We start from the raw sequence: 51,798 nt of genomic DNA, 5'->3' as shown, positions 1-51,798 counted from the left end.
AAAACATTTTTTTTTTTATCCTGAAGGAGGAATTTTACCTTGGCTTCAACAGCCAAGGTCCAAGACTAAATAAAACTTCTTCCAAGGTAAAGCCTAGAGCAGAGCACTATGCTTTCAGAAAAGAGTGCAACCCAACTTGTTCTTTTTCTTAACAAGAAATAATCTTCAGACTGTGATTACTTTATTGTTACTTCTGAGAAAATAGCTGGGGTTAATAATGATAGTGATTTTGTTATCATTGATGTATCATTTTTTAAAGAATTTACACAACAATGTAACATGTAACATTTGTTTTTTTCCTCCAGAATACAACAGAAAATATTTAAAGCACTCATTTATAATTTAAATATGAAGGCAAACATTTTATGTTTTTTCTTAATGTTTGTGAATCTAATAATGTTATATGTGTATAATAATTAAACATATTCAGGATAAGAAATTGAGGATATAGCTGCTTTTTTGTGTTCAAACTCACTTAATTGTTTATTTATTGGTACAAAACTGGTCCTTGGACAGCAAGGAGAACTTTGAAAGAACCCCAAGGACATGAGGATGCAGAGATTTCAAGAGATGTGAGTTATTTTGTGACACTGGCCTTGCTCAGCACCCAAACATGAGTCTAATGCTGCAGGGATTATTTCATAATTGAAAAGAATGCTAATTATAAAAAGATCTTTGGTTATTTTTTCAAACAGAAACTCTCATGCTTTTTAGCCCTTTCATTTTTCATTAAAATTAATCTAGAGAATTACCTTATATGGGTCTCCCACAGCCCATAGATTTACTCATATGAGATTCTAAATAATATTTCAATGGATATGATACAGCATCCAATATGGGGTCTAGTACATCTTAAATTTGGACACTTTTATGCTGCTATGTCTGAGATTATTTTTTAGTATTTTGTTTGAAAGTGTTTTTATTAGTAGTCACTTTACTGCATTACTAAATTTCCAAAAAGCTTTATGAAATTATCAGTAATTGTTGGAAAGTTTAAAAAATGTTTCATTTCACCTCTCCAATTTGTTCAACAGAAAATAACATAAAAAACACACTTTTCCAAACATTGTATGGCACTTTTCATATGTTAACATCAAATGCCCTAGTGCTATGGCAGGCATGCATCTATTCTAGAACAAGTGAGCCTGCACATTGCGTGGGGGTGTGAGGTTTTAATGATAAAATAAGGGACTACAGTACAGCAGTTACAGTATACTATATATCATTTAATAGTGTTCCAATAAAGTGTTTATTGATTGACTGACGGATTCATGTTATTTTTTTAACCCAAGCGTCACTACAGTAATTGATCTCGAAAGACCCTATGGTTGTCTTTGTAAGTAAGTGATCATGTGTATTAATTTGAAAAGAACTTTAAAAAATTGCATTATATTTTACATATATTTTACATTGACTTATCCCCTAATGCATAGAGCTGCTCTTTCCGTGAGCCAAACCTGTGCAGCAAAGAGTTAAGACCCTAAACACCATGCATATTGATTTCCTCCTCAATGAGTAAATATTACAAGTCTACCCCCTTTCAGAAATGCAAAGGGCACTTTACTGTTTCTTCTAAAGCTCTGTATGTCTGCTGTCAACTATGACACCCCTGTCTGTGATCCACATCTTTCCCAAGAACCTCTCATTCCTTCTTTTTGTGTTGCTACATGTTACTAGGTGGTAAGTGCATAAATAATATTTTTATATTTGTATCTGTATATAATCTTTAAAACTCCACAATTTTGGAAAAAAATCTTAAGCACTTATAAATAGTAAGATAAAACTCCTGAGGTCTGTTAATGCAAGTAGTATGGTATTTATTTATGTATCCTTTTGTGTCTATCTTTTATTATTTGTGCATCTGTAAAACTCTAGGGATTTAGTGGATCCTGACTTTTACAGAACACCCATTCTGTAATTCGTAATATGGATATCCTGAAGCACACATACAAAAGTTTTTAATTCCAAAACCTGTCAGTGAAGGTCAGGGCAATAAAAGAATGTAATTTTCTGTGTCTTGTAAGTTTCATTTGCTGTCATGCTCAATTTAATTCCTTGTCATTTTAAAGCTCTTTTATATGTCTCCCTACCAGATTCAGTAGACATATCTATAGCTACTTCATGTTTTAAAAAATAATAATTGGGTTGTTATTTTCATTTACTTCACAGCACATTTTGCAGTATCCGTGTTTCAGGGCCTGTTCAAAAGTAAAATGTGGTTGACTTTAAAAGAATGTGACTGACTATGCATGCCAAAAAACATCACTTAAATTGGTTCTGCCTCATTAATCATTTTGAATTATTTTTTACCTTAAGTGCACCTACATTTACTTAGATTAGTTACCATTACATGTCTATTTATAACTGGAAGGAAAACTTCAGTGACTCAGTGATTCAGATGTTGCTTTACTGGTAGTTCAGCTTTGGGGTCTAGATAAATCATTCCAGCTGGATTTCCATTTCACACAATCTTCCACTAAGGTTGGCATTATGGTGGGATAATAGTATGTCAGTATGGATTTTAATAGTTGCCTTACATGTAACGCAATGAAATGCTCATTCAGTTAATGCACGGTTTTGTATTTATTTTAACAGTTGGAGTTGTATGGATTGCTGACAATTTATAATTTATTATTTAAATTATGTAACACAATTTCTCTCCTGTGTGCTTCCAGTGCCGCATTTCCTATTAGGCACAGTAGGAACAGTGCCTAGGGCTTACAAACATTTTAGGGCCTGCGAAGGAGGGAAACACTAGTGACTAATGAAAAATGAGCTGAAACAACATGCTTACAATTGACTCTAGGTGCTCCAAATACATAATCATACACTATCTAGTGGCTGTTCTAGAAACTAGAAGTTTCTAAGTGATGGTCCATCAATCGCGTGGTTTAGCATTAGAATAGTGTAGCACCCACAACGGTCGCTTTAGTAGCTGCACCTCCCCTTAGCTATGCGCCAACAAGGCAGGCACGGGGCAGGAGCCATGGGGCTTGACTTGAGGTCAGTGTGTCGACCGGAGATTGACCTGGCAGTGTAAATAGCATAGAGAGTTTATGATGAGCTATTGTAAATAGTTGTCAGTGTTAGCTACTTTGTCCTTGTAACCCACCATAAACCCCTTAATCCTTACCCTGTGTGTGTGTAACCCCTTCAAGGAGTGTCAAAGTCTGAGGAGCAGAGGAAAATAAACATGTTGTTGCCGGCAAATCATGGAATGTGCAGTCATTGCAATAGTTTAAAGTGCATCATGTCAATCGATGTAATTCAATTGGGGTTTAAGTGCCTAGGGCCTACGACCACCAAAATTTGGCCCTGTGTGCTCCGCAATGATATGTCTTACACGTCAGCCTAGCTAAGTTCTGCTCTTTAAATTCCTTTGATCTCTTCTTCTTTGATTCTTTTGATGTTTCATTATTTGTCTGTCTTTTGTGAACAGTTGCAGTGAGGTCCAGCTGAGCCTTCACAATTCCAGCCTTAATGTTCTGTCCAAGGTTCGCTGGAGCCGGTCAGTAGGGGGCCTACCAGAGCCTGTGGAATGTGTTTTTTCAGAGTGGTCTGAATGGACCCGATGTGATCCCTGTCAGAAAAAGCGAGTAAGTACCAGTCTGAGAAAGGCTCTTTTTGCCTCACAAAAAAAACTAATTCCGAAATGAAATGCACTGCCTCTTTCAACAGGATGATATCACATCCATAAGGCTCTTTGATACATTGCTGGCCTAGTGTTGCTATTATACTGTATAATGCACAAGCAGAGAATTGCAGTCAGTTATATAGTGATTGGTTTGATTACAGCTGAAGGTGGGAACACCCAAAAAAGTTTCACATGTATCTGGGTACAATATAAAGGTTGTCACAACGACCCCATAAGGAGCACAAATTGTGTGAGTTTCACTCCTCCCTTAAGTGAAGGATTCTGAGGCCACTGGTTGCCTCTGACCACTCTCTCTGTACAGTACCGCTACACAAAGCTGCAGCAGCCCTCCCAGTTCGGAGGGGAACCCTGTCACTTCCGCGGACGAGAAGAGGAGGCCTGTGCCCCCCCATCCCGCTATTCCTGCAGAGACAGTGTCCAGTGCGATGGCTTTGTCTGCACCACCACAGGTACTGTAACACCTTTCTCAGCACAAAGGGGGCACTATTTCTTACATAAAAGTAAAAGTAAAAGAGTGTAATAATAAGTGATTCAATATAGCTTGTCTTCCAGCAGTGTGGAAAACTTTGTTTTTAAACAAAATAAGAGAACAGATGACAAAAATGGAATTACAAACTTTTCTCCAACTTTTTCAGTCTCCTAAGTAGGTCTCTCTAGTTAAACTTTCTTATCGCTGTAGGTCCCACATCAAATGGGGGTTAAGAGCAAATAGCTACTTGGGAACTCTGTCCAATGTAGTATTATTTGTGCAACAAACCGTTTCCCGTTCACCATGCTAAATTAATTTGAGTGTCTTTATGTTCTTTTTTACTCCTGAGTCTGAAGTATCTAAATTGTTTAGATATTTTTCATATTTTATATTATATTTACCAGTTAATGCGTGTGTACCATGTGTTGAGTTCACAGCTCCCTGATGCAACCTGAAAGAAAGGCTAAGGAGAGAGTTGAGTTCCAAGAGTGTCCCATTAAACCCCAGTGTCAGTGCAGGAAACAAAGAGCACAAAAGTCATTTCTGATAGTCCTGTTGGTGCAGGGATAGTTGTGCTGAGTAGATGAAGTAAAAATTTACAAGGGATCACAGTAGTACAGTAGCTAGCCACACACACACATACAGACAGTAAATGGCTCACACTAGGTACTTTTTAGATCATAATAGATTTTTTCCAGGCTGGGAAATGTTTATCTACAAATATACATTCTTATAATGAAATCAAATAAAATTTAACTTAAAAAGTCTAGTCATATATTTTTAACCACTTACAGTATGTCCATGGACACATTTAGCCAATTTACACATGGAATTTCCTCCCCCTTAAACATTTGTTATATCGCTGCAGCAGAACATAGCAGGAGCCTAGTTCAGGTCTTAAATTGAAGCTAACCCCCTTGGCTTTGAGTGTGAACAGTCAAATGTCTTATATTTCTTAATGTGTCCACTCAGCAGACACACATATGAAAACAAAACCCCAAGAACACAGCAGGCGAAAATGAGGTCAGATTTTTCAACTATATGCGTGTAAAAATTTGTAAAAATTTGAAAACCTTCTAGGTGACTACTAGCATGCATAAAAATCTGGGACAAATTGATCAATAAGAAAAAATTCTACGTCATGTTTTGTGAAGACTGGACCTGGATGAAATTTCACGCCTGTAATAAAAAATCATAAAAATATTGAAAATAATAAGAATAAAAACCATTGCAATTGCTATAAAAACTTTTAGACACTGCTAGAGAGCCTTTATCTGCTGTTATGCAATGGAAAAAAAAACTCAAGAGTTGCCTTCTGGTGTGAAAAAAAGGAGCACTGATAAGAAACTGATAAAAAACTGATTGATTACCCCCTTCTGACTCAATGATTGACAGCTAAAAGGCAGGCGGAATGCAGCCTGAGGCTTCTAGAGGAAGTCTCACCCCCTAAGGGCTCTGAATGGCTGAAAATACAACGAATGACGGCGCTTTTTACCAATCAGATCGCCTAATTTCTTGCGGTCCTGCTTCAAACATTTACTACTATTTACAACACAGGCAATAACTATCAGTAGCCTCCCGGTCTGGAGATAAACTAGTCTGGGTTACTTTGGATACATATCATGCTTCAGAATAAGGTAAAATCATGGGATATATATATTTTTTTTGCTGATTTTTGCTTTTGCGATTTCGTTGGTACAAATGTATGATATTGACATGCTTTGCTGGCCGGGTGGCCGGGTGTTTTATTGGGGTTCTGCTATTTCATTCATTTATTGGTTTATTGCACAATAGTGTCACATCTGTGGAAACAAACGTTATGATTTTGTTGTGATGATATTGGAGAATACTTGCATGTGAGAAAATATGTGGAGTGGTTTGAAAAAAAACGTTGTTTATCTTGCGTTTATCTTTAAAAAAATGAAACGACATGCGTGGTCGTCGGCGATCCGGGCTAAGTCTCTAACCATTTTGTAACTAGTAATAATTAGGGTAATAAAAATTCTAACTGAGTGAATGTGGTTCGCAGAGACAAGTGAAAAATTATTTCACAGTCACAGACACAGTGACGGCTGGAAACAAGGAATTATTGACTGGGTCAATTTAACAGCTTTCAACTTGTTAAGCAACAAAATATTTAATGGAACCATTAAGAAACCCATGACAGATCCTAAAGAATTGAGATTTTGAGCTGCTTTAATTTAATCACCACAGGAGAAGTTTCAAATAAGCAGTATAAGACTCAATAGTAAGACTCTAATGCCTGGGAAGAGGATATGAAAGCTAGAAGGACCTTGACAAAGACATTGTTGGATCTTCTTGAACACAAGTGCAATTGCTATGTATTTAAACTGATTTGGTATAAATAACTGTATTAAATAGTGTTACAGCTTTAGGTGACTGAGAAGTGTCTATTGGATTTTAGTTAAAGTTTGTGAAACTCAGAAGAGTAAACATTTCTAGCTTCAAAGCAGAGAGGATGTTTGCTGAGGTCTGGGGTCCCTTCAGCAAAAAACAATTTGAAAGTTTACCTTGGTATACCTAGGTAAGTTGTGGGTTAATGATTGTCAATGAGCAGTACAGAAACATGCAATATAAGATCACATTAAGAACAACAGAGAGGGACAAGAAGCAAGAAGAAAGAGACAAGAGATTAGTCAGGAGGAGGTGGAACTTGAAGCTTGTGCCAGGCAAGAGCCCCTGCTTCATGAACTTCGTGTCAGAACCTTGCTAGGGGAGAGCTTGCTATTCTGTGTTTTTCAGGAACTTGGTTTTCCTGAGTAAAAGATATCCCGGTTAGAAATGTCTTTCCTCTTTGTGGGTACATTTGTACAATAGGCTCACATTTATTTTGTGGCAGGGTGCAGAGAGTGAGAGATTTAAGTGCAGGTTGCATTCGATTTAATTAGAAGGCAGCTTATCTCTAATGTGGCCTCTGTAGGCTTAAAGAGTTTAATACTTAGTAGAAGTCTGGGTTTTTTTATGGATGATTAGAATATTAGGCCTATGTTAGGCCTTGTCTGTAAATACTGTACATAGAATAACTTGTGTGTTGTATGTTTTGTTGTGTGTCGTGTAGTTTGTGATGCCATTGTAAGAAATATTTGTTTAACCAAGTGTGCCTGAATTATTACTCTTCTTATCACCAAAGCTATGCCAGAGAACAAAGAATTCATGCGCTTCTAATCATACCAGCGCTTAGGTATATTCTGGAGAAATCACTTACACAAGTTGGGGGTTATGAATATTTATTTTACTTATTGTCTTAACCACTCGGTCAAATCCTGATTTTCTCTATTGTCGTAAAAAATTTGTAACAATATTTATTTAAACTCATGTAGAAACATTTGTAGAGAGTAAAAGTCCATGAATGCAGGATAAGTTCCATTCAATAAATTGAGAAACTGTGAGAAATGGGAATGAGAAACTTCTTCATAACCCCAAGACTGAACATGCTGTTTACTTATATTTAGTATAACCTGGTAGATAATAGTTTATAGACAAAGTGACCATGAGCAGACAAAACCTTCTCAAACCCTGAACCCTATGTCTTCCAGGCAGGTGCATTCCCCAGAGGCTCGTGTGCAATGGAGATGATGACTGTGGGGACCGCTCTGACGAGAAAAGCTGCAAGAAAGTTTACAGACCCTGTAAGACTAAAGCAGAGGAGTACTGGGGAATCGAAAACTTAGGAAAAGGGTAAGTCTTTCTGCACCCAATCTGCCAACCACACACAACAGACTAACACTCTGTCATACAGAAACAGTGAAAAACAATCACGCTCATCAAAAACATTGTTACTGTCTTCCTCTATCACACATATTCCTGTCTTAGCTCTGAGGCTGCATATTTTCAGTGTAAATAATGGGTTTCCAATATATAGTGTTAACTAGGTTACATTTGTGATTTTGTATCATAAATGCTTTGTTTTGTTTTCTCATTTCTATTCTGGTTTTTGATCTCTAGGATAAACATTTTGAACAGCAATTTGGAAGGTGTTGTTATTGATAATAGATACTATGGGGGCAGCTGCTTACCACAATACATTTACAACACAAGATTCAGAAAACCCTTTAATTTGCAACACTACACTCTGGAGGTAACTATATTTTGTCTTTTAATTTGCAAGATCAATCTCAGAATTTTTATACTGCAAAACTTTAAAGTACACATTGCTTTTGTCTCCTTTTTTAGACAAAAGGAAATTATGAGTTCTCATTGGATGCATACGAGTCATACTCCAGTTATGAAAAAGACACATTCAAGGCACACAGTTCTCAAAAAAGCGTAAGCTTTGGAATTAGTCTTCCTGGCATATTTGAGTTTGGCTTTAACTACCAAGATGCCAAATTCAAGAAGAATGTTCAAAAAACCCGACGTTTATCTGGGACAGTAAGTCATATAGAAGCATGAATAATTATAGTAACAGAATAAAAGTGTAATTGTAGGATGACAAAAGAGGAATTATGGGTATACCATGGCATTGCATATTTATCTCTAAAGTATGTCTTTACAAGAACAACATATTTATATATTGCAGTTAACGTCAAACATTAGTGGTTAGTGGGGACTGACTTACTCCTTGACCACAAACTTTCCATTCAAAGACAAAAACTGTGTTGCAAGGAGTAGGATTTGAGATTTGTCAGCCAGTGCTCTCTCAGCTCCTGACAAAGTAATGACACCTTACCAGATGCATTAAAAGGTGCAGTGACTTCAGTAATAGACGCCCTATTCCTCCACTCAGTGCTGAGCCACTTTTCTTGACAATTAGAATTTTTAATTGTAAATATATGATTGGCTTATTTGGTGGGCAACTGAGAGGAGCCTGTCTTCACTCACTCTTTACCTAAATGTAGTATGTACAGAGACCATTGCCAGAAGCAGAGCTGTAAAGACATTATAATAAAGACAGAATTCCTAATTCAAAATTTGGTGGGAAGATTACCCTAATTATAAATTTAAAAATTACAAAACATGTTTATGAATTGCAAACAAGTTATGCCTGTGCTTAGTGCTTATACAAATCTGTATAGATATACTAGCACCCTTCATTACATCTGAAGATCTACAAGCCCTTCACTGTAGGCTCTCAACTGAAACAAACATAATGTAGCCACTTACAACAGCTAGAGAGAAGGGTGGGAAAGTAAACCCATGCTTCAAACAAAGGTTAACATGCTGTTCTTTTTTTCAGAAAAGCAGTTTTGTGCGAGCACATTCCAGGCTTGAAGTGGCACAGTACAAGCTGAAGACACAGGATCTGATGCTGCACTATGAGTTCTTCCAAAGGTTGCAGAGCCTCCCTATGGAGTACAGCTACGGAGAGTACAAAGAGATCTTCAAGGACTATGGAACACATTACATTACTGAGGCTACCCTGGGTGGCGATTATGAGTACACAGTGGTGCTGAATCAAGAAAGTATGGAGCGTACAGGTACAGTGCAATGATGGAATTACTTAGTTCCTGAGTGGCTTCAACCAGAGAAACTGCCTAATCATAGTCAAATTTGAACCTGTTGTACTAAGATCAGGCAAAGGTTAGAATATATACTCGCAGTATAAGTGTAGAATTTAAATATATGGATGCTGTGTTAATATTGCACAATACATTAGGAAGGGCTCATTTAGAATATTGTATTCGGTATTGGTCACCATGATAGAAAAATGTAATACTGCTGCACTTGAATCTGTCTATGGATATTCTTGCAGAGTACTCCAAATGCCATCTGAGTTGAAAGGGTCCACAGATACCTATGGCAACCTCAGCTGGAATTTCCTACAGCTTGCTGGCACACATGAGTTTGCCATGTAATTAGTATGAGCTATTTGTGTCCTCCCTCCTAAGCTTTGTGGAGGTCGCAAAAAAGCAGAATTGTCCATATTTCACAAAGTATGGATTTCCTCTCTTTTTATCCTCAGTTTTGTTATAATATGTTGTTGTGGTTACTTTTGGTGATTTAGAGATTTAGAACTGGAACTTCCTAAAGTGGGGAATAGAACAAATAAAATAGTTAGGATTCTAAATTTTGACCTTAAAGTGTTAATGTAGCTGTTTCGCAATATTAAATCAATTTATACCTGTAACTAGATATGAAATCTGCTCCTCTTCTTTGTTAGCATTTGTGCATACTCACACAAAAATGATTAAAAAATGGCTTTGAAAACAGGTTTTAATTTAAAAAACCTGACCCTATACTGACTGAACCAAACCACTAAAATAGGCAGAGATATGTTTCTTAAGTGTGTGCTTGAATTATCCACAGATTCATGCTACTGTATACACAAATGATCCCCACATCTCCGCTCCCTCCCAAATTTATTATCTACTTTAGTCTACGTAGCAAAAAAGTGGTTGGAGCCAGAAACCTTAACACCCAACTCTATAGTGGAGTAAATAGTCCTCGACACATACCTACGACAACTGCACCCTGAACTGAGACAAACTGTTGGACAAATGGATCCTTAAACTGTCAATAACTTCATGGCCACCTCAGAAAGGAATTCCAAGGGGGGTTCTTCTCTGTGTCAAGGACTACAAAATGAAGGGAGCACAACCAAAATGAGAAGCTAAGGAAACGATTCTGTCTGAACCAATGGATGGCAATCTCCTTCCCGGGTTGAAAGACAGAAGAATCACGATGACATCCCCTATGTTCCTGGTGTGGGACAGAAGAAAATGAGGCAGATCAATGTCTCGGAGACAAGAGAGTACAAAAATAATAATAATAATAATAATAATAATAATAATTACTTACACTTAAATAGCACTTTTCTGGACACTCCACTCAAAGCGCTTTACAGGTAATTGGGACTCCCCTCCACCACCACCAATGTGCAGCATCCACCTGCATGATTCGATGGCAGCCATAGTGCGACAGAACGCTCACCACACATTAGCTATCAGTGGGGAGGAGAGCAGAGTAATGAAGCCAATTCATAGATGGGGATTATTAGGAGGCTATGGTACAGATGCAGCCATTCAAAATGCGTGGGCGATACCGCATTATTTTCCGGTACGCTGTACGCAGTCTACCGCGAGTTACCAGTAAATAACGCGAGTTACCGGTAAATACCGCTAGCAAAATAATAGTATCCGGAGCTAATAAAGCTCAACCTCTCATGTTTGAGCTGTCGCCATCAAAGTCTTTAACGAAGATATTACTAATAGTATTAATAATGAATGACCTTGGACAAGCTGTAAGTGTAAACTCAAAGTATTGCCCTGGTCCACATTCCTTTTTTCATTGACCGTCTTTGTAAAAGTAACGCCACAGCATTTCGCAATCACGCATTTTTTTCCAATCATGCAAAGTACAGTAATTTTTGAGAATCGATTCACCATGCCTTTCACATGCTCATAAAAGAGATTGATTTAGGAACATAAACATATTACCGTATGCAAACTGTACTGTATACAGTATGTATATGTATATTTAATGTCTTAACTGTGCCCGTTTAAGTATTGAATATTTATATGGCCAGCAGCCATATCACCCTGCAACTCACAACTGGCAACCCACTGAAGCTAAGCAGGTGTGAGCCTGGTCAGTACCTGGATGGGAGACCTCCTGGGAAAAACTAAGGTTGCTGCTGCAAGAGGTGTTAGTGGGGCCAGCAGGGGGCGCTCACCCTGTGGTCCACGTGGGTCCTAATGCCCCAGTATAGTGATGGGGACACTATACTGTAAACAGGTGCCGTCCTTCGGATGAGACGTAAAACCGAGGTCCTGACTCTCTGTGGTCATTAAAAATCCCAGGGCGTTTCTCGAAAAGAGTAGGGGTGTAACCCCGGCGTCCTGGCCAAATTTCCCATTGGCCTTAACCAATCATGGCCTCCTAATAATCCCCATCTATGAATTGGCTTCATTACTCTCTGCTCTCCTCCCCACTAATAGCTGATGTGTGGTGAGCGTTCTGGCGCACTATGGCTGCCGTCGCATCATCCAGGTGGATGCTGCACATTGGTGGTGGTGGAGGGGAGACCCCATTACCTGTAAAGCGCTTTGAGTGGAGTGTCCAGAAAAGCGCTATATAAGTGTAAGCAATTATTATTATTATTAATTATTATATGGAATTTTACCACTGAAGGGAAATCTTAGTGCCTGAGCATAAAAAGAATAGGAGCATACTGCAATGCGTGTGAAGGCCATAAACGATATTAATTTTGGAACATAAACATACAGTATATGGCTGGTCTCGGTACTTTAAAGAAAACATACACGAAACATGGTTTCATTATGACCAGAATCGGTCTTGAGATATTTTTAACTTGATTTACAGTATTTGAGAGGTATGTCTTGACACCGATACTACGTAAATACTGCTCACGTATATGTTTCTAGGTTTATATTATGCATTTCATACGGTCAAATTACTTTTGAGCAACTGATAAGAAGCGCGAAATGGTATGCCCAGGGCGTTCTAGTTTTCGTTTTGTTTTAATGCAGTGCAGTGGATTGATTAGAGATATCAAGTACATACAAGTCATTTTTTAAATGTTGTAGTTCGTCTTGTAAAAATGTTACGAGTACATCATCTGTCAACAATTACACAGGTTCTGTTTCCATATTGCTGATTTTGGTTACGTAATATTATTTTCTAATTTCACGTTGTGAATATATGATTTGGGCAAACAGAGCCGCAAAGAAGTACATTATGGGTTGTTGGTTTTTTTTTGCAGTTTTATCTAGAACAAGCGATGCTTAAACCTTTGTCTGATTCTTGTGAAACTATCCACACAACAGTTACCTAGGAGTTGACTTCAGTGATGTCACTGATGGGATGTTTCTAAAAATCCATCCACTGTAAAACGAACACATTCCATAAGAATCAGCGCTTTTATACAGTATATCGCCTTTAAACACATATATTTAAACACGCGTTTACGATTTAAATCAAAACGCGATTCAAATCAATATAAATGCTTATTTCGTAACGCATAGGTGACTATTCATTGTTATTAAAAAGACTTAAATTCGATCATGTTGTGATATTTAGAAATATAAATTTGTTTGGTGCGAGTGAGGTTTTATTTAATCTCTGACCAAGGGAAACGTTTCATTTTTTCAAAGAAATGTTTGTTAAAAAATAAAGTCATAGTTCCATGGGATTCAATCACAGACCGTGTGACATGGGAGTCAGGAAACTAACCCACAGCGCCACCAGCGCGGTCACATGCTGAGGGCTGAAAAAGCACTACAGAAACATTATCGACAGACAATGTACAGATTTGATAAAGCTATAAAATAATGTAATTAGGCACAGAACAAGTTTACAGCACAGTACAATAATAAATGCTGACCATGACTTTAGAAGCATAAATGACCTTACACTCAATTTAAACACAAGCTGTCTTTAGCCCTCTAAGCTGGTTCATACAGAAATGTAGAGAACCAGGCTCAGAACACACAGCTTCAATAGCGAATACATATGCAGGACAACTGGAGAAGACGTTTTACAGTGGATGGATTTTTAGAAACATCCCATCAGTGACATCACTGAAGTCAACTCCTAGGTAACTGTCGTGTGGATAGTTTCACAAGAATCAGACAAAGGTTTAAGCATCGCTTGTTCTAGATAAAACTGCAAAAAAAAACAACAACCCATAATGTACTTCTTTGCGGCTCTGTTTGCCCAAATCATATATTCACAACGTGAAATTTTGAAAATAATATTACGTAACCAAAATCAGCAATATGGAAACAGAACCTGTGTAATTGTTGACAGATGATGTACTCGTAACATTTTTACAAGACGAGCTACAACATTTAAAAAATGACTTGTATGTACTTGATATCTCTAATCAATCCACTGCACTGCATTAAAACAAAACGAAAACTAGAACGCCCTGGGCATACCATTTTGCGCTTCTTATCAGTTGCTCAAAAGTAATTTGACCGTATGAAATGCATAATATAAACCTAGAAACATATACGTGAGCAGTAGTTACATAGTATCGGTGTCAAGACATACCTCTCAAATACTGTAAATCAAGTTAAAAATATCTCAAGACCGATTCTGGTCATAATGAAACCATGTTTCGTGTATGTTTTCTTTAAAGTACCGAGACCAGCCATATACTGTATGTTTATGTTCCAAAATTAATATCGTTTATGGCCTTCACACGCGTTGCAGTATGCTCCTATTCTTTTTATGCTCAGCTACTAAGATTTCCCTTCAGTGGTAAAATTCCATATGAATATTCAATACTACAACGGGCACAGTAAAGACGTTTACTGTAAATCTTTCTACGACAGACCAACGGACCACGAGTGCCCCTGTCGGTCAACCAATCACGTCATCTTGCGTCACGATGCGCGACGCCGTAGCCAATTACCTCCGGTACGTGTCTGTACCGCGCACTTTGAATGGCTGCATCTGTAGGTAAGGGCCAATGGGAAATTTGGCCAGGATGCCAGGTTTACACCCCTACTCTTTTCGAGAAACACCCTGGGATTTTTAATGACCACAGAGAGTGAGGACCTCGGTTTTACATCTCATCCAAAGGACAGCACCTGTTTACAGTATAGTGTCCTCCTCACTATACTGGGGCATTAGGACCCATATGGACCACAGGGTGAGCACCCCTTGCTAGCCCCACTAACACCTCTTGCAGCAGCAACCTTAGTTTTTCCCAGGAGGTCTCCCATCCAGGTACTGACCAGGCTCACACCTGCTTTGTTTTAGTGGGCTGCTAGTTATGAGTTGCAGAGTAATATGGCTGCTGGCCATAAAATGGTCTGTAAAATTGTCCAAATCCACTTAGCAGACCACCAAATAGAACAGGCAGACCATCAGATCCCTAAACCTGGTGTATTCCTAGAATCAGTACTTGTGAAAGGTCATTCGCTATGAGCACTCAGGGACAACTCAGGGAGAGTCCTCTGGTGTCCTCTGAAGTGGCGAGACCTGCTCAAGTACAGTAAAAAAGCCTCATGGTTACCTTCCCACTCCTAAATGTAAGCTATATGCCAGGTGGCAGGGTGGTAGGGTCCCTCTGGGGTACGGGAACAGACCAGACTGGTGATGTATAATAATAATAATAATTGTTGTTGTTGTTGTTGTTGTTAAGTGCATACATTGTTACAAATAGGGGTTACAAAAATAGAGAATATCAGAAAATGACTGTGCAAATTAATCAGTTCAAATAAATAATCATAACCTTCAAATTGTAAACATTATGCCAAGAATATACCCAAGCTATTGGTATAATTAGAGGCACCTGAGATCTTTGTTCTCTGGCACAGTCTTGGTGAGTAATAATACAACAATAATTCAGGAACACTGGGTTAAACAAACAGTTCCAACAGTACTGACTTAAGAAGTCTGAGTATGGAGTCCTGCAATTATTTCTTGTGATTCTTGTTTCAGATTTTACTTTGAGTGATGCAAACAAGTGTGTCCAAGCCGGCCTGAAAGTTGGAGCTAACATTGATGGGCTGTATGTGAGTCTTGGAGCTGGTGGTGGAAGATGTCGGGGTCTGCTAAAGGAACTAGGAGGTAAATAAAGAACAGCTGAAAGTGTTGTCAATCTCTCAAGACTTGTCATGCAACTTTATTCCTTACTGAAAACAAATCTTTTTTCCTCTGAATTAAAGACTATTGTTCTAATTTATATTTTATAATAGGGGGTTCTTAATTTTTTGCTTTGTTGGTGTTTTTTTCCAACAATAGTATTTTTTTCTATTAGGAATAACTGGAATTTTCTGATATTCTGCAGATCATCCATAGATGATCCCATCCCCCATGCTACCATTATCCTCCCACTGTGAGAGGATGCTACTTTTTATTGAAAACACAATTTTGTATATATCTGTGTTAACAGGAGCAGGTGATTACAGTTAAGCACGTGCCAAAGGTTATGTTAATCCCAAATGAAATGTGATTGTTACATTCACTGAGAAGGAACGTACGGTATTAAGGACTATCTTTTATCTGCCATGCAAATGTTTTCCTCCTCCTTGGGAATAGGACAGACATGTTGAATTGCATGGACCTTTGAAGTCTCCTGCAAGGGAATATTATTGAATTTGACAAAAGCATCCGATAAGAGTTGTCAAGATTTGTACTAGGTTCAGGAAGGCAACTGTTTTGTCAAGGGTTCCTGATGAGTTTCTGTCAGAAGTGATAAATGCATTACATAGTGATTGCCCTGCAATGAAGCTTCCAAAATGCCATTTCCTTAGTTTTTTTTGGTCTTCTTTATAATGAACAGATTAATCTCATCAGCGGAGAAACCTTTTAGTGTTTAAAGAGTTCCCTTAGAGATATTACTTACATTTCAGTTCTTGCCTTTTCGTTCAACACTATGCACGTGACACCAGTTGTAATAGGAAGATTTGGAGGGATGCAAGGGTTTGGTTGTGACATCAGCACACTTGAATTCACAATTCCATGTTACGTATTATATTAGTAATATGTTTTTGTTTGTGAATCATAATATCCTTGTTCAGTAATAATCATGGAAAGTAATTGGTAATGATGGCTAAAAAAAATTGCATCACAGACCAACTTTGCTATATTAAGTAAATAGCTGCATCAGCATGTGAACGCTGCAAAGGAACAAGTAAAGGTTTATTCCATGCTAAAAAGAGAAGAGAAGAAACACAAAATTTCAGCTGTGGAGCCTTCTTCAGGTGACGGGAAGTAGCAGCAAACATGTCTCTCATAAGGATATAGAATACTGTAGGTGTCATCAATCTGAACGATCTGAACAAACTGCATTACTTCCTACTCATACACATTACCTCTATCAGGTGTATTACAGGGGCTTGACTAACTTAACAAGTCAAGGCTATTTGGCCCATCTAGCTCATTTGTAACTATTTAATCCAAGGATCTCATACAGCCATTTCTCAGAACCAATGGTGGTATCAGCTTCAACAACATGACTGGATGGCTTTTTCTAGACTTCTATAACCCTGTGCGTAAAGAAGTGCCTCTCATTCTTGGTTTTAAATGCACTTTTCTCTGTACTTTTCACTTGTGTCCCCTGACATGATTTAGTGTTGTTGTTGAATACAGTATTCACAGTATGGACTACAGTATGGATTGTAGAGCCTGATAAAATCTACCTTAAAATGAATATGCTCTGAATTTGGAATTTGCCTTGAATATCTAAATAATCTAATATCTCAAATTTTCATGCTCTAAACAAATAAGAAATGTAAGCTTGATGGCTCTGTCCTGTGCTGCTTGGAACAATTCCTTCCCATTAACACATTTCACTGAAAATACATATTTATATGTGTGCTCAAGTAATTTAACCTGTATCGTTTTGTTTTATACACTTCATTTTTCATTTCCATGGACACTGAAGACAGCAAAATGGAAAAGAGGTTTGTTGAAGATTTTATTGTGGAAGTGAAGGGAGGAGCCAGTGAGTACATCACTAGGTTGGCGTACAATCAACTGCCGACTCCGGCACTGATGCAGGAATGGGGAGAAGCCGTGCAGTACAATCCCGACTTCATCGAGAGCAAGGTACGATTGTAAATATTCATTCATAGATCTGTTTTTGTGTAATATAAGCAACACATACTGATCACAGCTTGAGATACAATTTACAGAAGATTCAAAAGTCTTCTGAAGTATTATTTCCAGCTCTGGATCAGATTATTGAAAAAATAATTTAATAAATTAATGAGATTAGGACGCCATGGTGGTGCAGTGGTTAGCATTGCTGCCCCATAGTGCTAGGGCCCTTGGTTTAGTTCTGGATCTGGGGTGCTCTTGTACTGTATGTTTTCTGTTTGCTCTCACGGGCTTCCTCTGGGTAGTAAGGTTTCCTCCGGTTATGGCACTTTGAGAAACCACCTTTAAAGGTGTTATATAATTAAAGTTTATTAAAGACATACTTGTAGCGAATTGTCTTCTGGGAGAACTGGCCCTGGTGTGAGTGTGTGTGCCCTGAAATTGGCTAGCATCCTGTCCAGAGTGTACCCTGCCTTGCTCCTGTTGCTCACTGGGATAGGCTTCAGCTGTGTTTGATAACATAGTTAGTTATATGGATTAAAAAGATTATTTAGTAATAAGATGAGGAAGGCAACATTAAACTTTCAGATGGACTTCATATAATTTGAATAGTACTATTCAAAATCCTTTATGACCTTTCTTCCAAAAGACATAGCAGTATTACTATATGTATTATGTGTAATAATATACTGTATCTCTTGACACCGCATAGCATCTAACAAAATGGTGTTCCCAGCACTGGGTAGTAGTCCAAGCTGAGCTCCAGTGATTCAGGACATCCTTTATTCCCATGTAGACAGAGCCTCTGTTTGAGCTGGTAACCTCCAAAGATTTTGCTAACGCCAATATTATCAAGAGGAACCTAAAACGGGCATTAGAAGAGTACCTGGCTGAGAGCAGTAACTGCCGCTGTGCCCCCTGCCTCAACAATGGAGTGGCTGTGCTGAAAGGTAACTTCAGCTCTGCTCCCAAAGGCTTAATTTGGGATTTATTTTTGCTGTGGTATGTTTAGATCTTAGTCTGTTCCGATCTATAGAATAAATATATATAACTATAGAGTAAGAAATGATACAGACAATATCTGAATTCTCTGTGAATTCCTAGAGCATGTATTTTGTTTGTACTAAACAAGTATTTTGTTTAGTATCATACTTATTCAAAGTCTCATGCTGTCTAAAATTGTCATCAACATTTTGGCTTCTTTAGCAGAAATGATACACTTAACATGCAAGGGTTTTTTTCAAATCTTTAATTACATAATTTAAAAGTTAACTCCTCCTAAAATTAAAGAAAGAATGAACTGATGCAGTGTGTAAAAGATCTATCCCAATACCTAGAATCTTACTGTATGTGTATCAGCAATGTAGCAGTAATGTGATTAAACAGATCTGAATGTAAGTCATGCTCATGTCATTGTTTTCATCATAGACACTAGGTGTGAGTGTGTGTGTCCCATGGGATTTCGTGGGAGAGCTTGTGAAATCACTCAAAGAACTGGTAAGCCTGCTGTGTACAGATCTATTTCAAATTTTCAGCCGTTAGGTCAAAGTCCAATGAGACAAGATGACAAATATAAAGAAAAAGCACACTTAATATTTTAGTCTTTGGCTTTATCATGCCTGACTGAGTTACAGTCCTTGCCATAAGACCAAGACTGCCAAAATCTCTCTCACCTGTAAGGAATGAACCAGAGAGGCTGGGATGGGATGATGGGGGTTGTTTTAGAAAAGATGTACTCAAGGCAGCAGCAGCAGGCAAGTACAGTATTCATTAAAGAGAAATCTTTAGTACAATCTGAACTCCTAGTAAACGTTTGTTTAACCACTCCATTACATATGTTCATTTCAGATTATTTTTACACTAAGTTTAATGTTTTCGCATATTCTTATATACCATGTGTCAAACTCATGGCCCGCGGGCCGCATTCGGTCCACCATCCATTTTAATCCGGCCCTTGTTGGACTTCTCCCGGTCTATTGTGTGAGTCCCGCAACAGCAGGATGGCTAGTCGACTGGATAAGATTGCGTACAATCTACAAGAGCAGCTTTCAGAGAAATCGACTGAATTTATTGTATAATCACTTGCTGTTCATTGCCGTTCAGGATTTGATGCCCAGCTCAGACTTTCTTGCATCATAGAAAAGAGCTCAGGCTTCTGGCTTGGCAAAGCAACAGTAGGCTAACAGTTTGTGATGTAGACCTATCCTTATTTGTGTTTGTTTTTATTTCAATTTATGTATTTATTTCAATTCATTTTGTACAATATAGTTACATTACCAAAAATTACCTAAATTTTTTTATCTTATTTTTATCTTGAATACATTTTCTTTTATAAAATGCTCAACCATATTCTTAAATATAGGAATACTGAAGCAATATTTTGTTTGTATAGGCTACATTCACTTGCATATGTGGAAAAATGTATAATAAAACTCTAATCAGTATTTATCTCTGCATTTGTGGTCCGCGACATGATTAAATGTTTTTAGTTTGGCCCCCCTTAAAAATGAGTTAGACACCCCTGTTATATACTGACATTCCCTTTGGATCAAAGCCTTAGGTTACCAGGCCTGTTTTCTCAATACATTTTCAAAATATAAGTTGCTAGATTCCCAATCTGTGTACTTTACTTTCTTCCAGTAGAAAACAGTGAATAAGAAAGAAGAGACTTGTTTAATGATTTTCAGAAAGAGTGAATATTTGTTTCGTCTCATTCAGTGTTCAGAGTTCAGATTTTGTTACCTGTCAATACAGAAACATTTAAATCACTTAATCATGTAAACTAAAAAAAAACAAATGGTACCATCATTGACTCCCATTGTCCATAATGTTATGATGTCCATGATATTGCTTTAGATTTTCTACTGTCTTTGATTAATGTAATGATTCTGAAAGAAGAGTGAACCTCTTGTCATGACCTGCTTTTGACCTTTGACACTGCTTCTTGCAGGGGTTGCAGTGGACGGCAGCTGGAGCTGCTGGTCTCAGTGGTCGACATGTAGTGGCCAGAAAAGACGCCGTAGTCGCAGCTGCACTAACCCCCCTCCTCAGAATGGTGGTGTGGGCTGCTTTGGGATCAGTGAGGAATCTGAGACCTGCAAGTGATTCGCTTACTGAAACAGCACTTCTTGCCATGTCCCTGATTACTATAGAGAAATAAACTATTTTCTTCCTCTGCAAAACACTATGACATTGTTGTAATACTAGCATTTGTTTAATGTTTCAGAAGATGGCAATCATGTGCAAAATGTTTTCAGAAGTTACAAAATGGTTTTTGATTACTTTTTACTATGACTATTTTGATTATATTTATTCTGTGAAGTGGACGGAAACTAGATTCTATTAGATTAAGATATTAGAATTACTGATATAAATTAGTAATTTACATCCCTGTGGTTCTCCACTGAATACATCACCGGAATTTGAGCATTCACCCCTTACCTGTTACTCTCTGGGTTTAATGCACCTTCTTTAAAACTAAAAATACAATATTTCATGTATATTTTATTGTATAAATTATACAATATGGTCTGTTTTCATTACTGTTGTTGCTTGCTCAAAGATATCAATGGATACAGTAGGTTAGTTAACCACGACTACTTTCTACTTTGGACTACTTTATAAAATCAACAATAAAGTTCATTATCCCTCAAAATCCTAATGATATTCAAATTATCCTCTAGTAATAATTAACATTCCCATAACCTTACTTATAATAAGAATAAGACTTATGTGTCTATAATTACTTGGTTTGTCACTCTTTCGTGGAAGGGCTATATTACATTCAAATCATTTGAATGTATGGTTCTGAATCTTGTTTCTTAATTGCTTCTACCAATGGTATTATGTTGTATACAGGTCACAAAAGCATAATTATTTTTAATATCTTGTAAGTCTCTTGTCATCCTTGCTACCTGATTATATAACTTACCAGCCCCGCTTGTGTGGAAGTGTAGATTCTCTAGCTCAGAAAAAATCTGCAGAAGTATCATTTACATATCATTCTTCTTGGTACCACAATCTGCTTCCTTCCATGAAATCTCATGGACATGAATGTGACCATAGGTCACTTTCAAACAACACTAATAATCCTATAATATTTCACAGACTGCCACAATGTCAGAAATTTGGGGGAGCTAATTAAAAAAGCATAATTCATCATCCTTTAAATACAGTTACACAAACCCCTCTTAAAAAGTCTAAAAAGCAATGTAATAGATTTTTGTATTTAAATTTAATAATCAATTACTTATTGTTTACAAATGAGAGGTGGACATTTATTTTTAAGTAGCTGATAGAGATACTGTAAGAACCTGTAAGAGCCCAAGATTGGAAAGTAAATTCCAAAAGCTCATATTCTTATATTGTAGTGATAAGCTACAATGTGCAGTACCCTTGCGTTTTTTATTATTATTATTATCATGATTATTATAAAGGCAGACGAGTGTGTTCTTCAACAGTGCTCTGTTGACTGTGAACAGCCTGGAGAAAACTGTTAACAGGGCACTGTTTGTGAGGTTTTGCCCAAACATGGAGATCCATCGTTGAGAGGGGCAGGGCTGTTACACTGTCGACTCCGTGTTTTACTGCCAGACCTGCAGAATGACCAGGAGCTCCAGCAGCCCCAGTTCCCATGTGTTGGTCCTGTGGGTTGAAGAAACTACAAATAAATATGGATCATGGAGGCAGAGCTCTTTACAGCTGTTGGGTTCTGAGTTTTAGATGGGGAGCCCTGTCTGTGGGGTTTTCTCCAGGAGCTTCCACTTCCCAAAGACATGCAGTCTAAACTGTAACTACCTCTGTCGACATTATATAAACTTGTATCCTAGGTGAGGACAGGCCTGTACTTTCAAGTCTTGGCTTGCAATCTATGCTTTCTGGACAGCCTGAAGGTTGATGCTCAATTCAACAAGACAAGTGGTTTTCTTATAATGGTCGAATGCATGGATAAATATAATGCCCATATACTAATATGCAATATGACTATATAGTATAACACGGTGGGCGTGTCGCATCAAAGCGCTGTATAACGCGTAATTTCTCGTCATACTGCAAATTACAATATGCACATTAGATTATATTAATAGTATCCAGAATCAACTTGTAAAACTGCCAGAAGGAGCTAATAAAGCTTAACCTCTCATGTACAGCATTTGAGCTGTCACCAGAAAATGCCATTTTCAAATCCTGATCACTGCTGAGGGACAATCTTTATTCAATTTAGAAGAAGTTGTATACTCTTTAGACTTTTAATTTAAACTGTGTATTACAGCATGTTAATCATCATTAAAAAGTTGGTATATTTTATGAAAGCAAGATTGCTCAGTTTTGAGATTGCTCAGCTCAAAAGTACACAACCTACCATTATCATAAATATTTTAATTATGCAGAAATATTTTTTGCATCAAAGTCTTAACCGAAGATATTACTAATAGTATTAATAATGAATGACCTTGGACAAGCTGTAAACTCAAAAGTATTACCCTGGTCCACATTCTTTGTAACCGACATTTTTTTCATTGACAAAAAGTAAAGCAAAAGCTTTTCGTTGATCCAATCACGAATTAGTTTCCAATCATACAAAGAAAGTTTTGCGAATCTCCAATTCACCATGCCTTTCACATGCTCATAAACGATATTAATTTAGGAACATAAACATATCATGTAAACTGTATAAGGCTGGTATTGGTATTTTAAAGAAAAAATACACACCAGTATTCCACTTTCTCCCTAAACATTTTAAGCATCATTACATGTGGTTATTTTGGAAAAGTTTTTACTTGCTCCTTCTGAACATATTAAGATTATATACTTTGTGAAAAGCGATAGCCTTTTAACCTTTTCTGTGAATTTGCTCGTTATCGGCTTAAACAAACACATACTTTTAGAATTTGATTATCAGGGAATATAATATGAGAACATTCCACTCAGTGGGTGATGCATTGTTATCTCAATCACCTGCTAATTCGTTTTACACCACGGGAAGACAGGAGAATGTGATTGTACTATATCTGTACGGAATGCGTGTTGCGTTTACAAAATTAAAGTGTTTAAAGTGTATAATTAAAAGGCTAAAAAAAACTTAAAGCTTACATAAAGATTCTAACATGATCACGAGGAAGTGTATTACATGTCTAATGGTCTAACCCCATTTTGATTAAAATCGCAAACGCGTGTTTAGTTAAATGCCTTTTTTGATTCACAATCTGACAATGAAAACCGGAGTAAAGTTAGCTTGAAGTTCAAAAACAATTTTGGCACAGTTGTAGAATTTTCACGAAACCTCCTAGAGTTTTGAGAACACTTCCTTTGTGTATAAAGAACATTGTCAATGTTTTCTTATGTCCATTTCTTCGCAAGGGAATCGGTGGGAATTTAAATACTAATTAAATGACCACGGGCACTTTCCATCCCCTCTACCCTTCTCAGAGTAGAATAGGCTAACCTTCGGCGGATGTTTTGGGTTTTGCTTGTTCACATATCTCCCCTTTTTATAAAATGACATGGTTGAAAACTGTTCCAGAGATCAGTGAAAAGTACATCATGAAATGCCTCTCCCTGTCCAATCCATTGGAAAAAAGAAAAGGAGCGTCTGATGGTCATAAACAATATTAATTTAGGAACAGCATCAGAGATATTTTTTTAACTGCACTCCATCGGAGAGAATACCATAGCGCGTTTTTTTTTTTTTACTCCCTGGTGGAAACGGGCTTCCATAAGAATCAGTATGGCTTCTGGGAATTACATTTTTCCTGCATTAAAGTTTAATTTGTTCAGAGCGCCCTACATTACAAACTTCAAGCATTTCATTTTGAGCTGAAGACCCTCACACCTGAAGAAGGATTCACAGCCGAAACGTTGCAGGCTTACGCAGCTACCCACCAGAGTAAATGTATTACAGTAAATGTTTATATCATTATATCTAATTTTTTATTTATTTTTTTTAAATTAAAAAATAGTTTGCCCAGCCTAAGAGGGGGGGGGGTCTGCTATCATTGACAGCTGACACTCCTCCATACACTCAAGTAAAAAATTAATAATGCCAATGTAAATGTCGTATTTACAATTTGTTGATAATAAAAATGTTAAGTTCTCTAAAGCTTTCTCAGTCAAGTATGATAATTTACCTAGGGAGCTGTGTAAGCATGCGCAGACAGCAAAAGATCAGCTAAACTGGGAAGAAAACGCTTTCAGAGAAAATGTTTCAGGTGTGAAGAACACAGATCCCCAATGCAATTTCGACCAAACCTGTCCCCACTGTAATTATAATATTATGCTTTCTTAGACAGACTCTGCCCGAAAGGTGGAATAGAACAACTCTGTCGTTAAAAAGCTACAGGTTTGTAGCCTGCACCCCAGACCACTGAGGTTCATCTGAGGATTCACAATGTGAGAAATACTGCCCAATATGTGTTCGTGCGAACAACCCGCATGGGTGATATTTAGAAATATTTATTGTAGTATTGCTGTAGTTGTAGTGTTGCTGTAGTATTACTGCACAAACAGTAGTATAAGATTTCCTATTGATATGTGTACGGCTGTTTCACCCCCATGCTATGGCACTGTGTCTATGTCGTAATAGCTTAAGTGACTGACTTGTGTGAGGTTCGGTGATCAAATCCAGCAATTGATATGAGTTTTCTTTTAACAAATACAAATATCATTCAAAAACTAAAATAGCAAATATTATTGGCATTCTATTGACATTTTTTATATTTCTAAATATTACAACATGTTCGTACTGTATGTACACAGCGGTACCACAGGGTGTAGGGTGCAAAGCTGATGTTGCGCATGCTCCTGGTACTGCAGCCGAGGAGCGCCCGGTGCCCTCTCTCTCTCACTCTTCTGTGTAAAAAAAAATCAGTTTGAACACCAACGATTTTTTAAATTGTGTAATGGTTAAAAAATGTCATGTGTAGTGGTAATGCCATATAAATGTGTAATGCCATATTGAAAAATCATTAAAAAATAAGAGGTTTCACAACCCAAAGCAAGACTTGGAAAGGTCAGAGGACCTGCTTAGTGTGTAAAACACTTACTTGCAGCATTGTAGGTACTGTGGTTTAAATGCTATTGGCTTGTGAACAGCATTGCCCTCTTCATAGGGGTGCACAGTGCCACATTAAATAAAAGCATGAGAAAAAGAGATTCAGAAAGCAGTCTTCTGTGTAAAAAAATCAGTTTGAACATCATGGGAGCTGTTTTTAATAAGCTGCTGAGTAAAGAATATTTGAATTTTCCTGCTGTCAGCAGTATTGTGTATATAGTTGACCCTTACCTGAAAACAGGACATAAAGAAAGGGTTTCAGAAATCAAACAAAGCTTTATTCCTGTGCTTACAGCCTGGGTAATTGGAGGCTGCGCTGTTATGCTTCCTATGGTGATATACAGGTTTTTTACACAAAGCCGTATTGAGCAGTATTTCTCACGTTGTGAACGTGTGTACACAGCAGTCCTCCCGGGTTCCAGTTAGTGCGTAATTACATGAGTTCATGGCCTTTTAAATGGAGTTTTTAATGAAAGTTCGGGAGGAATGAAGGCAGCCGCGCTCATTCGACACAGCTGCTGCGATTCTCACTAATCCTGACGCAAGCAACCAGTCTCCATATATATCAAACGTCACCTTCTCCTCTTCCTCGTTTGTTTTCTGCATCCCTCCTCCACCCCCTCTCCACCTTTGCAGCTACCCCATTGGTTGCATGGGGGTCCTATCCTCCCCGTCCAACGGCCGGGAGGTTGGCCCTCAGCCAAGCGGGTTATGCCAAATCTCCACATCCCAATAAACGATTCTAATTTCTCCCAAGCTTTCGGCTGCCATCATTCCTCATGAAATACATTTGGTTTGAAGGCTTTCTGTGTTTCCCTTGCAAAGATATGAACAAAAGAATGTTCCAGCGTGGTAAAAAATATGGCTTAAAAACAACATAGTGAAGGCTGTGAAAACAGTCACAATGTATTTTGTACACACAGCAAGTGTTTTCTTAACTCTAGGAAGTTTCGTGAAAAAGCTACAGACGTGCCAAAATCATTCTCGAACTTCAAGCTAACTTTACTCCAGTAACCTTTCCCCACACACCCTGCCCCCCGATTAGAATATACACAAAGCACTGAAATCTTTAGAGTAGATGATCAGGTGTTTCGCAGACGTAGGCATAGTATGTAATTCAGGCTTTATGAACTTATGAACACCTGGGATTTGATTAATTAGGGTTATTAATTATTAGAGTTCATAAAGCCTGAATTACGTATAATGCCTACATCTGCAAAACACCTTTGCTAGTTAATACTACTTCACTTTCTTAGGCGTGATTTTTTAAGGCAAAAACCAGGCTAACAGGCTTGTTTTGTGATCTTCCTAAGATTGTTAAGCGCAGTGTCAAAATGTTTCCATATGAAAGTCAGTGACGTCACTGTCCTGAGGCGTATGTGTGTGGCAGATCTGTGATGTGGTTGAGTGTGAATTGTGGTGAGCCTCTGATTGGGAAAAAAAAAACCTGCTGATCTGTTCTACATACCCGGAAGACAACAGAATATTATTTTTTTCTATTCGAAACGAGTTTTTATTAAATTAGTGTATTTTAAATGTTTAATTAAAGCACACACAGAAATTTTAAGCTATTCACGAGGAAGAAAAATCACCTGTTTTTCGCGCATAAAAAGCTTATTATTTAACTATCAAAATCTGTTTTTATAGCTTTAAAAGTCGTGCAATGTCTAAGCAGGAACATCATTTTATCTCGTTTTTTTTTTAAGAATTAAAAAAATAGTTTGCCCAGCCTAATTTTAAAGACCTCTACTAGTGAAACTTTTCGCAGCCTGTACATAAAACTATATACACAATACTAGTGACAGCAGGAAAATTCCTTTTCTTTACTCAGTCACTTATTAAAAACAGCACCCATGGTGTTCAAACCGATTTTTTTACACAGAAGACTGACACAGCTTTGCGTTGTGTCTGTCTTCTGTTTTTCTGTCTTCTGGACTGTCTTTCATTGGAAGACTGGCTCTATTCTACTTTGAAAATACCTGTGAAACCGGTTTCTTTACAAATAATGTAGACACATAGAGAGAGAGAGAGATGCAAAAACCGCACAGCGCCAGGCGAATGCACAACATTAATGCAGGGCTTTCGGGCTCACGTGCATTTGTGCCCTACACCCTGCGGTACCGCTGTGTACATACAGTACGAACATATTGTGATATTTAGAAATATAAAAATGTTAATATAATGCCAATAATATTTGCTATTTTAGTTTTTCAAAGAAATGTTTATTTGTCAAAAGAAAACTGATGGTGACAGCTGGGTTTGAACACTCAACCTCAGGGTCATAAGTCAGTCACTTAAGCTATCACACTACTGAGGCAGTCATGTGACAAGCACATATCAATGGAAAGTCTTATACTACTGTTTGTGCAACAGTACATGAATATAGTTATACCGTTATTTATTTAGATATGCGAATCCATATTATATTCCCTATTAATCCAATTCTAAAAGTATGCTTTTGTTTAATCCGATAACAGGTGTATTTGCAGAAATGTTAAAAAGATCAATTTTCACAAAGTATATAAACGTACAGTAATATGTTCAGAAGGAGCGTGTAAAAATGTTTCCGAAATAACGACATGTAAGACTTTGATGAGGGAGAAATGTTAAGGGAGAAATGGAATACTGGTGTGTATTTTTTTCTTTAAACTACCAAGACCAGCAATATACAGTTTACATAATGTTTATGTTCCTAAATTAATATCGTTTATGACCTTCAGATGCGTTATGCTCCTCTTCTTTTCATGCTCAGCTACTAAAATTTCCCTTTAGTTGTAAAATTCCATCTAAATATTAAATACTAAGCAGATTAAAACATGCACAATAAAGACATTAAATGATTTAATCTTTCCACTACCGACCAATGCACCACGAGTTCCCCTGTCGGTCATTTTGGCCAGCCAATCACATACCACGGTATGCCGCGGTGGCGCAAGCATAGTTGCCCATGATATTGGTTTGTACTGCGATCTTTGAATGGCTGCATCTGTATTATAGTGATATTTGACATAGTTACCATATTTTTATCATTTTGAATGGACCGTGTTTTTTTTTGGCTCCATTGTACCACATAAAGAGTTTTGTAAAACATTGGCCAGTGGTGCACAATGGATAAGAGAGAAAATTAAAGATGGCAGACACAGGAGGCAGCCATGCTGGAGAAAGAAGGTAGCAATGCTGAATTGCTTCATTTTGATGAGCTCCTCTGGTTGCAAGTTGGAAAAGATGTAAAAATACCCCCAAATGATACTCAGTACTGTTTATTTCTGTGTTCAGCTTTGGTTGATTGATAGGTACAGCTGGGAGATAGCTAACTGTCTCACGTGCAGGAAACCTTAAAAAAAAACTTTATATTTAGTATGCTTCTTTATTCCGCTTTTCAAAGATTTGGCTGTATAAAGCAAATCAACTGCTCTTAAAGAAATTAAGCTTTTGTTTATGTATATTATTTTACACAACTTACTGAAAGTGATAGAGAAGGGATAGGAAAAAAAGTTTTCTGAAAGGTCATTACCTTTCCTCTGGGTCTCCTCACAAGCAGGCCCTTCAAATCCACTGGGGCACAGGCACCGGCACGACGTTCCATCGAGCATGGTCTGCCCATTGTTTTTGCAGGGCTGACAGCGGCACGAGTTGAACTCCCTCAGATACTCATGCCATGCCTTCCGCAGGTTCTCAAGCTTTGCATTGCCACTCTTAGCTGTGCTGAAATGGACTAGCTCATATATTGGAAGGATCTGAAATTAATGCACAATAAACACAGAAGAAGGGACATCAGAACTATGATTTGTTTTTCTCCTCTCCTCTCCTCTCCAAGCTAATATCGTCCCAAATATACTAACTAATGCAACAACACAAGACTGACATCCCCATTTAGTTTTAAGCTTTTTCTTATTAAAAAATACTAAAATGCTTTCATATAATAATTGCTTACACTTATATAGCGCTTTTCTGGACACTCCACTCAAAGCGCTTTACAGGTAATGGGGATTCCCCTCCACTACCACCACCAATGTGCCACATCCACCTGGATGATGCGACGGCAGCCATAGTGCGCCAGAACGCTCACCACACATCAGGTATCAGTGGGGAGGAGAGCAGAGTAATGAAGCCAATTCATAGATGGGGATTATTAGGAGGCCATGATTGGTAAGGGCCAATGGGGAATTTGGCCAGGACGCCGGGGTTACACCCCTACTCTTTTTGAGAAACGCCCTGGGATTTTTAATGACCACAGAGAGTCAGGACCTCGGTTTTACGTCTCATCCAAAGGACGGTGCCTGTTTACAGTATAGTGTCCCCGTCACTATACTGGGGCATTAGGACCCACATGGACCACAGGGTAAGCACCCCCTGCTGGTCCCACTAACACCTCTTCCAGCAGCAACCTTAGTTTTCCACAGGAGGTCTCCCATCCAGGTACTGACCAGGTTCACACCTGCTTAGCTTCAGTGGGTTGCCAGTTGTGAGTTGCAGGGTGATATGGCTGCTACATATGGATATGTAGATTTAATTAAATAATTTGCTCTAAGGGAATATTTCATTATACCTCAAATTCGATGAGAGCTGGCTGGTATTTTAAGGATTTCCCCCAATGTCGGTATGTTTTCTCATCATAAACTGCCAACAGCCCACCGCTGGAAGCTGTGTCTCCTCCTCGAATCAAGTTGATAACATCTTTTACCATACTATTTTCCTTTTTATTATCTGTCAAAATCAATAAACACACAGATATATACTGAGCTTCAAAAGAAACTTGTCAGTCTATTTATGCATGTTTTTATAAAAATAACATGGATATAGATTCTGGATCATGATTAAATGTTTTTGGAGTCATTTTAATTAATTGATAATTCATGAATAGGCATGATACACTTGGGCTATGGTATAAGCACTAAATCACCTTATTACTGAGATCATTAACTGGCTGATGTGGTGATTTAACTTGAATGTTGAATGTCAAACCTGGTGAAAATCAAGAAATAAAAATATAGAAATGCTCCACTATAGTATTCTTCACTTATCAAAGGACCAGCAATACTGAGCTATCAGTCTGTTGCAAGTTTGTCTACAGTTCAGGTGAAATCTTCCGAATCCTAGTTCCGTTTAGTGATGATCACCTTGTTTATTCCACCTTGATAGAAACTGAATAGGATAATTGTTGTATAAAACAGACTAATAGATGGGGAGTTAGACCACAATTACTGATTTTTTATTTTTTAAAACATCAGTGTAAAAAAAATCACATAATGGTCTTATCATATATACAGTAGTTTTATTTATACACGCAGTATATACGATAAATGCATATGTTTTGAACATATGATTGTTCTAAAGCTCATAGCTAAAGGCTGTGGGTGTTTTCCATGGAGTTATAAATAAGTACTTATGAAGCAGATAGAGGTCTTATTATTTTTAATTAGAGTCAGATTAAACTACAATTGTTATACTGTGGAATGTACACAGATGTACTATAAATCTCAAAATAATATTGCACTAATTATAGAATTTAATAAACCCTTCAACGGTTTTAACTGTTTCCATAGCCATGGTCACCTTCTAGGTTAACATTGTCAGATCTCAGAAGATAAGATGGTCTTTAAAGATCCCATGGCTCTGTCTGTAAGAGTAGTGGTGTTAACTCCTGTTAACTCCGGTTTTGGCAAGTACCAGGGTTATTTTCCCTCTCCCACATTTGGGTTCACTTCTTAGTTTCGGTTTATTAGCTGAATTCATTACAGAAACTAACGAGAGGTGATATATTTTTTCTATGTGTCATAAAAAGGTTCTATGAATATTTTAATCTGGCAATCATTGTGTTCTTCGCATGGCCCTATATAGTAAACATGTGAATGTGAACACCGGCACTTTTGCTATCACAATTAAGAGTATTAGTGAATAATTTTGGTTGCACGTGTGTGATGGGTGCAACTCTGTTCTGCCCCTGCTGGGATTTGATCATTGTAGCTTATAGGGTCAGAGGAGAAATTGCGCCACTCTCCAAACATTGGCAAACTCCGCTATGGCAAAAGACCTGGTCTCCTGCACTCCTGGTTTTCTCCTGTACTCTACAGGGTTTAAGGGATGATGACACCTTTTATAACAGGTGTCAGGTTTCACATGTGTACAAATATACATCAACAGTGAATCAAATTCTGTAGTCAATCAAAGCACAGTAGGTAAGATTAGGGCCAATAAGAAGATCCCTTCAGTGCACCTGTGCATATGTAATCCAATCATCTGTAATGCACTTGTAGTTGTTAATACACAACTACACAACTCAGAGAACACATTGTCTGAGTTTCTGTTTAGTTTAGCATAGTTGCAGGCAATGTCTGTTTCCCACACATTTTAGTGTGGTAGCTAACACACCACAAAAGTGATGTGCAATTGAATTACAGCTTTGCTAACCGTTACTAAATATAAACCCAGAGGAAAAATATGGTACTATCTGTTAAGAAAAACTGAAGGCATGCACACAAACCTGTGTTCTGAAACCCATGTCTGTTGCAAAAGTCTGCTGAGACAGAAAGGTCCATTGGGCCAACCTTTGCAATTCCTAGTGATAAGGCATTGCACTGCCCTGCCTGCTCTCCAGTAATTTCTACAAGATCAAAGGTGAATGTGAATGACAAAAAAGAAATTGTTTCATAGGCATCAGTTTCTCTTACACATTGCTGAAAAAAAATATTTAGACTTAAGACAGTAACCATCTAAAGTGTGAATACTAATCAATTTTCCTATTTTAAATTGAGAATTGCTCATTACTTTTTGGGGCCACGTGGTGGCGCAGTTATTGTTGCTGCCTCACAGTGCTGGGGCTCAGTATTCAATTTCTTATCTGGGGTGCTATCTGTGTGAACTTTGTATGTTCTCCCCATGGTAGCAAGGAATTCCTGTGGTTTCCATCCACTGTCCGAAAGCATATTGTTAGGTTAATTGGTGTAATGCTGTCCAGGGTGTGGAGTCCCTGAGTGTCGGAGTTCTTGCCAGAGAGATGCACGTTGCTAGGCGACCACAGCTGAATAGAACTTATTAGAGTTAACAAGACTCTACTGTGAGACGTCTATAAGAGCTGACTGAGTACTTCCCTGAGTGAAGATCAAGCCAGGCAGTCAGTACTGGACTAGCTGTAGAGTAGGGCAGACATAAGATCACAACTTTAATATGTAGGAAAAGAAGAAACAGACTTAGCACAACAGAATGAGTGAGGTCAGGTGTCTGTAATGTGGTGTATCCTCTTAACTCATGCATACAGTAGGTGAAGTAGTGAGAGAGAACAGATCGCATCTATCTGCGTGTTAGCAGCAGGTGTCAGATGCTGCTGAGATCAATGTTTAGGGAGAACATCTGCATTATGAGAAAGCAGGTTAGTAAGTTGCAGCTGTAGAGATACCCCGATAAGGGGAAACAATAATGGCAACACTCTTGGAGGATTTTGGAAAGGAACTGCGTATAATATTAGGTGTCCTGAATAGAAGAGTTGTAGAATGTTAATTTCTTAGGGAATCTAAGTAAGAGTTTTTAGATGTTTATGCATTGAAGGAAGGGACCATTGGAGTAAAAGAACAGGTCTGTCTAGAGAAAAGTCCACTGAGTGACAGGATTAGTAAGTGGTGTTTAAGTTAATGTGAATTTGTGTAATAGAGTGTGTATCATAGAGTAGGTGTGGCAGAGGAGTCCTCACTCTAGAAAATGCTGAAGCATTGAGTTTATCAATGTCTAGCTGCTTACCTCTTCAAGTGAATGATATAAAACCGAGTAGGTTGCGGTAGAGGAATCCTCACTCTGAAAAACATTGAAGTGTTGAGCGAAGAAAAAGGCTCATCTAGCTGCTGAAATCTGTTCGTGGGCATACAGTGGCAACAGAAGGAGGGTGCCACCGATGTGAGTAAGTGTGGGTAACTGTGGGTGTTGAACTAGGGTAGAGTGAGGGAGTCGGATACTCCATGTGTAGTGGCTAGACTCCTACAGTAAACATCATCAAGATGCAGGGAAGGCTCCCAAAGAGTAGCAGATACGATCGTTGCCATGTCAGCCAGCTGGTAAGTTAAAGAAAGCAGTAGAGGTCGGAGAAGTCGTACCAAATGAGAACAACCAAGTCGAGAGTTTTTCACTGCTTCTCCCCGAAAGGAACTAGTGTGAAACAACAGAGAGAACTAGAGGATCCTTCAGGAATACATGAGCAAAAGGCTCAGCAATATTAGTGAATCTTGAGTTGATCTCAGAGATCATAGTAGAGACAGAAGCGTGGATGAATTGGGAAACTCTGAGCCCAACAGTCCATCAGCCGAGGGCTTAGAGAAATTGACATACGCTTGCTTTGGGTCCTAGTTGCCCAGACAAGGGGGACGTATACATCAACACTCTTGGAGGAGAGTGTGTTTGAAACTAGGGAAAGGAGTGGAAAAACTCCCCAAAAGCTGTAAGGGGGGGGGGGGTGTCTGCAGCTGTGAACACACCCTTTTCATGACCTAATTTGATGGCCATACCCCATGGGGTTACATTGGCTTCTAGGAAAACTGGTCCTATGTGTGAGTGCATGCACATCTATCTCAGTGTGTCTGTCCTGAGATGGACTGGTGTCTCTGGCTCCTCCACAACCGTGAATTGGAAGACGTGGTTAGAAAATGGTTAGATTTTTTTATTACATGCCTACCCATTTTGTATGTATGCTTTACATTTCTGTTCACAGTGACTGATTTAGCTTTTGACACACTGCAAACTCTGTAGTAACACTGTCACAGAGTCACTGTTTTACTAGAAGCTGAGAAAGCCCTGACTGACTACCCAACCATAATCCAAGGAGTGCTTAGCAAGTTCTGTGCTGCCACTTGTGGAATTCCAATAGTGACTATTGACATAACCCAGCCTCTGACATGCAATGTCTGCCTCTTTTTTCCAGAATATGCTAAATGTAAAATTATACCATCAACTTTTTACTTTTTTCACATTTCACATTTGCACTGAGAACTAAGGCCTAAGCTTGTTTAGGATCAACAGGAACTAATGATCTACAGTATATGGCTGTTTTATATTTTATCTATAAGACATCTTCAGGTACTTTCAGGCTGTATTGTGTTTGCTATCTAATGATGTCATGTTCGCCAATAGAAGTAAAAGGCACAAGACCACCCCAAACACAAAAGTACTAGAACAGCGATCCAGCATTGTTTCCACACAAGTTAAAAAAGTTTTAATGCAAAGTTCAGCTTTCTGATTGCTTATTAACCGTATAATAAGATTATTAATTGCTTATTTATTCCTCCAATTCTTAATTGCTCAATTTTTAAAGGTGAAATTGAAAATGAGAAAAATGAGAAACTGAAGTGCAAACTGTTCATTTTCACTTACATTACTGATACACATCCCACATTTTCAAGACTTTTAATGTTACTATTGAAAGAAAAAAAATGTACCATTCCTTTCCATAGATTTCTTGTCAACAACCATGATGTACTCGAGGATTCCTCCCATTATGCCAGAGGTGATGTAGTGAGTTCCGTAACTGTTGATGAACTGGGAGTAGGCCCCATAGTCATATTCTTCTGGGAGTTCAATTAGAGACTGATACATATCTTCATCCAGAACCAAACCTCTGCTTCTCATTTTAAATTGGGATGTTTGAATTTTTGTCAAATGCCTTATAAATCCCAAATTCTGTAATAAAATATTATGGTCATGTTTAACCCTTACAATACGGTACTATCCATTTTAATGAACTCTGTGTCTGCCAAGGACAATTTATTTTAGTTTAAAACTTCATACTTCTTAGTACAGCCCTTGGAAAGTTCTCACACTTGTTTGAAAGATTATATAAGTATTTCTGAAAAACATTACAACAGGAATAGGTTTAAATAAAAAATAAAATACAATAGATAAAAACCATAGGAAAAGCAAAAGTCATGCATGTAAGACCAATGTGCATTCAAGTACGTGAGCAAGGTGATTTATGTTTAGTATTAAGTCACTGTCTAGACAACAGTTGTTTAAAAATTTGACACTGATAAAACAGTATGGGAAACACAAGGTTAAAAAACAGACATTCCTTTGTGAATGTGTGGTTCACAGGAAACTGTTTAAATATCAAGTAAAATGACAAAACCCAAGAAAGTTTCATTGCCAGGAAATAAATATAGTACAGCAATGTGGCAATAAGATTGCTATGGAGTTAATATTCAAAGTGGGAAACAAGGATCTGCTTATAGCCATTGACACTAACCAAACCAATAACAAAAAATAACTGCAGTATTACCCAGGCCTATACCAGCAAGAGTATACCCTAACTACAATAATAATAATAATTTCTTACACTTATATAGCGCTTTTCTGGACACTACACTCAAAGCACTTTACAGGTAATGGTGACTCCCCTCCACCACCTCCAATGTGTAGCATACACCTGGATGATGCGACAGGAGCCATAGTACGCCAGAATTCTCACCACACATCAGCTATCAGTGGGGAGGAGAGCAGAGTAATAAAGCCAATTCATAGATGGGGATTATTAGGAGGCCATGATTGATAAAGGCCGATGGGAAATTTGGCCAGGACGCCGGGGTTACACCCCTACTCTTTTCGAGAAACGCCCTGGGATTTTTAATGACCACAGAGAGTCGGGACCTTGGTTTCACGTCTCATCCGAAGGACAGCGCCTGTTTACAGTGTCCCCATCACTATACTGGGGCATTAGGACCCACATGGACAGCAGGGTGAGCACCCCCTGCTGGCCCCACTAACACCTCTTCCAGCAGCAACCTTAGTTTTTCCCATCCAGGTACTGACCAGGCTCACACCTGCTTAGTTTCAGTGGGTTGCCAGTTGCTAGTTGCAGGGTCATAAGGCTGCTGGCTTTAATGATATTAAGAAAGATTTAAATTATTTTTATTATTGGTATTCTAATATTATTTATCATTAAATACATATTTAGACATAAAATGTTGCTACACTTAAAGGAAATTGTTTATACTTTGTGTGTATGTGTGTTTGTTTATATATGTTTGAAAGAAATATTAACAAGGAACTGTTTTTTCAAAAGTGTAAACCGTAATCTGGATTTTTGTGACTTGTATTTCATTTTAATAACCTGTCACGTTATCATAAGTAATTGTTCTTTACTTCTGAAGAAGGCTATACAACCAAAAGGTTGTGTTTCTCCTTGAAGCAGTGGAGAAATTTCCTATTTTTTTATGTGGAATTAAACTTTACTTGTTCCATTGTATCATATTATAACTGCATGTTCCCCAATATGTTAAGCATGAAACCTGCCATGTATGGTCTTAACTGGCTATCATTTTACATATGATTTACATATCAATAGTCCTTTCTAAGGGACAATATCCTCCAAGTTTGGAGTAAGCAGCATGGTGTTATGCATATTATAAGAAAACTAACAACTTAGATAAGGTCATGCATGCCCCAATTTGAATATGTGGAGTCCAAACAAGACCAGTTTAAAATGTTTGGGAACAAAATAAAAAAAATATGATGAAAAATTCTAAATTGGGAGACTACTAATGCAACAAAAGAGTAATGTTCAGTAGGTATTGATTTACCCCGGTTTTTCTCACAACTACATTGTCTTGGGCAAAATCTATTTGCATAATTGTAAGAAACTTATATTGAATTGCAGATCACTGAATTGGTTGATAATTCAAAATTAAAATTATTATTTGTGGTAGCTTAAATACTCAGCTGCAGAAGAGTTTTTTGTGGCCAGTTGCCTGTGGTATGTAACAGCCTTCCTGTACAATAACTCAACTTTCTGAATACCAATTTCTTTTTTTGCAAGAGGGTGAAGCTTGTTGTGCCACTGTCCTTCTGCAACCATATCTATCTAGTTCATCAGCATACACAGATCTTGAAACCTGGAGATCTTCATCAGATGACTTCCCCATTAATTCGGAGCAAGTTTTGCAAGCTAAGGTGCTACTGAGGTATTATTCTTAAGGTAAAATATATCACATTTAAACCTTGATAGGTTTGCTACAATTTTTAAAAGGAAATTAATAACTAAATGGTATGAATTCATAAAGAAAATGAATGAAATCCCTAAACTAAAACAGCTTCAGTGAATTAGAACATATGATTTTTGTAACATTTTAAAACATCACAGTGTAGTTTCCTTATCAAAGTAAAACACTAAAACAGATATAAAGTTAGGTTCCAACTTACCTGATCTGTGTATTCTGATATATTTTTTAAGGATTTGGAATCTTGTTTATGTGAAAATCCACCTTCAACTACACTAATTCCTATTGTAAAACCAAAGTTGAAAGAATCCTCTTCCTTCTTTGCTCTTAACAAGCTGGTTACATCATTATAAAATTCTGAAGAGCTTCCAGAGTCAGCTTGAGCCTGTCAACATCAACACAAAATAAATCTGAGAAGCAGAAAATCACACCACTGACACAATGGCTACTTTCAGAGGCCTTCTGTTAATCTTTTTTTCTAGTTATTGTCCCAGTTCAGTATCTTTTTTTGTGAACATAGACCAATTAAGGGTCCTAAAATCACTGGCACAACGAACATGTTTTTCTGACACAAATTGCTAAATATGGCCCCAAGTGATTCAGAAAGCCAGACTCTGGATTAGGAACTATAAGCAAATAGGGTTAAGATGCTGAGAAATTCAAACTCTGGATTTAAAAGTCTCATACCTACCAAGAATTGATAGTAGTGGATATTGTATGGTTTCCTGTAATACTTCTCATCTTCGTTGTAAGACATGTGCTCACAAAAAGCATTATAGGTCAGCTCCCTCCAGTCACCATTATAGACGTATTCACAGAATCCACCATAGTAACCAGGGTCAATAGTGTTGAGGAGAAACTCTCCCGTTAATGCATTATAGCTAAAGAAGACAAATAATGTTCACAAAATCAATTGAATTCCCATTTCTTGTTCAATTAAAAATATAGCAATATTATGAAACGATTTTCAACAAACGACCTTGTGTTTTTCAAAATTTTAAAGTTTAAAATCTTCAAGTTAAAATGTATGAATAACTTGAAACTAATGTTTTTTCTCAAGGTGTTTTACTCGTAAACATATAATGGCAATGTTCTGCTTTGCATCATTATGGTGGTACAATAGGAAAGTCTACTGTACTGAATATTTTTAAATTTAGTTTTAATTGATCACAAAATATTAATTACAAATGTTGCAGCATAACAATTTTGTGTGTAAAGCCCTCCAATAATATAATTATAAGCCACAGAATAAAACGTCTGACATTAAGTGTTGCTGGTTAATGTTGCTGTTATCAGTGACTCACCAATATCCAAGCAAATATCGTGTGTCTGGCTGTTATCACCTACTATATCATACACATGTGACAAACCTGCCATGAAACAACCACATTGTAATAATCAGCAATGTTTGTATATTTGTTCAATAAGGTGTATTCTAATACCTTCTATCATATTGTGCTATACACTCCATTCATAATTAAAATGGAATGTTATATTCTTGAATACATATTTTACTCAGTAAATACATAGTTTAAAAGAATTACACTTTTGAGAGTATTTCACTCTGAAAGTACTAAAAATGTATAATTTTTATGTTATTTGATATAGTAACTATATCATATTAAATGTTTTTTTAATTTTTTTTACTATAAAGTGAAAATGTCATGCAATTGTTAGCAATCATTCTGCTAAAAAATAAAGGGTCGTCGGCGTTTATTGGCGGAAGTCTGTTGTCTGTGGGCGGTTCCAAACAGTATGGTTGTAGCCTTTTTCCAAAGTTTATGGAGGGGGGAGAAGTAGGTCTTGACTCCAGGAATGCTGGTTTCAGGAATGGTGTCAGGGAAAAGTGAACGTTGAAAACCAAGTGAAAAAAGAAAGGGGGACATCTTGGTGGAAGAAGTGTAGAGGGAGTTATGAGCATACTCAGCCCATGGAAGAAGGGAGACCCAGTTGTCTTGGGTTGTGGAGACATACGCTCTCCTCCTGGCCATTAGCTTCTAGGTGATATCCAGAGGTAAGTGAGGAAGATGCCCCCAAGACCTTGCAGAATGCCTTCCAGAATCTGGAAATAAATTGATGTCCCCTGTCAGAGACGATGTCCTTTGGGATGCCATGCAATCGGAACACGTGAAGAACAAACAGGTCAGACATCTGTGGATGGAAGAGAACGAAGAGGGATAAAATGCGCAGTCTTCGAAAATCGGTCATTTACTACCATTATGGTAGTCTTATCCTCACTCGTAGGGAGATCTGTAAGAAAGTCGACTGAAAGATGGGACCAAGGATGTGTGGGGACTGAAAGGGGCTGTAAAAGACCCACCTGCTTCTGCCAGGAAGTCTTGACTCTGGAGCAAGTGGTGCAGGCCTGGACGTATTCCGTCATATCAGTCCTCAGGCAAGGCCACCAGAAATCCCTGGAGATTAAGTCAATGGACCGTTTAGTACCCGGATGACCTGCTAATCAAGAATCATGGCCCCATTGAAGAACTGCAGACCAGAGGGAGTTGGGAACGAACAATCTGTCCTGGGAGCATTGGGGGGTACCGTGTGACCTCAAAGAGCATGTCTCACCTGGTCTTCAATGTCCCAACATACAGCTGCGAGAATCTTGATAGGTGGAATGATGGGTTCAGGGGAAATGTCAGCGTCGGGAGGATCATGTAGGCAGGAAAGAACATCAGTTTTAATGTTCTTGAGACCTGGAGTGTATGTGATGAAAAAATTGAACCTGGAGAAGAGCAAACCCCATCTTGCCTGGTGAGAATTGAGGTGTTTGGCTGATTGCACATAGGCCAAGTTCTTATGATCCATGAGTATGGTGAATGGGTGTTGAACCCCCTCCAGCCACTGTCTCCATTCCTCCAGGGCCAGCTTGATGGCTAGCAGCTCCCTGTTACCATCATCCTAGTTCATCTCCACCGGGGACGGTTTCCTTGAAAAGAAGGCACATGGGTGGAGAACGCCCCTTTCTCCATGGCACTGAGATAAGACGTCCCCAACTCCATTGGCTGAAGCATCAGCCTCAAGCACAAAAGGGAGTGTAGGGTCTGGATGGCAAAGGATCGGTGCTGTGGAGAAGTTTTGTTTGAGTCGATTAAACGCCTTGTTGGCCTCCGGGGTCCACTTGCCTTGTCAGGAACCTTTACGGGTCAAAGAGCTGTTGGGTTCCACAACGGAACTAAAATTCCTCATAAAACATCAGTTAAAGTTGGAAAAGCCCAGGAAACGCTGAACCTGTTTCAAATTCTTGGGAATAGGCCAGTGCCGCTTGGTGAAGATGGTAGCACCCCGGACTGGTTCAAGCACTGATGAGATGAGGGGAAGGGGGTAACGGTTCTTTATGGTTATTGCATTAAGCACTCGGTAGTCAATGCAAGGTCTCAAGGATCCATCCTTCTTTTTCACAAAGAAGAATCTGGCGCAGGCAGGGGAGGAGGATGGACGAATAAACCCGGACTTTAGGGATTCCTGGATGTAAGATTCCAGGGCGTAGGACTCGTCGAGGGAAAGTGATCTTCCCTCTTGGGGGCAGTGTTCCATGCAGAAGATCTATGTGGCAATCGTAGAGGTGGTGTGGTGGTAGAGATAGTGCCTTCTGTTTGCTAAAAGCCAGGTGAAGATCAGAATACGAGGAAGGAATCTTACAGACCTCTTCCTGAGAGAGATGGGCAGAGACCATCCTTTTAGGTGGATCACAGCAGTGAACACGACATTGAGGTCCCCAGGCTAATCATTCATTGTTAGTCCAGCAGATGTGGGGGTTGTGCTTCTGTAACCATGGATATCCCAAAACCAGAGGGTGCGAGGGAGAGTGAAGGAGTAGGAAACAAATGTTTTTAGTGTGGATTGTGCCAACACGGATGGTGAGAGGTACCGTCTGCCATTCAAAACAGGGAGTAGTGGAATGTTTTTGGTGGAGGCAAGTTCAAAGTCTAAGAAGTTGTCCTCGGCTCCAGAATTGAGAAAGGCAGAAAGAGTTTGTTGATTCCTGTCCCAGGAGATGCTCGCCAGAAGAAAGAGTCCAGATGCGGCAGAGGAGGTAAGAGTACAACCATCCTTAGTAGCGGGTAGGAGGGTACATGGGGGACAGACTGGGCAGGAGGCTCGGAGATGATCAGAAGCACTGTCGTATAGACAACAACCTTCACTGAGACTGTGAGTCCTTTCTTCAAGATGTAATCCAGCAAAGGGTCTAGAATCTAGAGGGGTAGAAGAAGAAACAAGGTCTGGAATTCAGATTGGTGTTCCTGTAGTCTGATATCAATCTTGTAGATACACAATATGAAAGCCTCCAAGGTAGGAAAATGGAGGGGCAATTGTATGAGGTGATCCTCAAGTTCATTGGAAACCCCACAACGAAACTGATGGATGAGGGCTTCCTGGTTCCAAGGCACTTGGTGTAACGGACACGGACTGGAATCCGTGTCGGATCTTGTAGAAGACCCTATGCGATGCGGTAAGAGCTGGAGAAAACAGGAGGCGTGGTAAAAAGGAACACACAGGGGTTTAATAGTGCACAAAATAATAGTGACCGTCCATGAGACAGTGTACGGGGAAGACAAAACGGCATCCAAATCCAAACGGGTCCAAGGGCAGGTCAAAGCACGGTCCGAAAGTCCATAAACTGGAAATCCATCCTGGAACGCGACAAAGTTAAAATCCCACACAGACAAACGAAACATGGAGGTCCAAGGGTGACGGGGCGAGATCCTCCAGACCCCGGGCTCAGGAAACGGGAGGTGTCGGGGATGAGGCCTATGCCCTCAGGAGACGGACGTAGGGTTTCCTGGTGCTAGGCGGGCCTCGCAACAGCTTTCCCTAATGATGAGCCCCGAGGACTGGAAGAGCTGGTCTTTAAATAATAACACTAAAAGGGTACACCTGGAGAGCTAAATGACACGAACAATAATGAGAGCAGTGGAGCGCCCTCTAGGGAGGGATGTCGGGCGTGACACTTGGGAAGCCAAAAAGCGGAATTCTGATGTATATTCCTGGAATGGACGGGATCCGTGAAACAGAGAGGTAAGTTGTGAAATGGTCAGATGATGGGCGTGAAACTGTCCAAAAACAGAGTGCATGGTGGCCTGAAAAAGAGTAATATTGGCAGCTTCGGGGAGATTTCGGGCGAGGAGGTTAGTAACCCACTCCAGAGTCCGGCCAGAAAGGTTTGACACCATAAACGCAATCTTCTCCCTGTCAGTTGGGAAACAATCAGGGTGGAGATAGAAAGCCATCCAGCACTGGGTTATAAAACCCTGACGTTTGGATGGGTCACCCTCAAATTTCTCCGGGGTGGGAAAGGGTAGGGGACTAGGCACAGCGTGAAGGTGGTGGTGGTGTCCGAGCTTAGTGGTACATGAGTTGTTGAACTGTGGCGGTGAGTTGACCAAGAGCCTGAGATTGTTACTAACAGTGAAGGGATCATCCTGGCCCGCTCGGTCCATGTTTTGGCTCACTATTCTGTTAGCAATCATTGTGTTAAAAAATAAAAAAAACCTTTGCAGGGATCAACTTGGTGATATCCCCACACTGTTGCGGGAAGTCCTTATAGAAAATGTTACAAAAACGCAAGTCCTTATACTCAAAAACCGATGGGCTGGGAAAGTTCAATTGAGACAACAAATCCAAATCTCAAAGGCAGAAATGAGGTCAGAAATAAGCAAGAGTCCAGGAAGCAACAATAAGATCAAAACCAAAAGAAGAAGGGTGCGCGCACTAGAGAGCTCCAAAGAGAATCCAAAATAGTGAGCTATGATATGGGAAAAGAGGAGGGTTAAAGTAGTGATGGGAGTGAAAGATGATAGGAAGATTAGCTGCGGCGTGAGCATGTTTGAGTGGGTGCGCATGGGAATGTGATGGTGTTTGTGAGAGTGTGTGGAATGCGTGACAGTGCGAGTGCGTGCAGAATGCGTAACAGAAATATGCAAAAACGAAAGTGATATTAAGAGGTGGAAATTAATTAGATGGCTGATATAACTCATTATGAATGGTAGTGTGGTGGCAATAACCAATGACATAATAGGTATTTAATTCCATTGACTCACATTATATTAAGGCCTAGATATTTCAATTTCATGATACAAATTTCGACATTAACAAGAGTCATATTAAATTGATTTTTTCTGGAGTGACTTAAATTAAAATTGCTCACTGATGTTCATGCAGTGTCAGTACAGAACTCACTATTGTTGTATTTAAGTATATTCTAATATGTTTAAATATTCTAACCTAAACTTTACATTTGAACATACATTTATGTATCATTACAAGCATCTAGGCATTTTCTTCTGTGCTGACAATACTTAGCACGTTGGATTTCTGAAACTCAGTGAAAACAAATTTGTATTGGCCTCCCTTTAATCCCAGAGACCCTCATAGCTGACCAGAGATGCACTGTTACCCTCGGGCACTTATTTCTGAGCCAGGGATAGGGAAGAGCTGCTTGCAGAAAGTATCTTCATAGTTCTCCAAGTCGCCACATTCATTCTCATCTGACCCATCTCTGCAGTCTGGGTCACTGTTGCATAGCAGCCGCCGGCTGATGCACCGCCCTGGAAACAGACACATGTTCACTGCACATTTCTCAGCACACAGAGCTGTTCATGCAACCTTGGATCCCAAAGCCAATCAGCAAGTAATGAACACATTACTCGTTGATTGGCATTGGGCTGCAAGACACAAACAAACACCAGGGCCAATTAATCTATAAGTGTCACACCCGGGCTGGGAGCAGCTCACATCCCGATGTTGCTTCAGCCTGCTTCCAACGCTTTGCGAACTCACTTAAGACACAACTCCCAAAGACCATTAATCTTTCAATCAGGCAGACCATCTCAAAATCAATCAGACAGTTAAGCAGACTATTAAAGGCTATTTTACCTGCTTATTCAGTGCTCTGACATTGAGCTAAGGTTCAAGTACTGAAACAATCATCCAACAAATGCTTAATTTTTTTCCTAAGGTTCACAAGCACTGAATCAGCAAGGCCATTCAGTCTCTCTGGTTTTCTTTGGCTTATAATTTTTCATTTTCTTTTTCGCTGTCACCTCCAAAGCCACGGCTCTGGCTTTCTCTGCTGCCATTCCAGACAGTCTCATTCTGCTGGGGAGCCTTTGCATTATCCAAAACCAGCTTAGTTTCAGCCTGCCAGTCTCTCCGCTGCATCAAGGTGGCTTTTTCCAAACTTAATATTTATTCAGACAGCCATATTCAGGCCAGTCTCTCCATTGCATCAAGGCAGCTTTTTACTGGCTTAGTACTTTTTCAGTCAGTCGTATTCAAGTCAGCATCTCTGCTGATTCAAGGCAGCCTTTTTTTCCAACTCACATTATTTATTTTCCTGCATTATCACTTCATCATCTATCATTAAGCCTTGCTCCCACCTTGCCATCCCAAAGACTCCTGAGGCTCCTTTGTGTACCTGCTCTTGGAGCTCGTCTTATCATTCGCCATGGCCCTGAGATCTCCAGAATTGGACTCAGGACCCTAGCGCTGCAAGGCTGCAATGCTAACTACTGTGCCACCATGTCACCCCACCCCTAATTAATAATAATTATAACAATCCTCTTCCATTATGCTGTCATACAAGTTAACTTGCCTGTTTCCTGGCATGTGAAATCCTCTCCACAAAGGTTCTGTCGGTTGCACTGTATGTCACTGGGACATATCTTTTCTTCCAACTTGTTGCCCAGACATGGGTTACCACCAAACTGGTTTGCTTGTTCCAAGTACCTGTGCTGGTACTGATAGAGGAGTGAACAGGAAAAGATGAGAACAGAAGCAAACTAAAAAATTCAGTGCTTTATAGTGCTTGTCCTGTCTTCACTTCACCGGCAAAGTAGATTCCAAACTGTACCTCGTTAAAAATAGAAGAATTGTGAGGTTGGTTTTATGGTTAGAAGCAGAGGCAATGTATGTAGCAGTGGTGCTGACAAGGCATACGTTAATATTTCTATTTAAGTCTACTGTTGACAACATCATGTGTATCCAGATATTAATAAGTTATAGTACGGTGAACCATAACTCGCCTCAATATTCAATAGTAATGCAAATAAGCTTGTTCAAATATGCTGTCAATAAATGTACACTGGAAATTTAAGCAGTAATTTTGCAACCATAGATGGTTAGTTGCTACGTAACTAAACCATTGCTGTTCTACCTATACTTATACTAAAAATGAAATAATTATGCATATACAGTATTGGGGAAAGCACACTCATATTGTTGTAGTAGATATTCATTATCAGTATAAGAATTGTTTCTACATTTTACTTTGTACAGTATGCTTTAAAGGAGTGCATCTGTACTCGCTCAGAGGGATAGTGATAAGAAATGTATGGTGATACAGAAATTTATTTAAGATTGTAATATTTAATTACACTTCTCCTGAACAAATAATAAAAATTATATGTTTGATATAGATTAGAAATTCATTTCCTCCATTACTAATATGATTTCTTTGTCATTACAAAATCTAAAAGATTAGGGATCAGAAATATTGAGTTTTCCAGGGCTTTGATATGGAAATTGAAGTGCTAAAACATATCATAACTATTCATTTGGGGGTTTGTAATAGGAATGTATCAATTTCACAGTAGTACATTTTTTTGTATGTAAACATATGACAGAGAGAATGTTTTCTTTGAAAATGTCTGTGGTTTATTTGTCCATGTGGATGATAATGATAATGATAATAAATATTAATTTTTTTATCTGACACCTTTTTCCAGGTTGACATACAATACACTTTAAATTTGTATTCAAATTGTATTAAATTTCTATCATTTTTTACGTAAATAAAAATCACATATTACATAAGTTCATAAAAACGACTAGCACAAGATGGAGGGTTATAGCAAGTATTGTGCTGGAAAAAATGAAACAGTAGGTTTTTAACAGTTATATAGATATTGTGTGGATATAAAATAATTTATTTATTGCAAATATGAATTGCTTTTGTTCCAAAGATCCTAAAGTTCTCTACAAATTGGAGGGAACCCAGTTCATCAACCATTGAATTAAAGCACCCATCCATAGTGACATGTGGAAACCATTATTCATCTGCGGCCTTATAATACAGCACATCAGGTGGAGGTATAAGAAGTGTCTTCATTATTGTACACTTTAACTTGCCTGCCTCAATTCTAAGTCTTAATTCAATTATTAGGGGGAACTGTAGGGAGGCCAGAATGTTGAAGAACAGAGTAGTAAACTCTACTTTAGAGTAGTAAATTCCCAGACACCAGGTCTGACATCCCTGTGCTTACAAGCAGTGTCATTGGATCTTTAATCACCACATAGTGGAGACAATTAACATTACAGATGCAGCATAGTGTCTCCAGTTACTGTACTGGGACATAGGTTTTTGAAATTTTTGTCAGAGGGAAGAGTGCCATCAACACCAATTACAGGAGCAACCGGTATGTACTCATCCCAGTGCTGAGTAGACCAAGCCTTACTTAGAGCCGTCTTAACAGGTGAATATTGAGCAGGCACTGAAAATTGGAATGGACTAGCATGAGGAAAATGAGAAATGACAAACCAGCAGCATTCAGTATGAGTTGAAGTTAATGGAGAGTTTTAAAAGAGGGCATTAAAAAGGGAGTTACAATAGTCTAGGTATGGGAGGAAATGAAAAGACCCAGGGAACAGGAAAAGAGAGAGAATAGTAGGGAGCCCAGGATAGAACCCTTGAATATTAAAAATACAATTGGAGAGGGATTAAGGGGCTGAGAGTAAGTCATGGTCAGTACAATCAGAGAGGTAAATGAAGAAACATATGCGAAAAGAACCAGAAATTCTGAGATGTTGACAAGAGACAAATCGACTGTTCTTCAGGGAAAAAGGCAGCACAGAGATTAAGAAGGATTAACACAAAGGAGAGGAAGGCATCCTGAGCTTCTTCTTCACTTGTTAAGGTTCATCGGCATGGTAGAGCCATACTTTGACCAGTGAAACTGACTTCACGTGGATCTTGTTAGAAACACTGTTCAGAGTCATGGTGTTTTAAAGTGAACTGGCTATGAATAATGGGATATGTCAATATTGAATATTATTTAGCTTACATTTGTACTCTTTTATACAGACAGAGTTTTTACTGAATCAATCCAACTGAAACTTGGGTTCAAGGTTTCTCAAAAGTAAAAACTACTCAGGTAATAAACCCATAAACGTCTATTTATGAATCCAGAGCCCTAACCATAACTCCATACTGCAAATTAGTTCTATATCAAAAGTAGGCAGACCATTCCAGGAAAACTTCGATCTGTCTGTCTGCCCATCCATCCATATATAATAATAATAAAAATAATAATAATAATTGCTTACACTTATATAGCGCTTTTCTGGACACTCCACTCAAAGCGCTTTACAGGTAATGGGGATTCCCCTCCACCACCACCAATGTGCAGCATCCACCTGGATGATGCAACGGCAGTCATAGTGCGCCAGAATAATAAGAATTGCTTACACTTATATAGCGCTTTTCTGGACACTCCACTCAAAGCGCTTTACAGGTAATAGGGACTCCCCTCCACCACCACCAATGTGCAGCATCCACGTGGATGATGCAACGGCAGTCATAGTGCGCCAGAACACTCACCACACATCAGCTATCAGTGGGGAGGAGAGCTGAGTAATGAAGCCAATTCATAGAGGGGGATTGTTAGAAGGCCATGATTGATAAAGGCCGATGGGAAATTTGGCCAGGATGCCGGGGTTACACCCCTACTCTTTTCGAGAAACGCCCTGGGATTTTTAATGACCACAGAGAGTCAGGACCTCGGTTTTACGTCTCATCTGAAGGACGGCGCCCGTTTACAGTATAGTGTCCCCATCACTATACTGGGGCATTAGGACCCACCTGAGCCGCAGGGTGAGCGCCCCCTGCAGGCCCCACTAACACCTCTTCCAGCAGCAACCTTAGTTTTTCCCAGGAGGTCTCCCATCCAGGTACTGACCAGGCTCACACCTGCTGAGCTTCAGTGGGTTGCCAGGTGTGAGTTGCAGGGTGATATGGCTGCTGGCAAATATATATAGACAAATATGAACCTTGATGTAGAGTACTTAACTGTTTTTTGTTGACAGGCAGAGCAAGGTGCCCATGCTGACCATGGGCCTAGTTTACAGTCCACTGGAGCAGGGGTATTCACACCTCTGGGTTTCCTTGCAGTGCTGTTCTTCCCTCTGTAAAGAAAGAAAAAACATGCACTTAGAGAAAGAGCAACACTTAAGACTACTGGTGCACCAAAGGTACAGACAATTGGTTTGCATTATGGCTAATAATAATATTAATCAACAATTTTTGGGTTAATGAGAACACAGATTAAATGTAAGCCACATGTTTACCCATTCGTCGAGGACTACAGCTGTGCAGAACTAATCCATTATTTGTTAGGGTCATTTCATCTTGATTTACACTAGGTTTATTGCTCATGTTTGAGTTATATAATATAGTACGTAGAGGTGAATAGCTATAACCCATTTTTAAGAAACTTGAAATAGAGGTGACTTCTTTTGAGCGTCATAAAAAAGACATCATCGATGCTAATTTATATTAAATCCGTTATGTGTGAGCCACTAGGAGCTTGCAGCCCTCGGTGCAGTCCTGGGAAACCGAGAACATTCCAATGAGGAGCCACATTCCACCCAGGACTACTTAGACTATCTTGGCCCAGATGTCCTGGCCACCTTTGACCAATTAACAAGTGCGCAATCCAAGACAATACTTAAGCCTTGATTTGCCACTGGTCCAGTGCTCTGTTCTTGAGATGCTTCACATGACACTGCATTCAGCTGTATTAACCTGAGTCCACTCCCAATTATAGCCACTGTTTCCCTTCCACATTTTCCATCAGTCTTTGTCCTGCTTTGGCCATCTCTGGCAGCCTCCATGCATCACCTGTCACGCCCCATACTCTCCCTCGCAAACGCCGTTACATTCCCAAACCCACTCTTTCACAATCTCATTCCTAATTGAGCCCATCACATTCCCACATGCACCAGATTCCACAAATTTTCACTCCTGGACCAATTATCCAACCACTTCCCTTTCCCTTCAGTATTTAAAGTTCCCTCACACAACAACCCCATGCTCACTATTGAGAAGCCTCCTGTAGAATTCTCTGGTGTGTGTTTCTAAACTTTTTTACTGATCTCCTAGTTACTAACCTTTGCTCCTGTCTTTTGACCACGCTCTTTGGATTTTGTTTTTTGGATTGTCTATTAGGATTTCCTTGGTTACCGGACTCATTACTTCTCCAATTGACCAAGCCCCTGGATTATGTGTTTTGGATTGTCCCGCCACGTTCTGCAGGATTCATGGTTATGCATAAGGATCCTCCTATTCTACCTATTGGTTCCCTGATACCACCAATTTGTCTCTCTCTGACAGCCTTCAGTTAACATTAACCCCCCACCAGGCTCTAACACTTGGATTCCCAGCCTATTGTCACAGATGTCGGAAAGGACTGTTATGGGAAATTCTTCATCAGAGGAGCAGGACACAGTCTTGTGCAGATTCAGTTTTATTGAACTCAATAAGTCCAACAACACGCGCTGGGTCTGCCCCACATAACAGACAAACTGCAAGGGTTTCCAAGCTCTTATATACAGTCAGAAGAAAGTTTGACTGGTTTAACCTGTTTGTGGGTGTTCTTCCTGTCTTTTATTATGTAGAGTTAAGCCACTAGGGTTCTAAAGCAAGTCAGCTTTATGGCATCTTAGTATAACTTTTGTTTGAGGCTAAATTAACAGACCCCACCAACACCACTCACACTGTGCTTAAGTGGTGATACTTTGATGCTGGATAAGTGAGATTTATACATGCCCCACTTCAGGACGAACCGTGGAATGGCAGGAGAGTGAAAAAAGACCCTGTACATAGCGGCGAGACGGGGGTTAGCCCGGGCTCAGCTGTTCAGGAAATGCCGTATAGAAACCTATGCCCTCAGGCCATGGACAGGAGTGACCTGGTGCTAGTAGGGGTCTCGGGACATCTGAACCTCAATGTTGAGCGAGTAGCAGAGCAGAAGCAGGAAGTAAATTGGCTATACAACAAGACACACCAGAAAGACATGAATAGTCACAGGGAACTAGGAACAGGAGAAAAGTAGAGCGCCCTCTAGGTGTACTGGGCGTGACACCTATCAGCAAGACGCGATTGTCTCTCACCAGGTTACATAATTGCAGAATCTACACTATATCTCGACTGCTTAGGCATGACAGTCTTATTTTGCAATTATTTCAAGCAAATATCATTGGATCTCTTTCAGTATTCTTTTTTTTAGGCTCTGGTTAATATAGTGATTAATTGATAGTGAACATCATAACAGAATGATTTTTGATTTATAAAAATGGTTAATTGATGAATGAATCAAATAATTTTCAAAACAATATTTATTTAATGATTTTATTATTATTTATTGTATTAATGATTTCCATTCTAACAAATTATAAAAAAGGATTCTTCCTTTTAGTATAATTATTTTGAGCTAAATAATCATATTATTTCTGTCATCTGACAAGCATTATTCAAGCAAGTCAGAGAAAGGACACAAATGCTTATATTTTTTAATGAAACACTTTCAGTTACAATGTCTCATTCTAATGTGTTGCAAATCCAAAAGAAATATTATCCAACTATTTTTAACAGAAAAAAAGCTTATCCAGTAGCCCAATACAAAATGAAAGTATTAAAAAATCCATACCTCCCATCAACACAGCTCCTGAGAGTATTAGAAGGTCGGACCACAATAAGATGATTTAGTAATATCAGGAGGGTTAAGCCCACTGAAGAATGTATAAATCTCTTCATCGTTACAATTAATGGCTACAGTGTAGAAGACACTCTGGATTGCTGGTTCTATACTGGCTGTTTTGCACGCATCAATCCAACCAGAGCTGGATCAGTAGAGCACAGAGTAAATCATTGATTAAAGACAAACAATTGGAAACACTGTTTGCCCTGGAACTGACTCCTTCCATAAAATTGACTTTTTGGTTTAGCACTTGGTAAATAGCACAAGTTGCACAATAACCAAACACTGTAGCTACAGTATATGTTTATCTATATTAAAGTGCACGTTCTTTAATTCAGTCAGTCTTTGGGTATTCTTATGATTAGAATAGCCAGCAAGTCTAACACTCAGACGTCACAGTTTAATAAGATTGTTATGGG

General features: G+C 38.8%; 2 protein-coding genes across 3 annotated transcripts; one reads left to right on the top strand and one right to left on the bottom strand.

Annotated features, from left to right (window-relative positions):
- Positions 1-1,542: 1,542 nt before the first annotated feature.
- Positions 1,543-20,790, top strand: c8b (complement C8 beta chain). 2 transcript variants are annotated; one of them, XM_088598753.1, is made up of 12 exons: positions 1,543-1,680; positions 3,440-3,596; positions 3,957-4,104; positions 7,682-7,823; positions 8,091-8,223; positions 8,319-8,516; positions 9,322-9,562; positions 15,498-15,626; positions 17,446-17,609; positions 18,397-18,550; positions 19,029-19,097; positions 20,551-20,790. In XM_088598753.1, the coding sequence occupies exons 1-12, from the start codon at positions 1,601-1,603 to the stop codon at positions 20,703-20,705; spliced, it is 1,770 nt and encodes a 589-aa protein (XP_088454879.1). In that variant the 5' UTR covers positions 1,543-1,600; the 3' UTR covers positions 20,706-20,790. The 2 variants fall into 2 exon arrangements, with proteins under 2 accessions (XP_088454879.1, XP_088454878.1); XM_088598752.1 differs by lacking the exon at positions 20,551-20,790 and adding an exon at positions 19,281-19,588.
- A 296-nt stretch (positions 20,791-21,086) lies between these two features.
- On the bottom strand, positions 21,087-51,509 carry c8a (complement C8 alpha chain). The gene is made up of 11 exons (XM_088598754.1): positions 51,329-51,509; positions 48,692-48,806; positions 45,220-45,364; positions 44,023-44,173; positions 38,314-38,503; positions 37,825-38,007; positions 35,070-35,310; positions 32,135-32,254; positions 30,200-30,357; positions 29,165-29,387; positions 21,087-22,244 (listed from the first exon to the last, which is right to left on the bottom strand). Exons 1-11 carry the CDS (start codon positions 51,433-51,435, stop codon positions 22,096-22,098), a joined length of 1,782 nt encoding a protein of 593 aa, XP_088454880.1. The 5' UTR covers positions 51,436-51,509; the 3' UTR covers positions 21,087-22,095.
- Between the last annotated feature and the right edge of the window lie 289 nt (positions 51,510-51,798).

This window comes from Lepisosteus platostomus, chromosome 11, assembly GCF_059453375.1.
Source record: "Lepisosteus platostomus isolate fLepPlt1 chromosome 11, fLepPlt1.hap1, whole genome shotgun sequence".
Classification (NCBI taxonomy): Eukaryota; Metazoa; Chordata; class Actinopteri; order Semionotiformes; family Lepisosteidae; genus Lepisosteus; species Lepisosteus platostomus.
Note: the sequence above shows the minus strand (reverse complement) of the source record. Positions and strands in the feature narration are given on the sequence as shown.

What these genes read in the sequence shown, in the direction of transcription:
- c8b (XM_088598752.1), top strand. Translation starts at nt 1,601, where the DNA reads ATGACACCCCTGTCTGTGATCCACATCTTTCCCAAGAACCTCTCATTC. An exon ending in TTGCTACATGTTACTAGGTG is followed by an intron (nt 1,681 to 3,439) that starts GTAAGTGCATAA and finishes TTTTGTGAACAG; the next exon opens with TTGCAGTGAGGTCCAGCTGA. An exon ending in CTTTGTCTGCACCACCACAG is followed by an intron (nt 4,105 to 7,681) that starts GTACTGTAACAC and finishes TATGTCTTCCAG; the next exon opens with GCAGGTGCATTCCCCAGAGG.
- c8a (XM_088598754.1), bottom strand. Translation starts at nt 51,435, where the DNA reads ATGAAGAGATTTATACATTCTTCAGTGGGCTTAACCCTCCTGATATTA. An exon ending in TTTCACATGCCAGGAAACAG is followed by an intron (nt 44,174 to 45,219) that starts GCAAGTTAACTT and finishes GTCTGTTTCCAG; the next exon opens with GGCGGTGCATCAGCCGGCGG. An exon ending in GAAATCTATGGAAAGGAATG is followed by an intron (nt 32,255 to 35,069) that starts GTACATTTTTTT and finishes TTGATCTTGTAG; the next exon opens with AAATTACTGGAGAGCAGGCA.